Source organism: Nelumbo lutea, chromosome 1 (genome assembly GCF_056320005.1).
Source record: "Nelumbo lutea isolate HS-2025 chromosome 1, American lotus-T2T, whole genome shotgun sequence".
Taxonomy (NCBI): domain Eukaryota; kingdom Viridiplantae; phylum Streptophyta; class Magnoliopsida; order Proteales; family Nelumbonaceae; genus Nelumbo; species Nelumbo lutea.
The window spans coordinates 162,555,679-162,627,767 of NC_142684.1; the positions used below are offsets into that span (position 1 = coordinate 162,555,679).

The following is a 72,089-nucleotide window of genomic DNA, read 5'->3' on the forward strand; positions in this document are numbered from 1 at the left end:
AGTTCAACCTTTTCCCAAGCTGCTTCTCTACCCATGATCATCAACTCAATTCCCAACATCTCTCATTATCTAACCATCAAACTTAATGGTGATCATTTTCTTCTCTAGAAAGCTCAATTGCTTCCAATATTTCGAGCTCACAAGCTAATGGGGCTGATTGATGGATCGGCCAAGCCTCCTCTAGAAGAAATACCAGATCCCAATGACAACAGTAGGTGAATTTTGAATCCAGACTTCACTACCTAGGTGCAGTTTGATCAGCTGGTCCTTACCTGGCTTGTTGCCTCTCTAGCTGAGTGAGTCTTGGCACAAGTTGTTGGTCTTTCTACAACTACCAAAGTTTAGAGTGCTCTGGAAAGATCATTCTCCTCTCATTCTCGATCCATGGTGCTACAACTCAGGCACCAACTTTAGAATCTCAAGAAAGGAAATCTCTCCAACAGCGACCATGTCCAGAAGGCCAAACCATCGCAGATAACCTTTCTACAATTTCAAAACCAGTAGCAAAAGAGGATCTGGTTCAACACATTTTATCTAGTTTGGGAAGTGAGTATGAATCTCTTATTATAGCCATCACATATTGAACTGATGTAGATCAACTCAATATTAGTGATGTTCTTGGATTACTTTTGAGCCATGAATCTTGGCTTTTGCAACATAATTTTTCTAGTGAAAATCGTAATGTGAATATTGCCATGAATAATAAAAATGTTACTAACAATTTTCAGACCTCACTCATACAATCAAAACAGGGGTGAAAACAATTGTGGCAGAGGTAGGGCATGGAGATCAGCCCTCAGGAAAGGAAATAGCATTATCTGTCAATTGTGTAACAAACCAGACCATGGTGCACTAAAGTGTTATAAACAGTTTGATCTGTCATATCAAGGAGAAAGCAACTCGCATCCAACAAACCCTGCAACTTTTCACAGTGGCATACCTCTTAATGGCTCTCCATATAGATCTGGATTTGATCCAATCTTGTATCAGAATAGTGGCACCACTCATCATATGACACTGGATGCTAACAACTTGCAAGTTCAACCCGAACACCAAGGTTCTGATCAAGTCAATATTGGTAATGGCACAAGTTTGACTATAAATAATACAGGCTCGGCTTCACTAGTTTGCAATGATAATCAATTTGCCTTGAAGAATATTTTTCATGTGCCTTCTCTTATTAAGAATTTGCTCTCTGTAAGTAAATTTACCAAGGCTAATAATCTGATTTTTGAATTTCATCCGGATTTCTTTGTCTTAAAAGACCATACGGAGAGAATTTTACTCAAATGACCTAGTAGAAATGGACTCTATCAGTTTCCTGGAGCAGTTCAGCACAAGACAAAAAACTTGGAAGCTTTTGTTGGCGAGAAAACCTCCTTGGCAGAATGGCATCAATGACTTAGTCATGCCTCCTTAAGAGTTGTGAAAAACATTATTTTTTAAATTTGGTTTACCTTACTATGGTTCTTTTAGTCATCCTTTTTTGTGTGAAGCGTGTTAGATGGGCAAAGCCCATTGTTTAAGTTTACCATTTTCAAATACATCTTTTTCTTCTCCTTTGAAATTAGTGTTTTCTGATGTATGGGGAACTACCCCAATTTTATCCAATAAAGGGTTCCAATATTATGTTTTATTTATGGATGCATATTCAAAATTTTCATGGATTTTTCCTCTTGAGAGAAAGTTTGATGTTTTAAATATGTTTCTTAAATTCAAGAATCATGTTGAGAATCTATTTTCTACAAAAGTCAAGATGTTTCAAAGTGATTAGGGTGGTGAATTTCGCTCTCTTTCTCGCTATCTTGATGATGCCGGTATCACTCACCGTCTAAGTTGCCCCCATACGCATAAGCAAAATGGTAATGTTGAACACAAACATCAGCACATTACTTGAGTCCACGTTGTCTCTACTGGCGTCCTCCTCTCTCCCCCAGTCCTTCTGGGCCGATGCTGTTGAAACTACAACCTTTCTTATCAACCGGCTGCTGGCTCCGGGTCTTGGTAATCTCTCTCCTTATGAGAAACTATTTGGCAAACCTCCTGATTATTCTATGTTAAAGGTGTTTGGTTGCAAGTGTTATCCTCAACTTCACCCTTATAATTCTCACAAGATGGAACTTCGGTCTGCTCCTTGTATATTTATTGGCTACAACAATAGTCACAAAGGGTACCGTTGTTACAACCCCGCTACCGGCAAAGAAATCATTGCTCGCCATGTTGTGTTTGATGAACATTCCTTTCTTGGAATAGTACCTTCATCGCCACCCTCCAGCTTTGCTGCTCCCACTAGCATAACTCTCTTCTCTAGGTCTCATTAATGCTGATGCATGTTCAGCTCCTGTTGATCCTACTACTCCTATTGGTCCTACTCCTGAGGTATCCCCTTCTTCCTTGCCATCTATATTTGTTACTAACGAGGAATCTGCTAATTCTTCCTTTGAACCACAACAGACAGTTCCCACCAGCACTGATGTCTTACCAGTTCGGCGCACCAAACCTATTCAAGAACTGCTCGACACCACTCTTGTTGTAGGACCTCTTGTGTGCACCCATTCCATGGCAACAAGGTCTATGACATCCAGATCAGCTCAGGCTTTACCTGTTACTCGCCATCCTCTTCCATCTGCTCTACTTCATGGTGTTGCTTCTTATGAAGAGGTGCCCTCTTCTTACGAACAAGCTGTTAAGTCCCCTCATTGGCGCTCTGCCATGGCTATCGAATTTCATGCATTAATTCAAAATGGTACTTGGGAGTTGGTTCCCTATGATACTTCTATGGATGTAGTTGGGTCTATGTGTGTGTGTTTAAAATTAAATGGCACCCTAATGGTTCAATTGACTGCTACAAGGCTCATCTCGTCGCACAAGGCTTTACTCAGGTTCTAGGAGTTGACTTCACTGAGACTTTCAGTCTTATGGTTAAACCTACAACTGTATGCACTGTTGTTTCTCTTGTAGTCTCCCGTGGATGGGACATTCGCCAATTGGACGTCCATAATGCCTTCCTTAATGGTTTTATCACCAAAACTATTTATATGCACCAACCAAAGGGTTTTGAGGATAGCAATTCTCCTCATCATGTTTGCAAGCTTCACAAGGCCCTCTATGGACTCAAACAAGCTCCCCGGGCTTGGTTCTCTCGTCTGAGTAGCCACTCATATGACCTTGGTTTTTGTGGTTCACAGTGTGACCCCTCCCTATTTATCTACAATCAGGAGCAGACTATCATTTACATTCTTGTTTACATTGATGATATTATTATTACTATCTCTTCTTCTACTCATGTTTCTCAACTTATTAGCAGTTTTATCTCAGATGTTTGCACTAAAGGATTTGGGGTCGTTGCATTATTTTCTTGGTGTTGAATCTCACCATGATGCCACAAGGTTATTTCTCTCTCAGTGTAAGTGCGTTTTGGATCTCTCAGCATAAAAAACTCACTAGGTCGGATGTTGCTTTTGCAGTAAATAAAGTTTGTCAATTTTTACATGCTCCTACTGAAGAGCATTGGGGCGTAGTTAAGCGTATTTCTTAGCACACACGTCCGACAACTTGACTGCGTATTCTGGTGTTGATTGGGCCGGTTGCCTAGACGACAGACGGTCTACTGGCGGATATGGCATTTTTCTTGGCTTTCACTTGATCTCGTGGAGTGCTAAGAAACAACCTATTATTGCTTGATCAAGCACAAGGGCTGAATTTCTAGTTTTAGCTAATGCCACCACAAAACTCATGTGGCTGAATTCTCTACTTTCTAATTGGGAGTCAAGATTTGGTCACCACCGGTGCTATATTGTGATAATATTGGGGCCACATACCTTGCAGCTCATCCCATTTTTCATGCTCGCACTAAACACATTGAGGTTGATTTTCATTTTCTTTGGGATATTATTATTAAGAAGTCTCTGGTGGTGTAGTTTTTTCCTACTCAAGACCAGGTTGTTGATATTTTCACTAAGCCACTCTCCTCTTACCGGTTTGAATGGCTTCAGTCCAAGCTTCGTGTGCTTCCAGCTCACTTTCACTTGAGGAGGCATATTGAGGAGTCAGTCGACCCTAGCTCTCCTCTTACCAAAAACAACTCTAGCCTTCTTACTAAAGAGAGCTCTATATCTCTTACCAAAGAGAGTGCTAGGTCTCCTGCCAAAGAAGGCTCTAGTCTTCCTACTAAAGATGGACCAGCTACTATACAGAGGATTCTTACTAAAGAGAGACCAATCAAGGCAAAAAGGAAACTCTCCTCTTGGGAAGTTTCCCATTGAAGCTCCTTCCTTACTGAAGCTTCTTTCCTTATTTCTCTGCTTCTATTATTATAATTGTTTCTAATTTATTCTTTATTATTTTTGTATATATATTCAATCTTGTACAGTCATTCAATTAATGAAATTCGACCCATTCTTTGAAGACAACTCTTCTCTTTTACTTTAACTATCACCATCATTGTGGACCTAGTAAGCAACTCCATTTGGCACCATAATGTTATCTCCTTCCTTGAAGAATCTCAATTGCTGGTGAAAATCCTCGTATCTTTGGCTTTTGCTATGTTGATCTCCCTCACATCTTTGGCTTCTGATGTAATTACCCTCAGATCGTTGACTTGTACTTCCTTGGCTTCTGCTATATTGTTCCTTAGGTTTCTACCTTCTACTACGTTCATCCTCAGACTATTGATTTTTATCATCTTGTTCTTGTGATCTTTGACCGTTATCGTCTTCATCATCCTCCAATCTTTGGCTTCTTCTACCTTCTTCCTCGAATTGATCATCTTGTTGAAATGATTGGAATGTTTTAGGGCACCTAGGGATTGATAATCCTAGAACTTCCCTACCTGTACACATGGATTACAAGCACAAAAGTTATAACAAATGTTTGGAGTGGTATATGATACAATATACCATATATCTAAAGTAGATGTGTAAAGAAGGATTTAGTGGGCTACCTTGGACAATGTAGAGGATCTTAGGCATATTATGATAGATAGGTAAGGAGAGTCCCTTGAGCTCAATGGTAACATGATAAGCTGCAACCCCAGCACACTTGAATTGGCCATTGTTGTCATCCCAAATTTCAAATTGGCCAGCCTTAGCTTCAATTCTACGAGATGGTTCAAGGGCATCAAGATTATTGATTTGGCAGTCATTTTGTTCTCCTTGGAACTAGTGATCAGGCCGATTCTAATCTTGGTCTTGATGAAAATCGTATCGCCCAGTAGCTAGGCAACCATGAAACAAGATAAAGAGACAAAGACCAAGAGAATGCAAGCAAGATTTAGCCATGATTTATGGAAACAGGTTAAGAGAGAAGTTGCACTACCAAGCCATGGTGAAGTTGCGAAGGGAGTGGTCCAGTATTTATAGAGATGCTTGGTGGATTGGGAGGTGATAGCTTTCACAAATGCTCTTCAGCTAGTCACTCTTCACATTGCATGGTCACCATGTCATTTTGAACGAACACATACCCATTTTGTTTAGGGAACCTGTATTGATAGTTTTGTATCTCAAACAAGTGGAATAAATTTGGATTGGATTGTGTCGATATTTGAAAAGATATTTTGACGAGATTGACTAATGGTGTCTATCATCTAATAAAATAAGCTCTGCCACGATTGCCCATTCATCAATTAGAGTTAGACCAAGGTTTTAAAAACTGACCCATAATCTGAATCGTTCTGGCCCTAGTTTCCAAGTTGACAGTTTGACTGCCTGGGTTAGCAAACCTGACCAAATCAACAGTTTTTTACCAAAGACCGAGTTAAGGTAAAGTAGAATCAGTTGCCTGAACGATTCTCGGGCCGAACAATCAAATCATTCACGTCAACAACAGTTCAAAAACATTGAATTAGACCATGACACAATAAGCCAACGGATTTATGAATGAATCAAGATTACACACACTCCATTCAAGAAAAATAATATCACATATGTATAACCTTGCATGCATAACCAGCAGGCCGCCCGACAACCACTAGCCTTTTGATCAGAGACCATATGGTTCGACATTTTGTGATCCATAAGTCCCACTTTTTCATGCAGTTTACAATAATTTGTAAATCTTTGATTTAAAAGAGTTTATAGAAATACTATTAGAGCATATGTTTTTGAACTTTTTTTATTCATATAAACAAAATTTAATTTCTATTTTATCAACACTTAATTCTAAAGTTGCACTTTCTTCTGATATTTGAACTTCTAAATACAATATAAGTTATATTTGTATTATTGGACATTTTATTGATGAAAATTGGCTTTTACAACAAAGAATTTTAAGTTCTAATAAACATTAATGGCCACATACTGTCCCAACAACTGTTACAAGTATTTTAAATACTTTATATACTTATGAAAATGAAAATAAAGTTTTTTCTATTAGTTTTGACAGCGCAAGTAATGATGGTTCAACAATAAATATTTTGAAATCTCAATTAATTACAAACTTATAAAATTAAAATTAAATTTTTTTTCTATTAGTTTTGATTATGCTAGTAGTAATGATTCAATGGTAAATATTTTGAAATCTCAATTAAAACCATGTTTAAATTGTAAATTATTTCATATTATATGTTCATGTCACATCTTAAAAAATTTAGGTGTGCTTTAAATATTATTTCTCATCATATTTCTAAAATTAGAAATTGTATTATATATATTAGAAATATTGGAATAAAAAATAAGAATTCAAATATTTATGTAAAAAAATATGGTTTAAAATATAAACAAGTTGTATTAGATGTTCAATATAGGTGAAATTTCACCTATTCTAGGTTAGAAAATTGTATTTCATACAAAAATATTCTTACTAAAAATTCCAAATTAGTACCCTATACATTGGGCTTAGTGTCACTTTGGTCTCTAAACTTCAAAACATGCCAATTCAGTACCTAAACTTTCAAAATGTGTCAATTTAGTCCCTATTGTTAACAATCCGTCAATTATCTCGTCACGTGATGACATGTTCGTATATCATTATAATTTTCAATTTTTAATTTTATTATATTGTTTTTATATTTAATTCCACTTCCAATATTCCATTGTATTGTTTAAATTCAAATGAAATAAAATTTCTAAATTTTTCTTTTCAATTGGCTGTCTATTTTGTATTTTGTTAAGTATTTTTGTTAATTTTTATTTTCCCCAAATTCATATATCATCTTTAAACTTTACTTAACAAAAACTGAAAAAAAATAGAAACATAAAAAAAAAAACGGCATGGCCCACTAAAGCACATGCGGCTTGCAAAGTCGTGCCATGTTGGCCTAATACATCTCGGTTTACACCTCTACTTTGTTTTGAGTTCTGTAGTTTGTATTATTCTTTGTTTGGTCTCTTTTTTCTTTTTCTCTTCGATTTTAAACCAAGTCTCACCTTTGGTCTCAATGGTAGGTTTTGCAAACTTATTTAAGGAGGGATACTAGGTTTGGGTGGAAGGGTTACTAGTTCTTGAACCTATTCTCTCTTCAATGTGTGACAAGGAACTCTTTAACTAAATCATTAAAATTCATAGTTAAGTAAAAAAAAAAAGTTTTAGTTTGATGCCTGCTATCAACTAATTTACATTTTCTTTGGTCATAAAGGGCAAATAATCTATTTTAATCGTCTATAACACATTTAAGTGGTAAAGAGGGATACTAACTCTACCAATATTTAACTGGTGATTCTTTTAGTCTCCTTTTTTTGGATTAAGTAAGGATGAATTGAATACCAATGAATTCTCATATTGTGGTGAATTGTGATAAAACTCATGTAAACATTATACACTTATTTTGTTTAAGAAATGGCCAATCATTAGACACTTCTTGTAAGTATTAAGTGGATCCTACTTTGCTTATAGACATATTGCAAGTACTTTAACTATTAGGAAATTAATACCATAATAATGTCCAAACAATTTATATTAAGATTATATTTCTTTTATTTTATGAGTTTTTACTTTTTAACATTTTTTTTGCATTTTTTGAAAGCATTTTTTTTTGTGCTTAATTGGACTAGTTTCATGTTGTACACAGCTAGGGGTGGACTCAAGTTGAGCCGAGCTGAATATTTGAGTATTTGAGCTCAGCTAGGTAGAAAAATGCAAGGTTCGAGCCCGAGAATTGGAAATGTAAGCTCAAGTTCGGTTTGATTGCATAATTCATATATTCAAGCTCGTTTTGGCTTGAGCTCGATAAGTGAATAGTTCTCTCTTCTTGGGCACCAATTGAATCTATACATGAAGCAAAACACCACTCCTAACCCTCCAAAGTATAAATGCTCAATGGTGCACTCTCGAGTACCACAACTTGAATCTTTGCAAGAAACGGCAAAATACTTCTAATGGGTACAAAATCCTTCAGCCATTGCCGTTAGAGGTAGGCTAAAGGCTGAAATAGAAAGGGTATTTACAAATTCCAAATCTTTGCTTTTCCTACATAGTCTTACAATTTCCAAATCTTACTAATTTTTGTATTGAATCGAGTGTTTTATCTCTGATTTCCAATTGCTCTTGTTTCCTTGGGGCGCTTTACTATCCATGAGTGAATCCAAGATGGTCCTTTAAGTCCCAATTGTAAAAAAACCCAAAATCCAAATCATCCACTAGAAGAAAAAGTCACATACCTTGAATCTCTATTAAACAACTTTCGTAGGTTGAATCTCTACTAAACAAGTTTTGTAGCTTGAATAAAGAAGAAGAATGAGTGTCGTCTGTTGAAAAAGTTTTGTAGCTTGAATAGAGAAGAAGAATGAGTGTTGTCTGAACCTCCAATTCATCCCAAATCCCCCCGATCAGACCCCTGTGATCCTTCTGAAACATTATAAAAACCAAAAATCCCAAGTTTTAGCTCCTAAAACCCTCAAATCCACCGTTAAACCTGCTCGATACCTATCTGATAGCCACGATCGACCCCCACTCACACTTCAACCATTAGATCAGACATAACCATCAGACCCAGGACCTCCTAAAACACCTACTCTTGAAATTTTAGCTCAAGATTCCCCCGTTTACCCCCTCATCAAATGAAGATTCCATTTCAACCTTTTTCATTAGCCTAAACACTCAGAACCCAAATTACCTCAATCTTGACCCTCCAAGAATAATCAGACACCACCGGACACCTCCAAAACCTCATCTATAAAATTTCAGCCCAAAACACCTTTATCTACCCATCCATTACACCAAGATTCCGTTTCGAGGCCCCAAATTAACCAAATTGACCCCTTGCTAGACCTGCCCAATCTAGTCCCACTTGGCCAATCCAACCCTACCAATCAAATCAGATTGTCCAAAAAGCCCACCTTGCCCAATTTCAATCAAAAACACCCTCACTTACCCCTTCATCCAAATAGATTTCGTTCTAGCCAATCTCGTTGGCCCACACTCGCATGACCCTACTCCGCGGTCAAACCCATCTCAACCCTCAATATTTTAGCTCAAAAATCCTCACCATTAAGCCAGAAGACCAGGTTGAACCCCTGAACCCGGTTTGACCCACTTTGTCCAAAATTATCAAAACACCCCCATTTCCAATAAATTGCTAAATTACCCCTGCCTCCCATATAAATTCAACCGAGGTTTTTCATTTCGCCCTAATGGAGAAGGGTATCGAAAGAGAGGGAGGACTTTACTATTCATCGTCCCCTACCTTCACACTATCAAGGTAACGACAGACCGAGACTCTCACCTCCCCACTTCTCTCCGTCCCTCAAAATCTCTCACGCCCTTTTACTGTTTCCTCTTCTCCGTCTTCTTCTTATTCTCTGGTCTTCGGGATTCCTTGGTGCTGTTCCTACTGGTAAGACCGAGATATAGTAGCAGCAGTCTTATCTCTTTTCTCGGAGAAACTGGAGCTGGGAGGTCGTGCTCATCCCGGAAGATTTTCTTAGACGAGATTCATCTCGTTGCTTTGTCTGAAGAAGATTCTTGGTCGGAACTGCCACCGGTTCGGATTCCCTCTGTACATCGTTCAAGTCCAGGCCAGGACATAACAAGTATATCCCCTATTCTTCCCATCACTAATCTCCTCTCAAATCTTTCTGTCGTCAAGTCCTTTTTATGTATGAGTTTTCCAGCATGAAGTTCCAACAACATTTTTTTTTTAACTTTATATTTATGGCATGCTCAATAAAAGCCTTTTCAGTTACTGATAAAAAAAATGTTGTTGGAACTCTCAATTTCAAAAATTAAGTAGAATGATTCAATGAATTATTGGTTTTGTTAGTTCCTTATCATTTAAAAAATGTTCTTATTAAGAAGAACGAATGAACAACAATTAGCAAGAAGGGGGGGGGGGTTCTACACTTTCACTTTGTTAAAACAGTAGTAAGCCTATCAGTAGTTAACATCAGTTGGTTTTTATTTCAAAGCCTTGATGCTATATGACTAGATTATCCTAATAGGTTTTCATGAAAACAATCAAGTCCCAATAACCAAGTGCAATAATATTACCACTTGAATGCCCATGCATTTTATCTTTTCAATCAAATGGGGACAACTCTAGCTCTTCTTATAACTCAATTGTTTCGATGTCTCTTGTTTAGCATTTATAATTGTGGTGCAACAATGGATGTTCCTTCACCAAGCCCTGGTTGGAGCAACATCGTTAAGAAACCGCCACGTCCAACACAGCAAGAAAGTGCAGTAAACCGGGTTTTTGAGAGCTGTAAATCAAGTAAAGGGATTGCTGTTGCTGTTGTTGATGCCAATGCTTTGATTCAAGGTGGAGAAAAGCTGGCCCACATTGCTGATAAGTTTGTTTCAGTGAGTGAAGTCATGGAGGAGGTGCGAGATCCAGTCTCTCGACACCAGCTCGCTTTTGTACCTTTTGCTGTGGAGACCATGGAGCCTTCGCCTGAAGCATTAAAGAAAGGTTCAGCACATGTTTTGATTTTTATTTTTAACTCCTTTTTGAATTAATTATGATAGAACACAATAATCAGTTTTGGTGCAATGTTTGGTATTAACAATGGTGTATCTTCTTGATGGTAATGTATAGAGATATGAATTTTTACAAGCCTGCTATTTGATGATATTTTGCTTCTAATGCTGAAAACATGCAGAGTAGCTAGAATTGTCATCCATTAATTCTCTTCAGTCTTATAGCCAAATTGATGATTGGATGGCCTCATTACCATTGTCATCATGTTAGCATAGCATTTCAGTGGGTCATTGGAATGATGTTTACTTTCCTTACATTGGATCTTTGGATCAAGTCCTGCTTTCACTTGTATTATCCATGGTTCATCAAGATATGCTAGGTGTTGATAGAGGAGAATACACCTAAAGACATAACGGATGCATTCATTATATTTTATCAAGCCGTGGCTTAAGAATTTTCCTTGTAATGCTATTGCATTGTGTGCCAATAAGGTTAAATATATTCCACATTTAAGTACATGTCATGAGTTTATCTCATCTGATATTACAAGTGCAGGGTTCAATATTATATTAATTAAAGGACATGCCTGGGAAAAAAATTTCGGACAAAAGGAAAGAGTTGTAGATTATGTGGTGTTTTCATAGTATTGTTATTTTGATTTCTGTGGAGTGAAATTTCTTTTATCTCCAACTTTTAGTTAATTCTCTTGTTTATTTTGATGTATCTGCATCCCAAAAAAGTGGTAGAGAAATGTTTTTATAGAACCTCTCGTCATAGTTTCTTATAGGACCTATACCTCTCAAAGATTAGCAAAGTAATTTTTCAAAGTTGTGGTTTAAGTGATGCAAGTGCTTGACCTTGCCCTTTTTTGCTAAATATTTTTTATGACTAAGTCATGTATTGCTTGGTAATGGAGACACTTATGCAGTTAATATGTTTTTACTTGTCAGTTATCAGCTTTGCCAGGGCAACTGGTGATCTACATACTCTTTCAGATGTTGATCTAAAACTTATTGCACTGACTTATACATTGGAAGCTCAGATCCATGGGATAAAGCATCTCAGGGACAATCCTCCACCAATCCATATGGTAAATGTAAAAAGGCTTGCTGAGAAGGAGATGCCTGGATGGGGATCTAATGTTCCTAACTTGGAAGAATGGGAGGCTTTGGAACATGCAGTTGATACTGATAGAAACCACAATTCAAGAATTCTCCCTTTGAAAGACTTGAACTTGAATATCATCCCATACAATGCCCAGCTTAATTGTGAAGACGCTTCAACAGAAAATGGTGGTGAATCTCACTGTGATGATCAGGATGATGCTAATCATAGTTCAAAGGAACCTAGAAGATATATGCATACAAAGAAAGAGATAAAAATTGAAGGGAAGAAGATGGTAGCCAATGGAATTGATGCTTCTCAGGGACAATTTGATGATAATTCTAATAATTGGCTGCCTGCTGTGAGTCGCAGTACTCATAGAAGGTATCTCAGAAGAAAAGCTAGACGTGAATTGACTGAGGCATCATTGGAAAAGGAAGATTGCCCAGATGTAGAGACTGATGTGAAAAATAATGTTGAGGAAACTAGTTCTCATGGTCTAAATAACAGTTCTGAAGGAATGCAAACCATTAATGAGATTTCAGTAGAAGATGTGACTACTGAAGAGAAGTATGACGATAATGATCTTTCTTCCATCTTAAAACAAATGAGACTGGAAGCAAATCCATTGGAGGTTCTGCAAGAAGATGAGGAGCATAGCTTGTTTTCTGTGGAGCAGGGCACTTGTGATCCTGTGGCAGTTGAAGCTATATCTAATAATACAAATACTGCTGCTGAAAGAAATGTTGAAATATGTAAAGAAGCATCAGAACACATGGAGATTTCAAGTCAGACCAGTGAAATTATTGATGCATCATCTGTTGATGATAACAGTAGCGAACAAAGTTGGATGTTACGGTCACTATCAGAGTCAACTGTGGCATGTTTGACAAGTGATTTTGCAATGCAGAATGTTATTCTACAGATCGGTCTACGTCTCTGTACACCTACTGGAATGCAGATTCACGAGCTGCATAGGTATATCTCTTCTGTGTGTAGATTGATTGAGTGTTTCCCGATGCTTAATTTTGGTTTCTTCAGAACATATTCTAGCTCTTGTGCTTTCCATTTTTTTTGGTGGTGATTACATGCTTTTTAAAATACCTAGTATTCATTTAGGCATAACATCGGTCCATGACACCTATGGAGTCATGCATTCAAATTTGCTTTTTATAAGAGGCCTAAACATTCAATGCTACATTAGCTGGATGTTAATAAAGGGGTAAATGTGCTTATTTTCTCAAGATATTTCTTTGTTCAGGTGGATATTAAAATGCCATGCCTGCAATAAAGTGACTGCTGAGATTGGGAGAATTTTTTGTCCAAAATGTGGTAATGGTGGGACTTTACGCAAAGTAGCAGTTACAGTTGGTGAAAATGGGGTCATTCTAGCAGCTCGTCGACCACGTATAACCCTTAGGGGTACAAAAGTAAGTAGTTTCATTTTTTAGCATTTTGCAAGAATCATATTGCCTCTTTAAGTTAACAAGTAATGGCAACAATACTTCTTAGCTCCTCCCATTCCCAGTTTTTTTGTGCCTTAGATAAACTCTGTTTTGATTTGCTTTGTTTCAGTTTTTTTTCTTTTCTTTTCCTTTTGTCCCCTATTCCATGAAAAGGATACATATAATAAAATAAAAACCTTTGTTTTTCATGTTTTGTTGTTACAGCATTGGTATTGTTTGTTAGTGTTTCAGTCATGTACCTGATATTGCATTGGCCTAATGATTGTACCCATTTTTGGTGGATCAGTTTTGACTGAAATCTATTAAACTTCTAAAGCCTCCTATGGTGTTACATTTTGGTCAGTATTATGCTGGAATCTGTTACATAAATGTTGAGATTATGTGATTGTGCTCAGTGTTTTCAAAGCACAAGGCAAAAAAAAAAGGCGCAAGGGCCTAAGTGCACCTGTGTGGCAAGGCACAAGGCGAAGCACACACCTTTTTGAAGCAAAGCACATTTTTTTCGAAAATCAGAAAATTGAAGAATGTGATTGAAAACCTGAACTTCAAATTACATTAAGTGATTAACAAAAAGCCTATTAATATGTCAAATAACTACAAAAGCGGGAAATAAGAAAATCGTAAATTCTCAAGTATTTTGAAGAATCCTTTGAGAGAGGCAAAGTTAAATTCGGTAGCAAATGCAACTTTTATTGCCTTGATCCCTAAGGAGAAGGACACTCTCCAACCAAAGGATTTCAGACCCATACGTCTAGTGGGAAGCATGTATAAGGTCATTTCTAAGGTCCTAGTTCTAAGAATAAAAAAGATTATTCTCTAATGTCACCGAATTAAGGGGCCTTTGTGGAAGGGAGACAAATTTTAGACCAAATACTTATTGTTAATGAATGTGTATAGGTGAGGGGGAGGAAGAAGGAAAAGGGGCTGGTTTGCAAATTAGATCTAGAGAAGGCTTACGGCATGGTGGATTGAAACTTTCTATTAGAGGTTCTCAAGTGTAGAGGATTTGGGAAAGATGGTGCAGATGTGTAGAGGGATACATTTCCTTGTATCATTTCTCAATGTTGGTAAGTGGTGTAGCTAGGGATTTCTTCTCTGCTAAAAGGGGTCTTAGACAAGGAGTTTTGTTGTCTCCCTTCCTCTTTACCCTAGTAGTTGTTGTATTGACCATGATTTTGAGGACTGATGCCAACAATTTGATAAGAGGCTGGAGGATTGGCAGGGAGGATGTGGTGGTCACACACTTACAATTTGCATATGATATCATCTTGTTTTGTGAAGGGGGAGATGCTGAACTTAAGGTGACTAGTGCTTCAATTTGAAAAGAAGTCCAATCTTAAAGTGAACCAGGGCAAAAGTTGTGTGGCAAGAGTTAATTTAGGGGGAGAGGAGGTGGATGCCCTAGCTAGAATATTGGGGTGTGCAGTGGGCTATATGCCATTACAATATTTGGGGCCACCACAGGGAGGAAACCCAATGGCTGCTAGCTTTTGCTAGCCATTTGGTACCCTGTAATTGAAAGATTTTTTAAGAGGTTAGCAAATTGGAAGGTGAATTACATCTCTTTAGGGGGTAGGATAACTTTAATTAAGTCAACATTGGCCAACCTGTCGATTTATTTCCTTTCTACCTTTAGAGTACTAGTGAAAGTAGCAAACTAGCTAGAAAAGATAATTAGGGATTTCTTGTGGGAACTAGGGGATAGTAAGGAGTAGGGATGATGGAGGCCTAGGAATAGGATAGGAAATATAAGATTAAGGAATATGTCCTTGTTGGGGAAATGGATCTGGAGGCTGTTGATGGAACATGACAGTTTATGGTCAAGAGTGATTGTTAGTATTCATGGATTGGCATATAATGATTGAGATGCATGACTCAACCCTAGGGCTTCTCAGTGTTCTCCTTGGAAAGCTATTCATAGTATTTTGCCTTTTATGTTCCTTATTTCAAATATGATGTCTACATAGGAAACAAAGTCTTGTTTTGGGAATATGTTTGGGTTGTTGAAAACTCCCTTAGAGATAGATTCCCTCCTATCTACTCCTTGTCAGAAAACAAAAGAAAAGTAATCTCATATGTGTGTGTTGATAATTCTTGGGATTTGGGCTTGAGGAGAGGTCTAAGGGATTTAGAAATGGGGATGGTTGACGAAATGATTACTTATTTAGCGGCAGTCTTTTTGGATTTTTTTTTAAGCAAGCAGTCTTTCTGGATTAGTCTTGTAGGGGTAGCAAAATTTGGAAACCCTTATGGTTTTTTCAATTCCTCTTCTTTCTATAATGTTCTACTTTAGACCTCTAACCTTGCAAATAACTTTCCATCAAAGGAGGTGTGGTGCAGCCTTGTACCTCCAAAAATATCAAGTTTTTTGCTAGGAAGTGGTGCTCCAAAAAAATTAATACCTTGGATTTATTGCAAAAAAGAGGCCTTTTGTGTTCTTTATCTGGTCTTGGCTCTCTTCTATCTTGGGTTGCAAGTGGACTCCCCCCCCTCTCCCAGGTGTAGTGAACCTCTTTGATCCATTATTTTGCAAGCAGCCAAAGGTGCGTGGAAGGGTTATCTAGAAAGCCATAAGCGTAGTTGTGTTATGGTTAGTATGAGAAGAAAGAAACAATAGGATCTTCAAAGGGGTGTTTAGATCCAAGGAAGAGGTAGTGGAAGGAGTAACCATTAAGATCACCCATTGGTTAAAATCATGTGATTTGTTTAAGGACTTCTTAGCTGAAGAAGTTTATAGAAACTGGGGTGCTGTGGTAGCTACAACTTCATCCAAACCTGTGGTATTGGAAATTTGGTCCCCACTGACACAACAGAAGGTATTACTGAACTTTGATGGCAGTTCTATGTAATCCGGGTCCATCTGGAATAGGCGTTTTTAGAGATTATGAAGGCAAAATAATGGCTCTATATTCCAGACCAGTAGGTATTGGAGATTCCTTAAGGGTGGAAATCTTGGATCTACATTCTACATCAAGGAGTAAGATTGGCCAAACAGTTGGGACTGCAATAGATTGAGATAGAGTTTGACTCCAAATTGGTAATTAGGTGGATGCAATTAGCACATCTGGGAATTTGGCAACATAGACATCTGATAAGGGAAATTTTTAGCATAACAAGGGAGGTGGGTGTTTGTTTAAGTGGGTAAGGAGATCAGATGATGGCTGGTAAGGTCTCTTGCTGGTTGTACCAGAGACTTGGGATCGAATCCTGCCTACACCTGGGTGGATGGAGGGGTTATGGGTTGGGGATGGGCTACCCCCCTCCCATGCGCACGTGTGTTGTATAGCCCTTAAAAAGATATAAAAAAAGAGAGATCAAATAATGGTTTAGCTGGCACCTTAGCAAATCAAGGGACTTTAAAGGAAAGCTTGTACTCAATATCAAGTTTAAACCATTAATGCAATACAATCACATAGAGTCATAGACACTGAGACACAAAGTTTAAACTTGAAGCTATTAAAATCTAAGGTCACATATCCATTCTTTAGGACTTCATCAACATCTCTTCATCTTCACTTAGAAGTTCAACTTCATCTTTATTGTCATTTGACTTGTAATCATTCAAATCCCCTTCCATTTCTTCTTCGACATCATGTTCTTCCTCTTCTTCATCTTCCAATTGAAGTTGTCTTGGTCATTTGCCACTAGCTTTTATTGCTCTTTGTTGTGTGAAGTGGAAGCTCTAGATCTTGTATTCCTTAGCGACTCTTCAACTCCTAAAGCTCGAGCAATATCTTCCCATGTTACTATATTGTCATCAAACACCAAATCATTTCCTGCACCATCCTCATCACATTCCACCTCCCCCAATAGTCATTCATTACTCTCATCAACATCTTTTAATCAATGCTTTAAAACGTGGAGGCGTGATGCTAGGCGTAGTTTAGAATGTAAGAGGTATAAGCCTCCTGAAGACAAGGAGGCCTTTCCTTCCCTTCCCTTTTTTTTTTCTTTTTTCTTTTTTTTTTGTCTTTTTATATGAGGTGTGCATGTGGCATATGCCTCTAGTATGCCTCATGAAAAAAGAGTGTAAGGCCTACTCACAACTCATAGTAACTTGGGACTTTTAATCCCGATCCATATTGCCTTATTGCCTCTACCATTGCTTCAAAACTTTACTAGCTTGAGGTATTCAATGAATACTAGCTTGATAAAACCATCTAGCAATGTGTATGCATACTTGCTCTCTCCCTTCTTTGTTATACGTATCAATAATAGTGGTTTGCTTTTTCTTTGCTCTCTTCTTGGATTCACAACTTCTTTTGCGCTAGGAGTAGGAAAGAATTTATCCAAATGCCTCTTTTGCTTTTTTATTGGGGGATTGTTTAGAATTTGAATGACATCTTGAACTTGAAGCGGAGCTTACATTTCCACCAACACTGGAAATATGACTACCACCAAGCACATGCAACTTGTCCCCCATTCCATGTTCATCTTCAATTATATTTTCTAAATCATCAAAGTCTAGACTTTTTTCCCTTGATCTCCAACCATATTCTCTTTCATTGACTTTTTCTTTGCATGTACGCTAATATTGGTTCTTTTGCCTCTTTGGGTCATTTACTACATAGTTTTTGCATTTCTCCTTCTTCCACCACTTGAATGCTCTTTTGCTTTGAAGATCCCTCTATTTGTCGCTTTGCCACAAAATTTGCAAGTGGTAGAATTTGTGCTTTTTGGATCTTGTAAATAGCAATATTTCTATCCCGGGTCTTTCCCATTGCTTTATCAAGTGTTGTCTGACTTAGTCTCCCTTCTCTTTACTCTACTTGGCAAGAAGTATTGTGTAATTCTTTGTAGTTTGAAGGTTTATAAGAAAATAGAAAATAAATTAGATTTTAATCTAAAATTCTAAATTAAAAAATATAAAAATATGCAATTGGTATTGGTTATTGTTATTTTTTTATCAGGAGAAAATAAATTCGTATTAATAGATTTAAAGAGGTGATTAGAGCAACATGATCATGGGAATGCTATTCCCTATTCTCAAGCCCACATTACAAAGCCCAGAACAACTATTGTTTTGTTACTCCCTGTTTAGCAAGAGAATCAACAAACCCATTTGCACTCCTTTTGACCCACTTAAATCTAGAGGTGTAAATCGTGCCGTGCCATGAGTGGCACAGCATGGTCCAAATTTGGATCGACCCAACATGGCATAGCACAATGGCATAGTGCCAGGCCCGACACGATGGTCTAGGCCATGTTGGGCTTGGGGATCTAGGTCTATGGGCTGGCATGGCACAACACAATTTGTGGGCCCGTAGCTATATAGGGTTTTTTCACAAAAATACCCCTTAATAGCTATAAACAGCTATATAAGGATTTATAAAAAAACAATTATATAAGGGGGGTATTTATGTATTTTGGTTTTGGGGGGGAGAGAATGACACATGCCCCCCAATAGCTATATATAATAGCTAGTTTGGAGGGGCATTTTGGGTAAAGTGATAAATAACTTTACAATGACCAAAATACCCCTCCCAACAACTAAAAAATGGCTAGTTTTTAGGGTATTTTGGGCAATTGAATTATTTTCAATTCCTATAAATAGCCCTATCATCCACCATTCTCATCACAGCAATTCAACAATTCCTATAAATAGCCATATCCCCCACCATTTTCAATTCCTACAATGATCAAAGTCAAGAACAATAGGAGAAAATGAAGTCAATATTTTTTGTATACTCAATAGTTGTATAGCATTTTTTCAAATTATTGTAAATTTTGTTTTAATTTTATTTAATTTATTTGATATCTTTAATTACGTAATTTTTATTTTCAATTTGTAACTATTATTGTATTTTTTATATTTTATTAATTTATTCCATTTTCCAATTTTCATATTTCATTCATCCAACCATTGTATGCTTTGTATCATTCAAATTTAAATGAAATAAAATTCCTATTTTTCTTCTAATTTGTCATTCACTTTGAGTCTTTGTCTCTTTGACTTCTTATTTGGTTAAGTATTTTTTTCATTTCTTTGTTAGATTTCTTATTTTTTCAAATAGTTCCCAAAGGAAAGTTAAGTATTTTAGTTGTCTCTTCGGAGACATCCAATAAAATTGGAATGATACAGAGAAGATTAGCATGGCCCTTGCGCAAGGATGACACGTACAAATCGAGAAAAGTTAAATATTTTAGTTTTACTTAGCAAAGAAATAAAAATAAATAAAAAATGTCAAAAAAACTAGTCTAGCCCAGTTTGGCCCATGCCCAAGGCCCAACCTATGGCCCAGGCCCATGGCACGACCTGTAGCCTTCTCGGCCCAAGCCTGTGGCATGGCATGGGTTCACACAGGCTTGGGCTGCGGGCTGTGTTGGGCCGACCCCCCAAATTATCCCCAGGGAGGGCAGCACAGCCCAGGATGGCCCGCATTCCGACTTGGCATGGCCTGCACTTTGTGTGGGCCACAGGCGTCGGTACGGCTCGTTTTACACCTCTACTTAAGATCAGGCCCCATGCTTGTTGGAACTTGCCCATGAAATAGCTACTTTTGAATCCCCTTCTACCCCAACCAACCTAGAGCCCAATTGTTTGGCTAATCTGAGGCCTTCCAATAGACCCATCAGTTCAGCATTCAAGGAGTTTCCCATACCATTCAGTCCTGAAAGTAATGCCAAAGGGGTGATGTTGCCCAAAATAATTGCACACCATTAATCCCTTGTTTGGCTAAACTATCGGCCAAACCATTTCCTCATCTTCCAACAAGCTGACCCCATTTTCCCTTGATAAACATCTCACCTCCTTCATGGCTTTTCTATGGGTCCAAATCGCCAAATTGTTTCTTTATATCCATTTAACCACCAGTTTGGAGTCCCATTCCAGAACTCCATAAAGGCAGTTATTATGCTGACAAGAAATAGAGGGAAAGGCTGATTATGGAATGCAAATGGATTAAGCATGGGGACAAGGTTGGAAAACAGGGAAGTTATTTGAACCAAGGCAGCCTCTTACACAAGCAGGAGATCCATGAGAAGGTCTACAATCTTCTTGAACAAGATAGTAAGAAACCATGGCTTACAAGTGACATGGATTGAAGAAAAATATAGTGATATGAGAAGCACCAGGGACAGAGGAAGATGCAAAGAAAAATAAAAAAAGAAAACTGAGGGGAGCTAGTGAAAGGTTGAAAAGGGGATGATTTGAGCGTTTTTTTATAGGTAAAAATGAAATTTGTTGATAAGTGTATTTGTCTTCCTTATGTAACTTCTTTGGTAAATTAATGAAATTGTTATTGATAAAAAAAAAAGAAATTTGTTGATTAATGAATGCTACATGTAGTACCGGGCATATGCATGTCTTCGGTTAATCTAGCTTACCTAACCCCACATTATATTTATATGCCATAGTAGTTTGTTACCCTCCGGTACAACTGATCCCTGTTTACCCCTTCTCTTATGAGTCAGTTAACCTGTTGGATGATATTTGAATCCAATTCCAGGCCACTACGACGTCCCTAGCAAGTTGCTTGGTTTCCCTTGTAGTGTTCCTTTATTGCCATGTTCCGCCACTGTCATACATTAGCCACTCACTACTGTTTTTGAATCCCCTTCAATCATTATGTTTTGCGTTTTCAGCCTCTTTCCAATCTTCAGTCCTTACAGGACAGCATGTAATTCCACCCTTGTAGAGTCCCCCACATATAAGGCCTAAGTAAATAGCAACAATGAAGCCTCAACTATCTCTGAAGCTTCCTCCTATTCTCTACAGGCCTGGATTTTGAAGCCTATACCCATTAGACTTAAGCATTAACCAATTCAATGCAGGAGGATGCCACTCGAGATACTAATTCTTGCAGTTGAAGAATTTTCTATATACCACCATACTGTTAATTTTATCGTTGTTACACAAAGGATCAAAAATCTATAGGGTCTGTTCACCACTCTTGGTTTTTTACTAGTGAAATCTCAATGATTGCCTCCTAGGGTCTTCTCAGATTTCTCTCCTCCCAAAGCATCCACAAGATGGTGATAGATTTTGTGCATCTCAACATAATTTTATCCCTTTTTTTATGATTGGAAAATGAAGTCTTAAAGAGACCATGTATTGGGTTGCGCCCACCTGCAACCAAAAAAAAAGAACTTAGCGGTGATGACAAGCAAAGCAAATACTAGGTTTCCTTTGCAATGTATCATCAGAGTTAATCTTCAAGTGGTAAGCTTTGCCTAATTTTGTGAGTAGACCCCAATAAAACGGAGTTAGCATAGAGAACTTCCAACCAAGGCTTAGTAAATGGAGGACAAAAAATGCCCAAATGGAGAAATAGTCCAAATATGAGAATCAGGAATCAAAGTATCAAAGAAGATCCCTTCCAAAGAAGATATCATGCTTAAGCACTAGGTGACACTCCAAATCCCTTAAGCCCAAATTCCAAGAAACTTCATAAATCGAGTGAGAAACCAGCATGAAGATGGGCAGAGATCCTTCAAAGGGGGGGTGGTCTTCTCAAAACCCCACCTTCTTACCTATGGAAGCTGGAAGCATCATAAATGAATGGAAGGAAACTAGGAAGTAGGAAGATAGCTTTCCAAGGAGAGGCATAAGCCACTCTAATAGGTAATTTTGTACTCCATTTGTACGTGTCCCTCCCATGAATGCTACCAATTAGATTATGCCACAGATAATCAGCGTTTAAGAGGAACCGCCAAAACCAATTACAGTAGGGGTGAGCATTGTTTGGTTAAAACCAAAAAACCGAACCAAAAATTTTGGTTTCTGTTTTTTTGGTTCAATTAGTTCGGTTTTCAGTTAATTTGGTTTTATAAAATTTCAGTTTTCGGTTTCGGGTTCTGGATTAGGAAATTTGGTTAACTGTAAAAAACTGAATTAGCTGAACTTTGTTATTTATAATATGTGCATATATTTATATATGTTAATATACATGTTACATATCATATAGAATATCTATACTATATTATAATATATTATTTCATATGTTAGAACATAAGATATTATATATATATATGTATATATACTATAATTTATATAATAATATATTAATGTACATTAATATATTAAATAAATTCGGTTTTAACCAAAAAAACCGAAAATGAACTGAAAATTTCGGTTTCGGTTATTTCGGTTTCAGTTCAGTTTTACATTTCAAATTTTGGTTTTAAAAAATTTGGTTTATTCGGTTTGGTTTTTAACCGAATAAACTGATTGCTCACCCCTACCAACCAGAGCTGATTTTTTGTTTTTTACAGTAAGCTGAGCTGTTTTTTTTGAGTAAGCAGAGCTGCTTTTTTTTTTTTAAGTAAGCAGAGCTGTACTTTTAAAAGCCAAAATTCCAATTTCCAAAGTCCTAACCCATCATCCCTCTATTGTTCTAGAGTAGAGCTTGATTAACATGGGGATGAGGTTCTTTTGTTGATAGAAAATTGGTTCTGAAGAGCCTTCTTGGTCCTGTACAATGCAGATGGATGTGTCTTGCAGTTCTACTTTGTTGGTGGATGCGATTAGACATTGGAGATCTCGGGGGTTTTCATTTTATATAGGAACTTTTTCATAGGATGTTTTGCTTGTTTGATCTGCTGGGTAGCCCTTTCAGTTTGTCACGTGCTTGTGGGCTTTTTAACCCCTTTGCTATTGTCTAGAATCTCTAGATCATTGGCACTCCACTTAAACATCTTTTCTTTTTTAAATGCAGACTCTTAGCTAGTCATTCTGTCAATGGGTTCTGCAATCAAATATTTAGACAGGAGACCTTGTCGTGACAGGAAAATGAAACCTGGATTAGTGGCAATGTGTGCTTGAATTGAACATTGGATTCAGCTTAATAAGGAGCTTTTGGTATTTGATGATGCGGGGTATTCTCCATCCCTTCTTATCCCCACTCTCCAGCATTTTAGTTAGGGATTCAAGAAGAGAAAAGACTGAGAAAAACCAGAACTTCCCGTGTGGGCTTACCAACTGTTCTACAGGAGCTTCTAAATTAATGCAAAAATGCTAAATGACCAATGTTAGATGCACACCCATGGACGCATGAACTTGGTGGGATTGGAATAAGATGCTGAGTTTTCTAGAATTTTACTCTTTCATAAAAATCTGTTGCTTTTGAATTGCATTTCTATGGTTGGTTGAGTAGGGAGTGTTTCTTGTATCCATTAAAATTACATACAAATTATCTGTTAGCACAATGACGGGTATTGGCGTGATCTTGAGCAGAGTGTTTCAATTTTGAATTTTGTACCTTTCTCTCTTCTATTAAGGTCTGGGGTCGGTGCTCTCTCTTCTCTGTAAGAAGCCTAGCAGAACCTGGCACAGAGAGAGATGCATCTGGGTTGAACTTAGAAGCACTTGAAAGGTATGGTTTTTAAAATATTATGATCACATAACGTCACATGCTAATGTTTTATCAATAGAGGGTACAATTAAGTACAATTGGGCCCAGCCCACAAGGAAAACTTAAGTCCATTTTAAAAACTAAAGGTATATTTAAGTCAACTTGTGAAACCCTATGGTATGTTTAAGTCTGTTATTGATTCTTCATGTGTGTACCTATACTGATACGTAGCTGTTTACAGTTTTCACTGCCTTTACCTCAAGGTGGAAGAGATGCAATCACCAAAAACCTCATTTTACGTGAAGATCAGTTACCACATAAAGTCCTGTACCCCAAGATAAATAAGAAATCAAATAAACAGGTTGAGTTTCTCTTGATGAGTACCGCAGTTTCTTCTTCTATATATATATTTTTCATTCATATTGGTTTTACATGATTTTTCTGTTTATGTGGCATGCCATTAATATTACATCATAACATAGGTTGGTTTACTTCTTTACTGTAGGGAGAGGACATTTTAACTTCTGACAATATCTTTGGCCCTGTTTCTGGCAAGAAAGCTCCTTTGAAACCTCCAATCAGACAAGCATTAGCAGTTTTCAGTGGAAAGAGGAATCCTAATGATAATCATTATTCTCGTTCTAAGCGCTAGTTGCATTAGGCAGCTCAAATGGTGGCTTCATCGCCTTTGTTTTCATTTCTTTAGTATTAATATTCAGAATGAGCATAGAAAATGTACATCACACAGGATCTACTGGGTTTATGACCAAATCTGCCCCTTTCCTTTTTTTATTTTTTTTACAACTTTTATTTTGAATGGAAAGATGGGCAGGGTCTGGAGCCTTCTCGGACATGTCTATGGTTTTATTCTAGCTTCTATTACTGCACTTTCCCTTTGGCTCAGTTTGATTGCCGTGCTAGTTTCATCTTCAATGGTGTAAATACATGATTGCAAATAGGTTGGGTGTAATTTTTTCTTTTAACCTGCGATATCTTTTTGTTTCTTAGAAGTAAAAATAGTATATAAAAATTAGGGCTGCAAGTCGGGCTGGGTTAGGTCGGGTTGAGGCCAACCCTTATCCAATCCTAAGTTATAAACCCCCAACCCTAACCTTAACTAAATTCCTTCAACCCTAACCCAACCCAACCCGAAGTCAATTTCGGGTTGAGTTGGGCTCGGATTGGGCCCAACCCAACCTTCCTTCCATCCCTTAAAATCTCGTAGAATTTTTTGATTTTATATCTGAACTCAACTTTCAGTACATATATTAAATCTATGTTTCATTAGTACTTGTTTGTTGATGTTTTTTTTTTGTTCTTTTGGTACAAATTTCAGAAAAGCAAGTGTTATGACTTATGATAGATCTTTTTTGGGCAGCAAGCAACATGGAGGAGATGAGTAAATTTTTCAAAAAAACATAAATTAATGTTATTAAGGTTTAGTCAAGGTTCAAAATATCGATACGCCCAATACGCTGCTATGGGCATATCGGGAAAATAAATATAGTGTTTTAGGCCTTTTTTTTATTTTTTTTTGCAACTAGTTCAAGGGGGGCGGTTTAGGTCTCCTCTACCCCTTGAACTGGTCAAACCTTCGATACACCCACTGTAGGGGCATATCGGAGGGGTCTCGGAACGATACATATTAGTCGATATGGGCCGATACGTGTCGATACTTTGAACCTTGGGTTTAGTCTTTTTTATTAGGATTTTGAGCTTGGGTTTAGTCTTTTTTTATTAGGATTAAGTGAAGGTGATTACTTTAAAAGAAATACATGATACTATGTGGTGGGGGCTATACAAATATCATGCATCTAAACAAATCAATATATGTTATATATTACATATAACATATATTTATATATGGCATGCACTATGGAGTTGGGTTCAAGTTGGATCGGATTGCCTAAGGGGTCAACTCTAACCCAACCCGAAGTAAAGTTGGGTTCATGAATTTCAACCCTAACCCTAACCCGAACATCAATACGACCCAACCCAACCCAACATTTTCGGGTTGGATTCGGGCCAACTCGGCCCAAGTTGCAGCCTTAATAAAAATGAAGTAATCTCCACTTTATATATTATACGAAGACAGTTGATGTGTTCTCTCATCTTTGGTTTACATGAGAAAGAATTGAGGTAGGAAGGTGGTGCGAATTTTGCATTAGGCTCAGTTTGGAAGCAATACAAATGCAAATATGTACAGCATAAATACATACAAAATAATACAAAATATAAGATTTTGCACTCTACATTTTTGCATTTGCACTCCTTTCAAACTCAGCCTTAGTTTTTGAAATACAAAATTTGTGCTGCCTGAAGTGCAAATGAGACAATGTGCAAATTTTATATTAGGTAGGAGTGCAAATTATAATTACAATTTACAAAGAATAGGTGTAAAACTGAACCAGGTGCTATTTCCAAAAACAAAACTGAACCGGGTGCATGTTTTGTTTCCGATTAAACAGAGCCCTTGGTACAAAGGATAAGAGAACACTAAACAAAATGGGGGGTAGTGCAGCACTGCAGCCCCAGCAATTCTCCTAGAATTCCTTCTAGTCCAGTCTCAGATCAGGTGATCCTCAAATGTACCACTTCTACATGTCCCAACTCCCAAGTTTGCTAAATAATCTGCTACTTTGTTTGCCTCTTCTACATGTCCCAACAATTCAGTCTGCTCTCTTCCATCTTATTTCAAATGTCATTGATGATGGTCCAACCATCATTAATGATCATATAATGGATGGTTCACTCTTCACTGCTCTCCTTGGGGTTTTATTATCGTATATACTGATTGTCTAACCTGATCTGTAGATAGAGTTCGTATGAGATTCTGATGGTTCAACCACCTAGGATTGGGATATATGAAGAAATCTCCTACAAAAGAGTTAAAAGCAATAGATCCAAGCATAACTCAAATCCGGTGTCCCAGGGGCCCTAAACTAATAGTCTGAGACTCTGAATTCACATTGCGATTCTGTTTGTCCCATTTAATTTCTCAACTTTCTTTATGATCTATTCCTGTCCTGTCAACTGTAAAGGGTCCTCTCTAAAGACGTTAAAGATGTTACTAATTTTTAATTTTAAAGAAGGACGAAAGAAAGAAGAAAAGATGAACTTTTATTCCCTTACTTTTAAGCAACCTTGGCTCGGAATACTTGGAACAAGTTAGAAAGATGCATGGTCCCTTGCCGTCCACATCCAGACCCACATTCTGGAGAGAAGTTCAGACAAAAGGAAGAAAATTAAAAAAAGCATTGATTACCGTTAGAATGTTAGAATACTACGGTTGGTTATAACTAACCGACAACTATAATCAGCCACGTGGGCTAAGTCGGTGAGTCGTCACCGCTATATATATAAACTGAACATATGAGTTAGAAGTTCTTGCTCTGTTTTTCTGTCTCGATACCATTCTTACATGTTATCAGAGCTGCGATCCGTGTCTCTTTGCTTCCTCTGCGTTTCTCGTTTATCTTCTGCAAATTTTGATTTGGTCTGAGTTCGGTGGACCTTGATCAAGCTGTGCTTCCTCTGCCCAAAGATTCTTGATCCAACCGTTCACTGACATTTCTCGTTTCCTCTCTGCAAATCTTGATCAGGCTGCAACTCCTGGCTCAACCGTGATCGGTGCTTGCTCAACGGTTCTTGATCCAGCTGTGCTCCCTCTACTCAACAATTCTTGATCTGGTCGTCTCCCTGCAACTCGTGACTCAGCCGCGATCGTGCTTTCTTGATTGAGCTATTTCTCTGCAACTGTTCTTTCCATTTTCATGGAGACTGAACACAACTCTCCTTATTTTCTTTCTTCTTCGGACAGTCCAGGAATGATGCTTGTGTCCTGTCTTCTCACCGGCGACAATTATCCCATGCGGCAAAGAGCAATAATCAGTGCTCTAAAAACAAAGAACAAATTAGTCTTTGTTGATGGATCTATGCCAAAACCGGCAGCTGGTACTCCAGAATTCAGTGCTTGGACCAAATGCAATGTGATGGTCATTGCGTGGATCTTCAACTCCTTAGCAAATGAAGTCTACAACAGCATAGCATTCGTCGATACAGCAACAGAAATCTGGAAAGAGCTCCAAGGCCGTTTTTCACAAGGTAACATCCCTCGGATATACGAATTGAAACAAGACTAGGCACTGCTACGTCAAGACGACCTCACTGTCAGTGCATACTTTACAAAACTTAAAACACTTTGGGACAAACTAACTTCTCTCATGGTGTACCCTAAATGCACTTGTGGAGCTGCCAAGATTTTCTCGATGGAGCGTGACAGAGACAGCTTCATCAATTTTTAATGGGTCTCAACGAATCGTTTAATACGGTTCGATCAAACATTCTTGGATTTGAGCCTTTGCCTACCTTAAACAAGGCCTATGCCCTCATAATACAAGAGGAGCGTCACCAACAGATGGTGGTTCCGACCAAGACTCCGGTATGACCATTGCAAAAAGAACGGCCACACCAAGAATTGATGTTATGCTCTCTTTGGATATCCCCAAACTGGAAACGGCGTCGAAATGACAAAACGCCAACTGATGATTCTGCTAAAAACACCCGAACTGCTGCTCTCACAGTTACAAATAATACAAACCAACCAAATACATCAATGAATCAGAACTCACCGGTGGTTGGCCTAACTTTGAACCAATACACTCAATTGATCTCTCTCCTGAATAGAGAATCAACTGGCTTTGCAGCCTCAGTCTCAGCTGGTAAGAACATTGCTCCTGCCATTAAATGGATTATTGACAGTGGTGCTTCGGACCACATGGTGTTAAACGATGCCTGGTTTGATGCCTCTGTTACTGTCACACCCACAAGCATCCGTCTTCTAGATGGATCACTGAACTGCACAAATTTGCGTGGATCCATCACCATTGGGTCACATATCCTTTAAGATGTTATGCATGTTCCCACATTTCATTGCAATCTTTTGTTGGTAAGCAAGATCACACAACAGCTAAATTGTACTGCCATTTTTTTCACATTATTGTATTCTTCAGGACCCACTCTCCAAGACTGTGATTGGGACGGGTGAGCTCTGCAATGGGTTATACCATTTCAGATTCCATCACTCCACCATTATTGGTCATTCAATTAGGGCTCATCAGTCCACCACTGTTAGTTCTTCAATTTGGCATATGCGTTTGGGGAATGCCTCCCGATCTCATTTAGTTCTCATTCATGGGATCTCCATTTCTGATCTGACACCATGTTGTGATACATGCCATCGGGCCAAACAAGCTCGTTTGCCATTCCCGATCAGCAACACTCACAGCAAAGAACCATTTTCTTTGGTACGATATATGGGGAGGTTACAAAATCCCCTCTCATTGTGGTGCTAGATATTTTCTTACCTTGGTAGATGATAACACAAGATGTACTTAGGTATACCTATTAAAGCACAAGTCAGAGGCTGGTCAGTACTTGATTTCTTTTTGTGCAATGGTCACTAGAGAGTTTAATGCTTCTGTGTTAAACAAATTCGTAGTGATAATGGGTCTGAATTCATGTTTGGGCTGGTTCAACATTACCTTGCTTCACAAGGATACTGCATCAAACCTCATGTGTGGACAAACCCCAACGAAATGGGGTGGCAGAAAGAAAACACGTCATCTATTGGAGGTGGCACGGGCATTAATGTTTCAAGCCTCCCTTCCCATTGTTTTTTGGGGAGAATGTCTACTCATTGTAGCCTATATCATAAACTTACTACCCACCCCACTACTATCCAATGTCTCTCCATATGAAGCCTTGTTTCACAAATCTCCATCCTACCATCACCTATGGATTTTTTATTGCCTCTATTATGCCCAATTACAACCATGTCCACATGACAAGTTTGCCCCTCGAGCCCATCCTTGTGTCTTTGTTGGCTACTCACATGGTCAACATGGTTACAGAGTTTACAACCTAGAAACTCATAAAATCTTCACCATAAGAGATGTCATTTTTTTATGAGAATCATTTCTCATTCAAGAATGGGCCATTACTTACTCAACTCAACACATTTGTCATTCCTCTACCACCCCTAGACGATTTTGTCTTTTTACTTTACCTTTTTGAAATTCACAAGGTTTTGTTTGTTTGCAGTGTAAACTGAACTGGATACAAATTTTGCACTTCATCTCAGTTTTGCATTCATTTATTTGTAACTATGATTTGTACAAAATATGTACTTTTATCTTATTTGCAATCTTTGGTAGTGCAAATTTGCATTTTTGAAACTGATGCAAAATTTGTACCACCTTTTTCCTACTTCAATTCTCTCACATGTAAAGCGAGAAGCACACCATCTTGCTTTTCTGCCTCACTCCTAAAAAAATAACCTACGTCCATTCTCTTTCATATAATGTGAGGACTACATTTTATACCCTACTTACAAGCAAACAAGGCAAGGTCAAATTTGAAGCAAAACCAAACCAGAATTTACACAGCCTATTTGCACTCCCTTGCATTTTCGTTAGTGCAAATGATATTCATGCTGCAAATAAAAAGAGCCTAAGTCACTTGAAAAGTAGACAGAATGGACACCTCAATTGCTTAACGGCTTAACGCTACCCATCAATTTTCTGAAATGGTTCCATCCTTTTATATTTCCAGCTGTCTCTCAATATGGTTGCCACATGGCCATATGTCATACTTTGGTTCCATACTTTTTTATTCTCAGAGGCCCTAACTATGATTTGCACTTTGTCTTAAAAAAGAAAAGGAAAAAAAAAGGAAAAAGCTATAATTTGCATTCATACTTGATACAAAATTTGCAACACCTTATACAGTTATACCTCAATTTTCTCATATCAAATGGGAACCAAAGTATCTTGCTTCCTATCTCACTTTCAAACAAATAATTCCCTTACCTTCATTCTATTTCATCATGGAATGTGGCACTGCAAACAAACTGAACCTTAGAAATTTGAAATATTCTTATATTCCAAAGTTTGACGTGGAGTGGAATAAACCAGTATATTGTGGTGTATGAAGTTGACGTGGATCACTATTGATGTAGACCAATATAATCTGGATGGTCTGGATTGGCCACCTCATCCAATCCTTTGCTAAAATGGGGGAAATGTGACAAAAGGATCAGGACATAAAGATTCTCCCTTTTTGGATAAAGTTGTATATGAGGAGCGGAAGGTTATTTATTTTGATCCCACAGTGCATACAAAATTGTCAATGACTGCCTCCATGGAAAGGTGTGAACCTGCACTGCCCAAACTTTTGGAGGCTTTTCGGTTGAGCTTGTATGGAGTTCGCTATCATTTTTTTAAAAAGTATGAATATTCACAATTTAATGAACAAGATCAATTTTCATGACCACCGAAATATGTAAATACTATGGGAGCGTTCTTTTTTGGATTTTGAGAGGGGGAAAAGTTGGTCAATGTGATTTTAATTACCAGTGACCAAGAAACCATGTTCTTTTTTCAGATTTATGTGGGGATCAGAGAAAGTTTATTTTTCTGATTATCACTGACCTGAGTAAGTGATGCCCATCTCCTAGGTGAGTAAATAACTTACCGGGGGAAATGTTTTCAACATTTGAATAGGACGAAAATTCCCTTCTAAAAATGGATTTTTATGGTTAAAATGGTCATTTTATTTTTTTATTTGGAAAATAAAAGAACATGGGTGAATACACTTACTTGGATAAGTATTTGAAAAAACCTACCCAAGTAATTGCATTTAGCCAGGCAAGTGACTTACCAAAAAACGAACAGGGCCTAAGAGTTAGGGATAGTAGAAGGGACGATTGATCGGTGTTAAAGAAAATGCCCATGTTACATTCAGTTTCTTAATTGAATTCGGTTGTGAGTGAGCTTAAATAGTTCCATATTTAATTTTTTTTTAATTTAAAATTACAAAAATTCTAAAAAGCAATATGAAGAATCTCATATGGACAACTCACAACTATATTTTAGAATATAGTATAGATTAACAGTTTTCTCTATTAATATCCATCCTAACAAACATATTTTTAAATCATACATTGAAAAATAAAAAAAAAATAAGAGTATCAAGTTATCCACACCCATGACATTAAATTTTTTTTGGTATTGTGCATGTCCATATTTGAACTTTGTCATGAGCTTTCAGAAGACAAGGCTCACTAGATTTTATTCAATGACGAGGCACTTGATTTTATTCAATGACGCCAACTGCATAGAGGAACCTCACTAGATTAGATTGATTAGAAGCAAGTTTTCAAATTTTGAAAATTTCAGCCATTCAAATTAAGAGAGCTGAAACGAAACTTTTAAAATTCCAAAATTTTGAAAGAAAACATTTTAATTAATTTTAATTATTTTATTTTATATTTAATACTAGTCTGTTATGATTTATGATTATGTTCTTAAATTTAATAATAAATCCAATTTTTCATATAAAAAATAAGTGGTCAATTAGCTAAACTTTCAAGTTTTCAAAAATTTTGTAAACATACACCAAAAAATTTCTCTTTTTTTCAACCTTCTACATATCTCTTGAAGGGGTAATCTCCACAAAGATCACAAGAAATTTAAACAGGGACCGCAAATTGGATTCCCATTAACATATACTATGCATATGCGCAACTATGAATTAACCATATATTATATTTGGATTTCACTTTTATGATATGCATAAATCCAACGCAAGTATCCACTTTGGGTCAGTTTTTTTTTTTTTTTTTTTTAGATTTTGACAAGGAAAAAATTAGTCAATGCTTCTATTTTTGGCTTAAAAAATATATATGCTTCTACTTTGGTCAAAGGTCAAATCATTAGCGTAGATATTAAGTCGGCCATGTTCATTCTATGCTAAATAGACGAATCAAGAATATGACCGAAAAAAAAAAACAACTATATGCAAGGCTCCAGAAGAAATAGCGCAAAAGTTCGGTTAAAGTTACCAACATGCCCCTTTGGACTCATGTGATATGAAAACTTGGGAACCTCAACTTGGACTGTATTCCAAATTTTCAGAACACTTGAAAAGGGAACACAAATTTGAGCAACGGCATTCCTGTCTTCCTTGATCTACATTCTAGACCTGAGCCAGAAAAGCCCACAACTTTCGGGTTCAGTTAAACTAGAGTTTTGACGGGTTGGACTGGCTAACCATCCGGGTAATTGGTAAAACAAGGACCCGTGAGGATTAATTTTAGAGTGCTTTCTTTTTCTAGATTTTGAAAAGGAGGAAAATTGGTTAATGGGATTTTGATTTCAATTGACCAAGAATTTCATGTTCTTTTTGTAGATTTATGTAGGGAATAGGGAAAATTTATTTTCCTGGGTATTAACCATTTCCTAGGTGGATAAATAACTTTCCCACCTTGGGGAAAGTTGCCAATACTTGAATGGGACAAAAATACTCTTGTAATAATGGATTTTTATGGTTAAAATTGTCATTGTATTGTTTGCATGAAAAATAAAAGAACATGGATAAATGCACTTACCCAGATAAATCTTTTCTGAAAAACGCTTACCTGAATAAGTGCATTTACTAAGATAAATAACTTACCAAAAAACGAACAAGGCCTTAGTTTTTAATCCGATCCAAGCCCAACAACATTGCCCAAGACAAGTGGTCTGAATTTGTGGTCAGACCGGTCCATCCATCATCTGGTTATAATTCTAGGTGCTCTACTGCCATGTTACATGTATGCAACAACCAGTTGGTTCAATTAATGACCCGATGATTCAGTCAGTTAAACCATTCAACTGTTTGATCCAATCAAAGGCCATGCATGAAGAAACGATTCTGTTTCTTTTTTTTTTCATAAAAGATTGATTAAAATTGGTTGGATATCAAAGGCTTAATCCAAGCCGGGCTGGGCCGCCATGTCACAAACATTGAGCCTAGGGAATAGACCAGAGTACCAGACCACAGAACAAAAGCGATCGATAATGGAGAAATCAGAAAAGAGAAGAGTGGCCTTTCTGTAAATTTATGAAAATGGATTAGGACAGTTTGCACTTTGCACCATATCATCCATCCAAAATCCCAATTGAACAAAAGTAGATAAACTAATAAATATTACTCCAAAAGCATTATCAGTTAAGCTGATAATTAAGAACCATTGAACGTGCTCTCAACCCCATACGCAACCCAACCCCAACAGCATTACCCCCATCATTCTTATCTTATTATAAATCACTCTCCGTCTAAGCTCTCCCTCCTGTAATTGCTTTCCTTCCTTCATCCACACTATCTTCATTCGTCTCTGTCTCTGTCTCTGTCTCTGTGTAATTAAAGCCTGCGATCGATCTCTTAGGATTCAAGGAGAAACTAATTGTTAATGTCTTGCTTGAATCTTGGGAAGAAGCTTTCACCCGCTGGAAAGGCATGGAAGGGCTTCACCTTCACACTGCAGAGAAAACTGCACAAACTGAAAAGGTCCAAAGCCTTCAAGATAACCACAAAACGCCTCAACACTACCTTGACAGCGGTCTTAGGCCGCTCCCCACCACCCTTCACCGCTCGTCCTCAACATAAGACGACCAAGGGATTCACCCAAACACCCACTGTTCTTCGTGTCCGTAATCACCACAAGCGTCGCCGAATTCGACAGAGATTTGCACCTGTTTATGTGGACGAGCTCTTTGTGGAGCCCGTCTCAGTGCAGGCCAAATGCCTCGGGTCACCACCTACACCTACACCTACACCTACCGGGACAACCAAGGTGATCGACAAGTGCGCAACGAGTGCTGCTAGGAACCACGACCCAGCAGAATCCTCCTCATCTAGAGCAGTACTGACCATGCAGATTAAGCGCTTCGATATGCTAGCTTCGCCAGAAACAATAATAACCGAGAAGGTTCCAGTTCCACACATTGCCACCGAGTCATCGTCTGAACCGGCAGTGCCACAGCTGAAAGGGGTGGACGAGAGAGCAGAGGAATTCATTGCCAAGTTCCGGGCAGAGATGATGCTTCAGAGGCAAAGATCCCTCAGCGAGTACCAGGAGATGTTGAAGCGTGGCTGCTAGCGATACTTATTGATTATATCATGTGAGAGAATGAATTGAATTTATGTAAAATCAGTATAAAGATGTACAGTAGTTAGTATAGATATTGGGCGCTTTATGGTGGTCCTATTGTTTAATTACTATTTACTGTTGTGGTTGCTCTTTTATTTATTTAATATTTTTTCCTCCCTCTTTTCTCTTTTCTTTATGGATGTTAGAACTTAGAAGGCAGCTCTAGACGCATCAGTGGAGCAACAAATAGATCAAAATTGTCAAATTTTGAATTCATTAATTGATTCAAATTGAATTAATTGCCACCATCCCTATCCAACCCTGGAAGGCGAGATTTAATTAATCATATCCCAGCTCAACCAGCCAAGAATTCACCAGCAACAGCAAGCTAGCTACCTATCTTCACTTTTCTCTCCCGATCTATCTTGGTTGCTCGATCATTTATTCATTTTGCCCGACCTTTTCCTTACAAATCCTTACCCCATCGTCATCTCATTCATTTTTTATTTTCCTCTTTAATTTGTTCAATTTCATCAAATTCCTACCATTATAGTCGTATAGATTAGAGAAAATGGATTGGTTTACTCTGTTTGACAATGATCTTTAATTAAAATAAAAAAGATAATTATTCGCTTTCATTTAATATCCATTGTTTCCCAAGAAAAAACAATTGAGCGTTTCAACAGGCATGGTAATATTAGAAAAACTAGTGAAGAAATACTTCATTGGATCATGGTGGGTTTTCTTCATCCTATATGCCTTTATATCCTCAGGAGTAACATGAAAAAAATGGAAAAAAACCCATAAATTTATACTATACTACTATTATTAAAAGTGTGAATGAATACTAGATTCTGGATTCTTTTGACTAAAATGCCCCTATTCTTTGAACTTGGTTTCCCTATATTTTTATTAATGATAGAAATATAATTAAAAACTAAACTAATTTAAAAAAAATTGTTTTTGCATCTAATTAATGGCCAATGGTCCATAGGTAGGCAAATTAGGTGGGATTAACTTGAGTTCAAGTTGGCGTAGTTCATAATTTTAGACAAACTAGCTTCGATTTTCAGTACTCAACTTGGGTCTATGCCAAGTTTCGGAAGTTTTGGCTTTTTTACTTTTTAGGTCAGGCGGGCCCAAGCCTATCCTTTAGGTAGCTAGAGTCAAGCCCAACATAGACTATCATAAATACTTATATAGCACATATTTGCATACATGCATGTATATACAATTATGCACATACATTTTATGTCAAATTAAGGAAAATCGTTTTATTCTCAATTGGTTTTAAATTTTGTATTCCATTTTCGTCATTAATAAAAGTGTTGAGTTATTAGGTCGATGTTAAGTTATTAGGCCCAGCTTTGTTTTATTTTTATTTAGTTAGGAAGTTATTGGGCCTTAGGCCCATTAGTTTATGTTAAGTTAAGTTATGTCTTTTCAGCTACTTACTAGTAGCCGGCCTACTAAGGGTATTATTGTATTTGTACATTCTTTTTATGAAGTATATAAATCAAAGGAAGGGTTGGCCAGAACTGATTTCTTTTGGCTTCCTCTCATTCTCTTCTACTTTTTCTTCTCTTCCTTTCTAGGTGAAACCTTTCAGCACTTTCTTCTTTTCTTCACAAAGTTTATATTAAAAAACAACTAACAACTTTCCTACTTGGTATCAGAGCGGCCTATGGCATAGATTCCTTACTTATTATAGTTATTATTGTTTAATATGTTGAATATATGATGTTAAAAATGTTCCCAATATTTTTCTTAGTTTTTATATTTGTTACATTTTATCTATTTTTGAACTTTTTTTATTTAATTGTGGCAACATGGATTTGTCCATTTGACCCAAAATGGTTTAATTTCTTATCACCACTTAGATGAAAACACTATTTTTTTCGTATATTTTAAATTTATAATCTTTTGTTACTAAAATTATTAATTTATTATATATGGATTTAATTAATGAAGTTTAATGATGAGGAGAAGCAAAAGCCTTAAATATATGATTCAATGAGGGTGAATGGAATTTTATACCTTAAATGTTGGATTTAATGAGATAAAATTGAATGCACTGAATAATAGTATTCGAATTACAAATTTTACCCTCACAATAAAGAGGGATCATATTTCAAAAAAGTGGTATTTTAGTCAAGAAAATTTTCAAAAATTTTAGAAGCTATTCGTACTTTTTATAGTAGTATAGGTATAGATTTTACAATTTGTATAAACAATGAAACAATGGCTTTAATGTGATACAACATAAGAGTTTGCTTTCAAATTTACCAATCGGATAATTATCTTCTAAATTATCTCTAATTCCTATGTATCTTCTAAATTATCTTTAATTCCTACTTATCTCCAAAATTATCTCTAATTTAGTAGAGAGTTTCTCTCCTAAATTATCTCTAATTCCTATTTATCATCTCCTATACTTTTCATCTCTATTTATCCAAAGAAAGCGTGGATTAAAAAATTTAAGAATTATTAAATATTCTAAAAAAATTATATAATAACTTTAAAATATTTATTAAAAACGCAAAAAATAATTTTATATTTTTACAAAATATATCACGAAATTATGTACTAGCAATTTAAATTATGTTTTTTTTTTGGATTATCAATTTAAATGTTTTTCAAATATTTAATAATATGTGATAGTTTTAAATAAAGAAAATTCAAATAACAAAAAATTATAAATATTTTATTGATTACTTAAATATTTAAATAACTAAATATTTATCATAACTAGATTTTAAATAGTTAAAATAACGAAATTATGTAATAAATTAAAAAAAATCTTCAAAGTAGAAAAATAATTATAACATAATATTGAAATTAATTATAATTTAATATATTACAAAATTAATAATGGAATTATGTAAGAATAGTATAAATTATTATTTTATGGATAATTAAATTCAATAAATAATTAATATTTTAAAATTTAAATATTTTGCATATTATTTAAGTATTTAAATAACAAAATATTTAACATAACTAGATTTTAAATAGTTAAAAAAATTATGTAATAAATTAAAAAAAAATCTGAAAAGTAGAAACATAATTATAACATAATATTGAAATTAATAATAATTTGATAATTTTACATCATATTTTAAAACTAATTTCACATATATCAAGTAATAATTCAAGAAAATAACTTTCAAAAAAATTAATATTTATTAATAATAATTTTAAACTCTTAATATGTATTTATTATATAATTATAAATACTAAAATTCATATTTACTGTATTTGAGCAATTATTTATTATTTTTTTGTGATAAATGTATTTTCAATGATTATGTATAAATTTATTTTGTTTTTTTTTAACAAAAAACTTTCAACAATTATTGGTGATTAAACTACTATTATTGAACTTTTTAAATTTAATTTATTGTAATTATTGCATTTTTGTTTTAACTTATTGATTAATATTTATTAGAGATTAAACTATTATTTGAGATTATACTATTTATTGACTAAGTTAATAATATATTTTTATTACTTATTGTATTTTTGTAATTATTGTATTTTTTTCATTATCAATATACTTTCAATAGTTGTGTATTTTCGCTATAAATTTTCAATAATTGTTGGAGATTAAACTATTGTTATTTATCAGAGATGAGACTATTAGTTTAGCTAAAATTATGAGTGTTCATGAGTTGGTTTGGTTTGGTCGTAGGCTATTTGGTCAACCAAATTGACTTGGTCAGGTTGGGGAGTTGTAAAAACCGGCCCACTCAAGTTGTATCGGTTTGGTTCAATTTGTTGGTTAATTTGGTCAGTCAGTTCAAAAGATTTAAACTTTAAAATTTAATTTAATTTTAAAAATTACTATGCAATTATTATAAAATAAATTGAAAAATTATATTTATGATATAAAATATTTTAGAATAAGAAATATGGGAAATTTTCCACTTTTCCATATTAAAAATTATATTTAAAACATAAAATATTAATATATATCCATGGTTAGGTCATTTGATTTTGGTCGGTTTACAAATGGCTAAAGTGAAACTGATCCAACTTAGTCAAATTGGAAATTTTTTTAACCAAAGTCAACCTAAAATACTAGAAAGCTAGTTTCATCAACTTGATGAATAAACCTAATTGGATTTAATTATTGTTATTTTTGTATCATAAAAAATGTACTAAAAGTAGTATATAAAATATGAATAATTATAAATTATTTAAAAAGTTGAAAATATAAAACAATTGTATACTCTTGTGTGTTTATATTAGGGTCATTTACTACAACACGTCTTATGGTTTTACGTATTTACTTAAACCTACCTTATAGTTTTCATTTTACTAAAACATCCCATATATTTCACAAATTATTTACTTAATCAACATTTCATTAAGGAATGTTTGTTTTGCCAGTAGGCCCATGATTTTTTATTCCAAAAATGCCTTAACACTTTTTTTTTTTTGTACAAAAAACAAAATTCACCAAAAATTAGCCAATAGAGTGGTTGCTTGATCTATCTATCTATCTCTTTCTCTCTAACAAAATTATATAATAACTTTAAAATATTTATTAAAAGCACAAAAAATAATTTTATAATTTTACAAAATATATCACAAAATTATGTACTAACAATTAAATTATGTTTTTCTAGATTACCAAATTAAAAATTTTCAAATATTTAATAATATATAATAGCTTTAAATAAATAAAATTAAAAAATTAAAAAAATAAATATTTTATAGATTATTTAAATATTTATCATAACTAGATTTTAAATAGTTAAAATAACGAAATTATGTAATAAATTTAAAAAAAAATCTTCAAAGTAGAAAACAATAACAACATATTATCGGAATTAGTAATAATTTAATATATTACAAAAATAATAATGAAACTATATAATAATAGTATAAATTATGATTTCATGGATAATTAAATTCAATATATTTTAAAATTTAAATATTTTACATATTATTTAAGTATTTAAATAACTATATATTTTAAATAACAAAATATTTAACATAACTAGATTTTAAATAGTTAAAATAAATAAATTATATAATAAATTTATAAAATTCTGAAAAGTAGAAAAATAATTATAACATAATATTAAAATTAATAATAATTTAATTTTTTACATAAAATTGTAAATAACTAATTTCACTCATATCAAGTAATAACTCAAGAAAATAACTTTCAAAAAAATTAATATTTATTATTACTAATTTTAATCACTTAATTTTTATTTATTATATAATTATATATACAAAAATTAATATTTATTGTATTTCAATACTTATTTACTGTTTTTTTTGTGATAAATGTATTTTCAATGATTATATATAAATTTATTTTGTTTTTTTATTTAATAGAAAACTTTCAATAATTATCAAAGATTACACTACTATTATTGAAAATTTTAAATTTAATTCATTGTACTTATTTTATTTATTGTATTTCTGTTATAACTTATTGATTAATATTTATTAGAGATTAAACTATTATTTGAGATTATACTATTTATTGACTAATTTAATATATTTTTAGTACTTATTTTATTTTTGTAATTATTGTATTTTTTTCATTACCAATATATTTTCAATAATTGTGTATTTTTACTATAAATTTTCAGCAATTATTGGAAATTAAACTATTGTTATTTATTAGAGATGAGAATATTAATTTAGCTAAAATTATGAGCATTCATGAGTTGTTTTGATTCGATCGTAGGCTATTTGGCCAACCAAATTGACCTAGTCAGGTTGGGGAGTTGGTCAGTTGAAACCGACTAACCTTTCGTGAAAATCGACCCACTCAAGTTGTATCGGTTTGGGTTGATTTTTTGATTTGGTTAGTTGGTTCAAAAGATTTGAACTTAAAAATAAAATTAAAATTTAAAAATTATAGTACAATTATTAAAAACTAAATTTAAAAATTAGATTTATGATATAAAACATTTTAGACCAAAAATATAGGAAATTTCCCACTTTCCAATGTTAAAAACTATATTTAAAATATAAAATATAGATATATATATATATATCCATGGATAGGTCGTTCGATTTTGGTCGGTTTACAAATGGCCAAAGTGAAACTGATCAAACTTGGTTGAATTGGGAAATTCTTGAACTAAAGCTGACCTAAACTACCAAAAAACTGACCAACTCGAGTCGAGTTGATCGGGTTGGTCAGCTTCATCAGTTTGATGAATAAACCTAACTGAAATTAATTATTGTTATTTTTGTATTATAAAAGTTTATTAAAAGTAGTATATAAAATATTAATATTTATTAATTATTTTAAAATTGAAACTATAAAATAATATGTGTTTCTATTAGTCATTTACTAGAACACACCTTATAGTTTTACATATTTACTTAAACCTCCTTATAGTTTTCATTTTACTAAAACATCCCATATATTTTACAACTTATTTACTTAATCAACCTTGCATTAAGAAGTGTTTGTTTTGCCATTAGGCCCATGATTTTTTATTCCAAAAATAACCTTAACAATTTTTTGTACATAACAAAATTGACCAATTATAACCAATAGAGTGGTTGCTCGTGTCTTATTAAGGGAAAAAATGATATTTTTATTTTTATTTTCTTTTGATTAAATTTATTTAAATGAGCATTAGGGTCAGCACTGTCATTTTTCACTGTCATCTAATGAAAGATTAATTAAATCCATTGTAAATTATAAGTGGTGTTTTAGTAAAATGCTAACTATAGAGTAGATATTAGTAAATCCATGAAACTATAAGGGGTATTTTAGTAAATGACCCTTTCTATTATTTAGCTTTCCCTTAATAAATCCCATGCATCGCACGGATCACAGCTAGTATATATATAAACAAGGCAATGAAGAAATTTTCTCCTTTTTTTGAATTTTTTTTATTCCATATTTTTTAAACAACCAATGACATGCACATTCCCAATAACCTAAATAATCTCTTCTCCTAAACTACCTCCCCCACTTTCTCCTAAATTATCTGTAATTCCTATTTATCTTCTAAATTATCTCTAATCCCTATTTATCCTCTTCCCTACTTTTTATCTATATCTATCTAAAGATAGTTTGGATTAAAAAACTTAAGAATTATTTAAATATTTTAAGAAAATTATATAATAATTTTAAAATATTTATTAAAACATAAAAAAATATTTGGTAATATCTAATAGCTTTAAATAAAGAAAATTCAAATAACAAAAACTTTAAATATTTTACACATTATTTAAATATTTAAATAACTAAATATTTAACATAACTAGATTTTAAATAGTTAAAATAACGAAAATATATGATAAATTTAAAAAATTTCTTAGAAGTAGAAAAATAATTATAACATAATATTGAAACTAATTATAATTTAATATCTTACAAAATTAATAATGAATTTATGTATTAATAGTGCAAATTATAATTTTATGGATTATTAAATTCAGTAAATAACAAAAAAATTAAATATTTTACATATTATTTAAATATTTGAATAACTAAATATTTATCATAACTATATTTTAAATAGTTAAAATAACGAAATTATATAATAAATTAAAAAAAAATCTTAAATGTAGAAAAATAATTTAACATAATATTAAAATTAATAATAACTTAATATCTTACAAAATTAATAATGAAATTATGTAATAATGGTATAAACTATAATCTTATGGATTATTAAATTCAATAAATAATTAATATTTAAAATTTAAATATTTTACATATTATTTAAGTATTTAAATAACTAAATATTTTAAATAACAAAATGTTTAACATAACTAGATTTTAAATTATTTAAAATAAAGAAGTTATGTAATAAATTTAAAAAAATATAAAAAGTAGACAAATAATTATAACATAAAATTGAAATTAATAATAATTTAATATTTTACAAAATTGATAATGAAATAACTTTAATAATAATTTAATATTTTTACATAATATTGTAAATAACCAATTTCACTTATATCAATTAATAATTCGAGAAAATAACTTTCATAAAAATTAATATTTATTAATAATAATTTTAATCTCGTAATATATATTTATTATATAATTATATATACTAATGTTAATATTTATTGTATTTCACTAATTATTTATTGTTTTTTGTGATAAATGTATTTTCAATAATTACGTATAAATTTATTTTTGTTTTGTTATTTAATAGAAAACTTTCAATAATTATTGGAAATTAAACTATTATTATTGAAAATTTTAAATTTTGTTATTGTACTTATTGTATTTATTGTATTTTTATTTTAACTTATTGATTAATATTTATTAGAGATTAAACTATTATTTGAGATTATATTGTTTATTGACTAAACTTTCAATAATTATTGGAGATTAAACTACTGTTATTTATCAGAGATGAGACTATTAATTTAGCTGAAATTATGAGTGGTCATGAGTTGGTTCAATTCGGTTGTAGGTTGTTTGGCCAACCAAATTGACTTACTAAGGTTGGGGAGTTGGTCAATTGAAACCGACTGACCATTTGTGAAATTTGACCCACTTAAGTTGTATTGGTTTGTGTCAATTTTTTGGTTTGGTCAGTCGATTCAAAAGATTTAAAATTAAAAATTAATTTAAATTTACAAGATTATAATGCAATTGTTAAAAAATAAATTTATGATATAAAATATTTTAGACTAAGAAATATGAGAAATTTCCCACTTTTCCATATTAAAAATATAAAATATTGATATATATCATTGGTCAAGTCATCCGATTTTGGTCAGTTTACAAATGGCCAAAGCAAAACTGATCCAACTTGGTCAAGTTGGAAAATTTTTGAACAAAAGCCGACCTAAAATACTAGAAAACCAACCAACCTAGGTCGAGTTGATCGGGTTGATTGGTTTCATCCATTTGATGAATAAACCTAACAAAAGTTAATTATTGTTATTTTTATATTATAAAAAATTTATTAAAATTAGTATATAAAATATGAATAATTATTAATTATTTAAAAAGTTGAAAATATAAAACAAGTGTTATACTCTTATGTGTTTCTATTAGGGTCATTTACTAGAACACACCTTATAGTTTTACATATTTACTTAAACCTACCTTATAGTTTTCATTTTACTAAATATCACATATATTTTAGAACTTATTTACTTAATCAACCTTTCATTAAGGAGTTTTGTTTTGCCATTAGGCACATGGTTTTTTATTCAAAAAATACCTTAACATTTTTTTTTGTACAGAAAACAAAATTTACCAAATATAACCAATAGAGTGGTTTCCCATGTCTTATTATGGACAAAAATGGTATTTTGTTTTTATTTTCTTTTTGTCATTTCCACTGTCATCTAATGGAAGATTGATTAAATCCTTTGCAAATTATAAGTGGTGTTTTAGTAAAATACAAAATATAGGATAGATTTTAGTAAATCCATGAAACTATATGGGGTGTTTTAGTAAATGACATTTTCTATTATTTAGCTTTCCCTTATATATATACCACCATACCTCTTCTTGCTTCAAACCCCCTTCCTAATTTTCCATTTTTTTTTAATTTTTTATTTTTTTAATTCCATATAATTACCCATTAAACCAATAAGTAAATCACATATGCTTAACTATTTCTAACAACCATAAAGAAAGAGAGATTTGCTTTTCAATAACTAAATAATATTGTAAATAACTAATTTCATTTATATCAATTAATAATTATAGAAAATAACTATCAACAAAATTATATTTATTAGTAATAATTTTACAATAATAGTGTATATTCATTATATATTTATATATACTATAATTAATATTTATTTTACTTTCAGTAATTATTTATTGTTTTTTATAAATATGCTTTCAATAAATTAAATAATTATCAATAATTATTGGAGATTGAACAATAACTATTATTTAACTTTTGAAATTTAATTTATCGTATTTATTATATTTTTGTTGTAAAGTTATTTTTAGTAATTATATTTTTTTATAATTTATAGATTAATACTTATTAGAGATTAAACTATTATTTGAGATTACACTATTTATTGACTAATTTAGTATATTTTTAGTATTTATTATATTTTTGTAATTATTGTATTTTCATTATAAACTTATTTTCAATGGCCCTACATGTTTGCCATAAATTTTTAATAATTATTGGAGATTAAACTATTGTTATTTATTAGAGATTAGACTATAAATTTAGTTGAAATTAGGTGTTCAATGATTGGTTCAATTTAGTTGCAGGTTGTTTCACCAACCAAATCGATCTAGTCAAGTCCGCAGTTTGCCACTTTAAACCGATTTACCATTAGTGAAAACCCACCAACTTGGGTTGTATCGATTTGGGTCTATTTTTGGTTTAGTTTGTTTGTTCAAAAGATTTAAACTTAAGAATTAACTTTAAATTCCATAAATTACAATGATATTATTAAAAAATAAATTACAAAAATTAAATCTATGATATAAAATATTTTAGACTAAGAAATATGAGAATTTTCCTACTTTCCTATACTAAAAATTAAATTTAAAATAATATTATATATATATATATATATATATATATATATATATATTAAACCAAAGCCGATCTGAAATGCTAGAAAACCGACCAACTCGGGTTGAGTTTGATTGGATTGTTTATTAAAAAGTTAAAATATAAAACAATTATATACTCTTATGTATTTCTATTGTTTAACTTTCACTTAACAAAGCCCATGCATGGCACGGGTCCCCGTCACCATGCCTCTCCTTGCTCCATTATCCCCACCCTACATTCTCTTTGACTTTCTCTCATCTCCCCTTCCCACTACTCCCATTAAGCCATGTCACCCAACTACCTAAAAATATTCCTATAATCTCTCTCTTAAGGTATTTCATTTAAACCAATAGGAAAGTATCATGTTGCCCCACTTCCTAATTTAAAATTTTCTACTCTCCCTCATTTAAAATATTCATATTAATTAATAAATAATTAAATACGATTAATATTTAATCCCACCCATATTCAATGAGTATTAAATAGTGTTATTACCAAAAGTTAATAAATACAGTTAGTAAATTACCAAAAATTAAATATTCTTATTAGTATGATTAGTAATTACCAAAAACTAATAAATATTTTTATTAATTAACTCATTAACTACATTTTATAGAAATTGAAAACTCTTTATCTAATTTCTATAAAATTGAGAATTATATTTAACAATTATCAAAAAGTATACAATTGTAGTTATTGTTATTATAATTAATAACCAAATACAAATAGGGGAACAAAATATTATAATGTTAGAAAATAAAATTATTAATTAATTTATATTGAAAAATAAAATATAAATTAGTGTAATTTTGTTAGTAAATTACCAAATAAAAATATATATTTAATAACAATTTTAAAAAAATTGTAATAAAATTTTCAAAAATTTTCATAAAACTACATTTTCGTAAAATAATATTTTTGAAATTAAAATATATAAAGTATTTAAAAGTTTATTTAAAATGCATTACATAATTATTGAAAATTATTAGAATATTTTGGAAATCTTAGAAAAATTTATTACATTTGATAGATTTTTTAAAACCATTGAAAAATTATGGAATTTTCATTGCAAATTATTAAAGATAAATGACTATGGGAAATGGAAAACTATAATTTGAACAAATAATTACACAAATTATTAAGATAAATTAGTATAATATTGAAAAAATAAAATTATTGGTTAGTTTATATTAGAAATTATAAGATAAATTAGTATAATTATATAAGTAAACCATTTAAAAATAAAATAAATTATTTAATAAAAATTTAAATAAATTATCAAAATTACACAAGTACAATAAATTTTCCAAAATTTTCATAAAATTACATTTTTTGAATATTAAAGACAATTTAGTGTACTTTTAGAAATTTACCATGTGGTTGATACTCAATATATCCTTTTGATCATTTCTATTATCAAATTGAATATTGGGTTGACGGGGATAGTGTTTTCAAAAGTGGATCAAACCAGATGGTTAGATTGGAAAAATTGGGAACTGGACACCATTTCACCTCAAAACCGCTTTTTGTCCAAAAACTGTTTATTTGGTTAGCGAGCCACTGACCTGGGCGGTCGAACCGTTAACCCGAACAACAATTTTTGGCCTTTTTTTTGTTTTTCTAACTTTTTATTTTTTTGTCAGAGAGGGTTATCCATTTGGACCGAACAGTCGAACCGTTCGACTTTAGAACGGTTCCCTATCCGATCCAATTTTAAAAACCTTGGACGGGGAGTAGGTGCCTTGCCTTGAGCTTAACTTGGTGTGCGGCATGGCCTGGCCTGTGGACCAGCTTGACCCACGGCTCGGCATGGGCCCGTGCGGGCTTGGGCCATGGGCCATGCCAAACCAACCCCCCAAATTATCCTAGAGGAGGGAGGCACAGCCCGGGACGCCTCCTGGACCAGCATGGTAGGACTCACACTTTGTACATGCCACATGTGAGTTGTGTCATGCCAATCCAGCACGACCCAATTTACACATCTACTTGAACCCGCCCAATACTGGGGATGGGGCAAGAAAATTCGAGGATCTCCATCCTTGATGAGAAGTGGGGTGTCTTGCCCCTGAACTTGCCCGACCTTGAGGAGTTGTTACCTTTCCCTGAACCCACGTGATACTGAGGACAGGGCAGGGATGAGGTAGTGTCCTGACTATGGGGCAGGGAATGGGGTAGGGTGCCCTGCCCTGAACCCACCCCGTTGTCATTCCTATATAATTGTTAATTATTAATAAAACTAATAAAAATATTAGCTTTTATAGTTATTTTTATTTATTTAAAATTAATCAAAATTTTATTAAAAATAATAAAAAGAATAAAAATTATTAAAATTACTACAAATTATTAATAAAACTAAATTTATTAAAAAAATATTTATTCATATTCAATTAACAATAATTATTTTTTTATAAATCAACATTAAATAAAAAATAAAATTATTTCAGATTTTTAAACTAAATTTATTAAAAAATATTTATTCATATTCAATTAACAATAATTATTTTTTATAAATGAACATTAAATAAAAAATAAAATTATTAAATCTTTCAAATTTTTCCGTGCATCACATGGGTCCCTACTAATTATATAATAAAACATGAAAGCGTATATTAATGAATTCAACTTCAGCTTGGGAGGGTTGAGCTAGTGAGGGTTGAGCTAGTGAGTTGAAGTTCAGTTCAACCAGTTCAATTGCTATGAAACCTTAGGGATAGACCTGTTCACGGGTCAGGCCAGGCCGGGCTTTCACATGTTATCGACATAATTTATTCAGGGCCGAGCCCTAAGCCCGGCCCTCATAAAAGCCCAAGGCTTGAAACCTGACACAGTAACATTACAATTGCAGAAGGGTCGGCCACATGGAGAGAGAGAGACACCTGAATACCTGAATACCTGATGGAGAGCCCACCAGTCGCTTGGGCTTGGAGAATAGGGAGGCCACCTTTGGTATGTGTTGTTCGGTAGTTGGAGCTTAGAGAGAATCAGAGAATGGGGACACCGCTTGAGTACTCGGAGAGATGATACTGTGCGTTGCCTCGCCAATTGTCAGTCGCCACTTGTGGAAGGAGATGATACCACTGCTACCGTCGGCCTTCAATGTAGAAGGGAAGAAACCCTCCAAGGTTCGAACAAGAAAAAACAGGGATGAGGGGTACTGTCGAATGAAAACATTAGGGATTTAGGGTTAGCCGGTTTGGAAAAAAGTATGTATATTATTGTATTTTATATTTCTAATAATATATATTTTATATTTTATATTTCTAATAATATTTTATATTATTAATATTTTATTATATAAAATATTGTTGGGTCGGGTTTTTTGTAAAATCTTGAGCCCTACCCAAAATTAAATCAGGCCCATGAACTCCAGGTCACTAGGTCAGGTTTTGTCTCTTTATTAGCAAAATACATTTGGGGCCAAGGTTAAGTCTGGCCCAACCATCGGGCCTCGATCTTAATCCAAGTTCGGGCTCAAGCCTGAGCCCAAAGCCTGGCTTGTAAATAGGGCATTTTTTTTTTTACTTAATAAGAAACTGGTTTAATTATATTAAATGACCTTAAACTCCAAAAATATTGAAAGATCTCACTATGGCTTGAGAAAAGAGAAAAGGAATAGAGAAAAAAATACATATTATATAATTTTTATTATAAAAATATTATTGGGCTCGGGCTCAAACTGGGCTTTTTCGAGAAAGTCCAAACCCAACCCAGAAAAACCCGGGCCTAGTGTTTTGGGTTCCCTGTGGGTCTGAAAAATGTCCAAGCCCAACAAAAAACAGTCCGAGCCAGGTCAGGCCAGCCGGTCGGATATCTGACTCATGAAGAAGTCTAATTGGGAATAACTGAATAAGCCATCCGAAGAGGCTGAAAGAGGCATCCCTTCAAATGAGTGATATTTACTTAAGTTGGGTTCTCTAGATTTTTTACCAACATAGCTTAGAGGCTGACCGTATGGGATCCACCTCAGAAAACAAGAAGCCCCTGTCCTTCATCACTCTCAAACGGGCAATAAATAACTTAATTCACTAAGGCTGTATTTGATTCAAAGGAAAAAGTAGGAAAAGGAAGGGAAAGAATTTTGTATAGGTTTCCTACCTAACTACCTTTCCCTTCCTTTCCCTATCTTTTTCTTCAAACCAAACACAGTCTAAAAGAAAAATTTGTAAGTTATTTAATTCAGCAAGAAAAAGTTCTAAGTCATTCAATTCAGCCACCACTTCAGCTGGCTATTAGATGAAAGAACATGATTATAACAGATGCAAAAGTCTAAGTTTATGGGACATGATTTGGGGGGATCAATAACTTGTCACGTGTTTCGTGTTTCAAGAATCACACCATCCATGTCTTGGGTCCCAACTGAAATATCTACTTTGTATAGAGTTGGCTTAATCATCTTTTTTTTTTCTTTACTTATGTAATTGATTTAGAAAGCTTATGTTATATTTATGCCCCCTTCGCTCTTTGGTAAGTCACTTACACATATTCTTTTATTTTTCATGTAAATAAGACAATGACCATCTTAGTCATAAAAAATCCATTATTAAAAGGGGCATTTTTGTCCCTTCAAAATCCCATTGACCAACAATCCCCCTCTCAAAATCCATAAAAAGAACACCCCCCTTAAAGAAACATTTGACTCCTATTCCCACCATTTAATTGAAAAATAAACTTGCGGTGATGGGAAAATCAGATCAAGGACCAACACAACCAAGTTAAATGGTGAAATACTCTCTCTCTCTCTCTCTCAGAGAGGAGCGATAGCCTCTCAATTACTTCTTTCACCTTTTATTGACCTGGCACTATGTAATTGGCCTAGAATTGTATCTTTGCCAATTGAAACATTTAAGGCTGTGTTTGATTTGAAAGAAAAAGTAGGTAAAGGAAGGAAAAGATAGGAAAACCTTTACAAATTTTGTACAGGTTTCGTTACCTTTCCCAATCTTTTCTTTCAAACCAGATATGGCATTAGGCTTAGTTTGGGAGCAGTACAAATACAAATATGTAGAGTGCAAAACCTTGTATTATTTTGTATGTATTTGTACTCTTTTTCAAACTGAGCCTTAGGGATTCAGAATCTCTCTGATGATGACTGTAATGGTTTTTAGGGTTCCTACTTCATGGAATCACTCCAGAGCATGGGAATCACTCACCATTGGTTGCATAAGCTGTAGGAACTCAAATAAACTCCACTGCTCCTTCGTGTAGAAGTAGAACATCTGTAGATATTTACAGACTACTGTGGGAATTCAAATAAACTTCATTGATCCTTCGAGTAAAACATCTATACATATTTACAGGCTGCTGTAGGAACTCAAATAAACTTCATTGATCCTAGTGTATATACATATTTACAGACTGTAATCACTTAAAAGTAAAAACTTCAACTATAGATGATTATCAAAAGGAATTACCAATGTCCAAAAATTACGAAAAAAAACACAGAAAATTTCAGAGAGTTCCAATTTTGACTCTTCATCTCTTTCATCAGTTAGATATCTTGAGATCAGATGTGGCTTCAGCAGCCTCAGTTCCAGCTGCACCTGTGCAGTAAGTGTTCCGTGTCATTTGTTTGCAATACTTGTAACCACATTGATGGTCTTTCCACCATGAACCCCAAACACTTGTATGCTTGTTAATGCAAACATCTTCTTCGTACTTGCTTCTTGGTAGAGAAGACTCCTGCAAATACCACAATATATGTTAAGATAGCTGTCTTTCAAGGCACTGAAACTTGAAAAGTATCGAAGTACTGCATTCACTATGTTGCCCATTGTTCTGAATGAGCATAGTCCTTCAAACTGTTACATAGTTTAACGACCAACTAAATGTAATATCATATAGACAAAAGAAAATTAGAGAACTTGGAGAAATGAATTTTCACCCTTCTAATTTACACAATTACTTGCATAGTGATGATAGACCCAACTCTTAACAAAATAAAGAGAACAAGTGTCAAATCAACCAACAAAATAGAGATAAATCCCCCAAGCTCCCCTTCTCACAACTAAAGAATATAGTATAAATCACATCACATTGAATATAATATTTAATTATAAAAATATTATTAATATAATAAATACAAATTAAATAGAAATAACTGAAACTGGGCAGGACCTTGGATATAGTGGCATACCATAAGGAAGGAAAAAAGATTGGCTGGATAACCACTGGCGACTTTTAATTGGATTCAAAGATCAGCCAATAGTTTGGCTGGTAACCAGGCATGACAAGGAGTGACTAGGGGTATATTGAGGGTAGCTTCCAAAGAGGAAAGCATGTATTCTATAAGTTTAAATTGTAAAGAGGGGCGGATAGCTGATGCTGACACAATCATGACTATACATCATCCATTCTTTTATAGATATCTATACAACTTGCCCTTTTGTTTGAAATTTAGTAGAAACCTTTTAATCCAAGTTTCCCATGAAGAACTATTTCTCCTATTATAAATTATAGGTACTTTGACTTTTTCAAGGTGGATGTTAAAGCCACATCATCCAACATTTGAACTTTTTCAAAAACACAGGGAGGCATGGTTTTGTCAGCTCACCATACAATTAAGCTACCTAAAATTTTACAGGAGCAAAACTTTTTCGGTTTCCCAGGTAACAGCTTCCTTGACAAGCCAAAACACTTAAGCATCACCATGATGCCTTTACCATGTCAATAACAAACATGTTTGAGCATCCAAATACCACTTTTCAACACCTATCTTCCAAATCACTCTCACAAACTAAACCCAATCTACCCTTCAAATGACATATTTTCATATTCAAGCTTAATAGTCAATCATTTTGTAATCACACTATATATATGGCTACATCCCAGGCTACCAACCCCTTCCCCCTTAATCCATCCTCAACAAATTCATATACCCCTTCCCCATCCTTCATTGGTCATTGTCCATACTTCTATAGCCACAATAGCAATATTAACCCTGATTAGAATAAGGGTCACTTCTAGTTACTATCTTGGGCTTAGGAGCATTAATACTTGTAGATTCAACTCAAAAGCTTAACTCAATTTAGTTCTTTATTATCAGCTTGTTGGAGGTTGTACATAACCTGCATACTATCAAGCATTTTGCATAATTTCCACACCATAAAGGGTTTTCTAATGAGGACCAAAACTATGGTTCTGTACATCAATTAGCCTTCACTCCTTCAGAAAGACTGATTTCCTTAAAGTTGGACCTAGGATAGATCAGATTATTCGACACTTGTTTATTTATTTGGGGGGGGGGTGTACAATAAAATAAATTCCCTCTGAAAAAAAGGACATCTTCTTAACCATGCAACAACATAAGCGAAAGAAGATGAGAAGAAGTAATTTCAGTCATATAATTATATACAAGATCAAATGAAAAGATGCAAAAGAAACTCCCTCTATAATCAGAGAAAACCAGTGAGAATCAATAGATGGATTATATTTTAAAGAAGCCAAGTGAATTCACATTTAAATTTACAATAACCAGAAAAGCAAACCATTATATAAATAGTAATTATATGCCATACCTGACTGTTCCTGTGCTCCCACCACCTGTGGTACGCACTTGCTTCCTAACCTTTGCGAAGTCCATCTGTTTGCTCTCGTCCACCTTAGCTTCATCTAGCTTGAGAACATCTTCATCTTCATCCTCATCACTACCCTCACTCCCACTATTGTTTTTATTGTTCTCCTCTAATTTTTTAAGTTGTTGTTGTTTTATATGTTGCCTTCTAGCCTCATCCCTTGCTTCATATCTCTCGACAACACGAGCATAGGTTGATGCATCATACCCATTCCAGCGGTCACGTTTGCCATCATAGTCCAATTCAAAAATCTCTATCTTCTCATCAGGTGCGATGTGTTTGTTTGTCCATCTTGCCCCCTTTTTCCGAGGTCTTTCCATGCATGACTTTGCATCATGTGTCATGGCCCCACAGCTGTAAAAAAAAGTATCAACTTAGTTCAACATTCTATTATTTCTTATTCAATAAGACACCATGCATCCAAAATTATTTCAACATAAAATGGTTGCATTTTCTTATTTTATTGGAGAATCATGCAATATTTATAAATTGTGGAATAAAAAAAGTAATGTACATATAAAATTAGTACAATATTTACATTGTGAGAATATTAAAAAAAAAAGTAAAGAGGAGGAGAAATAGAGAAAGCTTCATGCTTTACAAGAATGCAAACTTTCAAGAGGAGGAGAAATAGTGTTGCTTCCAATTGCAAGACTTGACATTCAAAAAATAATAGGATTTTTGTTTCCTCACCAAATAAAGGAAGAAATAATAAGTAAAGAAACAAAAAAAAAAGCATGTTAATACAAGATCCACTTACTTCTCACATGCCCCACTTCTATATTTATCAGCCTGATAAACCTTTGCACCTCTATCATACCATGTCTTGGTGTAATTTGGACCAGACTTCCATTTTCTTTGATGTTTTAAACTCTGATTAACAATAGAACAAGATTATTAAAAACAACCTAAAAACCTAAACAAGTAAAGAGCATAGTGTGGGGAGGGTTAGGAAAGGCACAGCCTACATACCGGTCTTTCTGCATTGAGATACCATGGTGCAGATGACATGTACTGTGGAATATGAGGATTGATTTCTCTTCCATCTTCATCAACCTCAGCTGGTGCAAACCCAGCTTTACGTGCTTCTTCCAATTCTATCTGCTTCCGATGATCCTCCCAGGATTTAAAAGCCACTGCAATCCCCACCAAAATAGTAAGATCGAGTCACAGGAATAACAATAAGCATATAAGCAACAAAAATTGTGAGGTGGCTAAAATTAATTTCTCCCTATTCCAGTATATGAACTGCATTTTCTAATAAGTGGCAGAAGCTATTCTCAACAAACAAGTATGGGTAGAATGTAAAAGTATAGAAGTAAGAACAAACCAGGGAATGCAGTACTTCACTTACAATCAACAATCTGTTTTGATAAATGTCAAAGAAATAACTTAGATTGAGATTTTGCATCCAAAATTAGGGATGTCAACGGGTCGGATTCGGTAGGGTTGTGCTCAATACAAACCCAACATGAAGCCACTCCAACCCAAACCCAACTACATAAAACATGATGCCAAACTCGCCCAGCCCTGTCCCACGAGTAGTACCTTATAGTGAGTGAAGGCTATATTTACAACTGTTTCAGTGCTACTTTGTCAATGGGCTCCCTTCGATATATTTCGGTCTCAACTCAAACCTGACCCAAAACCTAATTAAGGCTGATCCAATAGGGTCGTGTCAAGGTGGGTTTACCACTTAATGCAATCCGCTTACATCCTTATCCACAATTGATGCATTCACTTGCCTCACAACTGAACTTTCAATTTCTCTACAAAAAGATGCTATCCATTTCTAGCAAATTAAGAGAAAAGAAACTAACCCAGTACCAATAGACATGGGGTGGATAAAAGAATGCAAGCAAATAAACACAAAAACTGTAGTATTGAATTGAAACACAATAGCAATGACAGAGATAACCCTTTAATCTGCTTTCTTCAATTAAGAGAAACAAAACGAAAGCGTCGAATAAAGATTTATTCCACTTTAACAAACAAAAATGAAAATTTTGATATGAAGGAAATAGCTGAAGCATAAGTTTACACAACCACCGAAGAAAAGCCGAAACAAAAAATAAAAAAGAAGATAATCTGTACCTGAAGCGGTCGCCATGTTCGGCCTTTAGATCAGAAACTCAAACTATAAGTTGCAAAGAAATCCAAGATACAGTGACGAGAAACAGATACAATGACAAATAGAAGAAAGTGAGAAATTTGAAGCTATATTTGATCTATTTCGTATCTCTGTCACTTTGTGTTTATATAGGAAACGATGTTTGGGCAGACGCTAAAAACGCGCGGAACGCTGAAAGGCGGTGTTTCCAACCGCCGTTGATCCGGACAGTTGAATTGTTCGACTCATCACCCGGATGAGAAACCGGGTCCAGTTAAGTTAACCCCAAAACCATTTTAAACACTTAAATCTCAACAAACCGTTGATTGGTTATTGGTTAATAACCACCGACCCGGATGGTCAAACCGGATCATTCGATTCATTCACTGATCGACGGTTCAATTGCTACAACTCCTTCGTTTGAAGGCAATAAAAGACGTGGACGAATGATATTTTTCATGTTAAACGTGAAGATATACACTTCCTTTAAAATGAACTAATAAAAAGTAAGACGGCTTCAATGTGATTCGTTGACATCTAAATTTAACCGTAATTGGGATTTGCTCCTCAGCCGTTCATTGACGGTAGATGTTTTTAATGCACGGCTGATATGTTTTGTAAGGTTAGTGTTAGGAGCATTCAGAGAATAATAAATTCAATATTTAGAAAAGAGAGGACGGAGAGAGAAAGGTCAAGAAGGAAAGGAATTCACCAAACCACATTTACTATATTATCGTAGCCTTGCATTGAAATAAGGAAATCAAGTCGTTTGATGTCTTGTTGGGTGCAAATGTATCGGATCATGATCCGATTAGATCCGATCCTATTTGTTCGAATTCAGATCAAAGTCTGTTCCGACCTTTGGATCGAATCTGATAATAGGATCCAATCAGAAATTTATATTTTTATAAATTTGTTATATTATTTATTTTTTAGAAAAAACATGTATATATATGACAAAAATAATTAAAAATACTTATATATTTTTGTTTTTACTTTATTTAAATTAGTATATTTTATTTTTTTTAATAATTTATTAATTTTTAAAGAACACAAGTCGAATCGAATCAAATCCAAAGATCTGACTTACTGGTAGAAATCGAATTCAAATCGAGTCCTATCAAATCCGATTGGATCTTTGAATTAGATCGGATCCAACGTGAACAATGTTAGATCGAATTCAAATATACCCTAGTTCAAATCTGATTCTATCCGTTTGCATCCCTAATATCATATTATGGCCTTTTCTTGAATTATATGAAAGTGATGTCTTGATGGGGCTACTGCAATATATCAAAGGCCTTGATTCTCTATATTAGTCATGCCCATTGATATTATGGTAGCAATAATGATCTTGCAGTTCACATCATAAGCCAACGATGGGAGAATCAACTGAGGGCTGGTTTGTTAGTATGTTAGTTGGTTCATTCTAGTATTAACGTGGAATCAATTCCCATAACCATCACCGATTTGGGGAAAGGGGTTTATTAATGGTGTGTGGCACCAAATACCAAAAAAAATGGGGTAAATTTCTTAAAGTACTCCTAAAGTTTAGGAAATTAACTAACTTTGCCCTTATTGTACATATTATCTTAAAATACTCCCAAAAGGATATTTGTCGTGGTCCATAGAGAGGAGGAACTCTATTACCTGCAATGGTTACCACTACAACTTCTAACCGGGTGATGCAACAGTGAAGATAGTAATGCCGGTTAACGATTCCAATGCTTGACGATGAACATGTAGTAATGCATGGACTCATGTTGTCATGGCAGCTGCATCACTCAGTACTTCAGATTTTGGGTCATTTAATAGAACACCCCTTGTAGTTTCACAGATTTACTTAAACCTACTCTATATTTTTCATTTTACTAAAACACTACCTATATTTTGCAACAAGATCTGTTCATAAGCCAAGCTTCTGGCTTGACTTACACTGTGTCGGGATCGGAATTCGGGCCGGGACTCATTTAAATTTTGGCAAAAGCCAATCCCGAGCTCGACCCATGAACAAGTCTATTTGCAACCTATTTACTTAATCGACCTTTCACTAAGAAGTGTTTGTTTTTCCATATGAAAATAGCAACATGATCACCTAAACTAAGTGAAAAATGTTCAAGGGCATGGAATCATTATTGTTTATTCCAAAAATACCCCTAACACTTCTTCATACAAAAAACAAAATTGGTGAAATAGAGCTAAATAGAGTGGTTGATCATGTCTTATTAGGGGTAAAATGGTATTTTCATTTTTTTATTTCTTTTGATTAAATTTATTCAAATGGACATTAAGGTCACAATTGTCATTTTCTATTGTTACCAAATAAAAGGTCGATTAAGTAAATCAATTGAAAACTATAGGGAGTGTTTTAGTAAAACACAAACTATACGGTAGGTTTTAGTAAATCCGTGAAAGTATAGGGGTGTTTTAGTAAATGACCCATAGATTTTTTTACTTGGTGGCCAACATCTCTTTCAAATACTACCTTCCCATTATTAACAACAAGAACCCAACAATCTTGGGAGAGTTTTCTTCCTAATTTCAATTGGAAGGATTTTCCCATCGCAAAAGAGCTCACTAACAGAAGATGATTCTTGTTGGAAGCTTTCGTTAAGGCATAAATTGAAATCCGAGAGAGGAGAATCCAAATGGTAGTTGTGTTGTTCGATCGACACAATGCTTGCATGGTGAAGGTCATGAGAAAACAAAAATTTGGGGTTCACTCCCAAACTAGAGCTCTTCGAGTAGCTCCAAAGCCTTCGAACATAAGAGGTCTTGGTCCAAGCTTCAATGAGCCCAAACCGAAAAGGTTATTCTTCGAATTTTTGAAAAATATATCAGTCACATGATGTCACATGTGAATGGTGTGTGATGTAAAGCTAATGGTAGAGAAAGTTTTAGACAACTGTCAAAAAACTTAGGGGTACTTTAAAACTATACGTAAGGAATAAGGGCAGAGTTAGTCAATTTCCTAGATCTTAGGGGAACTTTAAGAAATTTTCCCAAAAAATGTGACAATGGGAGGGGCAGTAGATAGTAGCTGCACCCCTTTGGCTATTCTTCGGTGGTTTTTGTTTGCACTAATTCTACCATTTTATCTATGAAGGGTAAATTTTATTTCAGATGTACGACTATTTGATAATTTCTTGTTTATCTCTAAAAATGATCATTAACCATTGAATTTGGTTGTGGTTAATAGGTTTTAAATATATATATTTTTTTTTGTCAAAAAGCCCTTGGTTAAGTTTAAAAAACTATTTAGTTGCTTTTTAAATGTTTAAGTAATTTATTCATTAACTAATATTAACTACAATAAAAATATTCTTTATTTAATATAACAAATGTAATTAACTATTAATAGATAAGTCATTAGGCTGCATTTGGATGCGATGTAAATCAAGACCCGATGTAAACTTTACATCGGTTCGATTTTGTATGCATTCAGAAAGAGGGTGTAATTATTATTGACGTAAAACTACACTCTTGTTCAGTTTTGTGTGCGTTTGGATGGAACGTAGTTTTACGTTGATAATTGATGTAATACCTCATCAACTCTAAAGTTTTACATCGATAATTGATGTTAAAACTACATCGATTTTATCGATGTAAAAATTTACACTCTTCCACCCATCACTATTTTCAAAAAAAAAAAACAACGGTCACTTTCTGGTTCAGTGTAAAACGTCATCGGTGTATTTACGGATTCCAAACACAGCCTTAGTAATTAGTAATACAATAATAAATAATTACTTAAATAACAAACTATTAAATTAACTATTAAATTATTGACAATTATTCATTTTTCAATATTAAATAAGAACTATTTAATGATACTTTAAATAATAATTAAAATATATCAATTATTAATAGTTCCTAGATCATTATTAATAATTAATTATTAACTAGTAATTGAAATGTCATGAATTGTTTAGATTTTAGTTACTAAGTAATAAATATTAATGAATAGTTTTTAATAATTGCCAATACTTATTAATAACTATCACTTTGTAATAAATTAATAATCGGTTATTAATTATAATAATGATCATGCATAATGTTTTTGAAAACTTCCGTCCAAATGCCAAAAAAACTAATATCCATATGTTCTTTTTTTAGTTTTTATATTCTTAGCCATTTTTTCACTAATAACACTAATTCCTTGCATTGTTTTTATTTGATGCAACAAATATATAATACTATAAACATGATAAAAATTTCTAATTCTTTCTAATTTTCTTGAATTGTTGAATCACTTGCCGTATCGCCCAAAGGAAAAGACAGTTGTATTTTCAGGTTGGCTTTTTGAAACACTAGTTAGACTTGGACCAAATAGAGAACCTTTTTGGTGACTTGGTCACAAGTTTAATGGATTAACCATTTGATTAATTCAATAAAAAATTAAATAAAAAGTATTCTGAATTATCTTTTAAATGTATTTCACATCCAAATCACCTTGTGAGAATAAATATTATAAGGTATGACACATTTTAAGACATGCAAAATCAAGTATACGGAGTAAATATTTCTAAGAAATGTCAACTAAAATGTTTTGGCTATTGATTCTTGATTTTGTTAGTTTTGTTGTTGGTCCTGCCTATTTTTGACAATATTGAGTGAAGATCCTTTTGGTGAATTGAATATAGTTAGGGGTGCAAGTCAAGCGGGTTAATCTGGGTTTAAACTCAACCTAAGCCCAACCTTAAATTGTATATGCATGCATTTTGTTAGATCAAGCTTGGGTTGGGATAAGGTCAGGTCGGGTTTGGGATACATAAGGCTAGCCCTGAGCCCAATCTAAAAAATAAAAAAATAATAAAAAACAAACTTTTGGGTATAGGCCCATCTTGAGGACTAAAAAAAATCCAAGCCTAATTTGTATAAAACTGTAGGATGGGTCGGTCTAGGCTTAGGTTAGATTAGGGATGGCAATGGGGTGGGTTTTGTAAATTCTAGACCCTATCCACCTCCCTAAGCCTCCCAACCCATACCCGCCCCAAAACTCATAGCGGGTTGGATTTTGAGAATCCAAAAATTCCCCATACATGAAAATGCAAACTAGGGTTGCAAGTCGGGCTGGGTTAGGTCGGGTTGACGCCAACTCTAATCCAACCCTAAGTTCTAAACCCCCAATCCTAACCCTAACCCTAACCCTAACTAAATTCCTTCAACTCTAACCCAACCCAAAGTCAACTTCGGGTTGGGCCCAACCCTACCTTCTTCCCATCCCTTAAAATCTTGTATAACTTCTTAATCTTAGATCTTAACTCAACTTTCATTGCATATACTAATCCTATGTTTTATTAGTATTTGTTTGTTGATGTTTTTATTGGTTCTTTAAGTACAAAATTCAGAAAAAGAAAAGTGTTTGAAATGACTATAGTTTATTATGATGACTTATAATAGATCTTTTATGGGTAGAAAGCTGTGGGTGGCAAACAACAAAGAGGAGATAAAGAATAAAATATTTTATCAAGGTTTTAGTATTTCCAATTAGGATTAAGTGAAGTGATTATCTTAAATGAAATAAATGATAGTATTTGGTAGCAACTATACAACTATTATGCATCTAAATAAATCAATGCATGATCATATATGTAACATATATTTATATATGATATATTATAGAGTCGGGTTCAGGTTGGGTCGGCTTGCCCAAGGGGTCAACCCTAACCCTAACCCGAGCATCAACCCGACCCAATCCAACCCGGCTTTTTCGGGTTGGGTTCGTGCTAACTCGGCCCAAGTTGCAGCCTTATGCAAAACCCTCCTTGACCCTACAATCCCCACATTCAAGGGTAGGGCAGGTTGGGTTTAGAACCTACATTTCATATTATTCTTTGTTATGCAAAATTAATGAATACAAACAAACACAAAATTTCCAATTACTTTATTAAAATATGTAAACGATACATAAACTATCAATTGTCCTTCACATAAAATTCAAAATGTTGTTAAATTCAACATCAAATACATAAAGTTTATACGCCTTCCAACAATATGCAAGTTAGAGAGGGTTAGATTTATCTTAGTACCATGTGATATATTTAACAAGATTGGTTGAACTTTTGATTTAATGTGCAACAAATATTGGAAAATACATAGTACTTGAACTCTCTAAATAATATATGGGGATTTAAAGTAATTTACCCTTATATTAACTTTGTCACAAGATCTAAAACTCTAGGGAAAATCAGTATCCAATATATTGAAATTTTGGAAAAGGAAAAAGGGTTTGCAAGATTTTGACTTAATGTTATGTTTGGTTTGAAGGAAAAAGTGGGGAAAGGAAGGGAAAGTTAGGAAAACCTTTACAAGTCTTGTATATATTTTCTTACTTTTCCCATCCTTTCCTTACCTTTTTCCTTCAAACCAAACATAGCATAAATGAATGCACTTGAAAATTTTCATATTTACATCAAAACCCAGAGATTCATAGATTATTTTGAAATCTCACGTAAGTATAAAACCATCCGCATACTCTTCAATTAAGCTATCAAATAGGCAACCAAGTTAATTGGCTTTTTAGCAACAAAAAAATTTAACAATGTTAAATAAATGATTTAAGCCCTTGTTTGAGAATATTATTATTTGAATAAGTACTTATTTAAACTGTGGGATCACACATTAAATGAACAATAAACACTAATTCATATTTGACAAAAAAAATTCTTAGAATAGGTGCTAATTTTGAAAAGAAGCACTTAAAAAATAGGGGTTTTTACCATTCAGTCCACCCCTAGGTGGAGCTACTACTAGACTAAGGGTAGACTGAATCCTGCCCGTGGATTGATGCCAAATTCATGGGCAGGATGTGGTTTATAGGGGGGTGGGGTGGGGAGAGACTACTAGTAGACTAGGAGGGGGTTGCAAATTCAATTTCTGAAGGGGACTGCAGTCCAAAAATACCTAAAAAATAAGCCACAATTGAATTTTTTTAAGTGCCTGTTCAAACTTATTTCTTTCTTTTTTTTTGGTTTTTGTTCATTTTTAAGAAATTGTCCCCATCTTTAAAAAACGATGGCGATCAAGCACCCTTACAAAACCATTGCTTTTACCTCTCTCTCTCTCTTTATTTTTAAATTTCTTCATTTCCCAATGCTTTGGTATGAATGATTTAACATTATATATGATAAAATATATGGCTGTTTATTGTTGAAAGTGTGGAAATTTGATAGAAAAATGATGTTAAATCATTGGTTTTTTGTATAACTGAATTTGAAGTCGGGTGAATAAGATGATGAAAACGGGTTCAATTAGACCTGTTTTGATCATTTAACTAGACCTATTTTCATTCTCATGGATGCGTTAATACCTCATAGTATCATATACTATACATACACAGATACACTACGGGCCATGTACTAACTATGGTATTTTCCATAAATTAATGAATATTTAATATTTTTAAAAATTTTAACTATTAAAAATAGAAATTAAATAAAATTCATTAGTAACTAATAAAAACTATTACCAATTAATAAAATGTTAATTATATAAAAATATTATTCTTAAAGTTAATAATTATTAAAGTAATACTATTATTAGTCTTTGATTGAGGGTGACTTGGCACGACCTAGTAAGTAGAGGTCCCGTGGATACAATCTGCCCAAAGGATGACAACTCAGCGAAAAGAGCCCAGTCAACAAAAGTTAGAGCCCGAGTATTCAGTCACCTTGGCACAAAACCATCTCGACATAGAGTCACCTCGACGTAAAGGCATCCCTGCACCAAATCCAGTTCAGGGCTCGAAACCCAGAATGACACGTCATCAACTCCAAAAGTTGCCCAATGAACTCCAAACCTCACGGGATCACGCCACATAACGGCAGGCCTTATCCTCTCCCCACCCAAATCGGGTGGAGATGATAGACCTCCTTAACTGATATGTTACTCCCCAACTAAAGTGGAAACGACTCTCATCTACTCAGGCCAAAGATCTCGAGACCGTTTCGTAAGACCCACGGCAACTCAGCTATATAAGGGCAACAACCCCTCCAAAGCCAAGGTATGCACTATTGTTTACATTCAAGCTCTTTAGCCTCCAACGCTTTAGCTTGCAACCAAAGCACATTACTAACTTAAGCATCAGAGCGACCTCACCGGGTCTTCCACCCCGGGTTCTCTGATCTGTTTTCTTGCAGTTCGAACCAGCTCACTATGCCACTAGCTTTCAAGTCATTTTCCAGCTAGGAGCAGTCAGATCGTGCATCATCAATTGGCGCCGTCTGTGAGAACAATCGAAAGGTCATCTCAATTTTACTTACAGTCACAGACTTAGTTTCAACCTCAATGACATCATCCAGTCACAATAGAAAGAGCGACATGAACATCACTGGGGGGAAAGAGCAGCTCGGTGACTATCGGTCAATTCACCATCCCCCTGATCGCCTCTAGGGTCATGTCGTTGTTCGTGCCGCACACTACCCAATAGGTGAGTGTACCCCTCGGTCCCCTGCGACAGCCTACGCTAAATGTGTGATGAAGAAGCGGTGGTGAGGAAAACCCCTGAACCACCTTGCCCTACCATTCGGAGTAAGATCGAAGTACCTAACAATACTGAGGCTGGCAGCACAAATGTTGCACCGCCAAAGAAGTAGCGGTGGCAACGCCGCAAGACTCGCTGTTCATTAGCAAAGAATGACCCACCAACGAAGCTTAGCCATCCAACTGATCAAGGTCGAGAAAAAGAGGAGGTGAGCTCGATGGCCACAAGAACAGTGCCTGCTCTCATGAGTCGACCATCCCCCTTGTCGTTCGAGCTCCTAGTGGCCCAATGCTAAAAGATTTCAAGGTATCATTGCTAGACAAGTATGATGGGTCATTTGATCCTAACGATCACATGGATGCATTCCAGTCCCAAATATATATTGCCAGGGCCGACAAGGCTTGTATGTGCATGGCTTTCTCCACCACATTCAGAGGAGTTGTTCGGACCTGGTATAGAAACCTTGTGCCGAGTTCCATCAGAAACTGGGCATAGTTCACGAACATGTTCACGACCCACTTCATCACTAGTAAAAAATTCTCGAAGTCACAAGAGAGCTTGCTGAACGTGGTGCAACGGGAAGGAGAGTCAATTCAAAGCTACATCAAGTGCTTCAACGAGACATGCCTATAGATACCGGACCTCGACCCAACAGTACGTCTCACCGCAGCGCGAAAAGGAATCATTCATAAAGAGTTCAAATGGCACGTCATGGCCAACAATCCAAAGAACATCATCGAGTTCCTCAAGTTAGCCAACTAGTTCATCAATACAGAAGAAGAGATAAACCAAAAAACCGACAACCAACTAGGAGAAAAGAGGAAGAGAGAAGAAGAAGGAATAAGTAGCAAAAAAAGAAAAAGAAAAAGCAACTCCCCTAAGCGAAGAAGTAAGTCCCTAAGCTCAAGAGGTAAATTCCCCTCACGAAGCTACAGGACGGGTCGGCGTTCCAAGACCCCGCCCATGGAGAGAACCAACTATACTCCCCTGAACGCGAAGAGGGGAGAGATCCAAATGGCCATCAAAGATTCCTCCATCGTTAGATGGCCACCCAAGATAAGGGGAGATTCAACGACTAGGAACCCGAATGTTTATTGTCACTTTCATCGGGACAATGGTCACAACACGGAAAACTATAGAAATCTCTGCAATGAGGTTGAGGAACTAACCCGTCGTGGATACTTGAAGAAGTACACTCTGCATGAGGAAAAAGGACAGGGGGACCAACAAGGAGGTCGGAAAAAAGATGCCCCAGAAGGCAGTAGACAGAATGAGCAGCCACCTCGGCAATTACCAGAAGAGAGACCAATTCGTGGCGTGATCAATATGATCATCGGCGCATCCATTATTGCGGGGTGCACCTCGGCAGCAGGAAGGACATCGGTCCGTGAATTGGAGAATGAAGGCAAAAACCCGCCAAATCGACCTCGGCTTGAAGAACCTATCTACTTCACCGAAGATGATGCTTACGCAATTCAGTATCCGCACAATGATGCCTTAGTCGTAAAGCTCAGAATCAACGACTTCAAAATGAAGTGAATCCTGGTGGACTCGGGCAGCTTGGTAGATATCCTAATAAAGGAGACCTTCGATAAGCAACAGTTACAACAGAGTGACCTAAAGCCAACAGACGCACCCTCGGTAGGATTTAGCAGAGAAGAGGTTAGACCCCTTGATCGGATCACATTACTAGTAGAGGCAGGCACATGGCCGAACATCGTACAATTCGAGCACACTTTCCTGGTAGTCGGGACTCCATCCCCCTATAACGTGATCATAGGTCATCCTATCACACGTTTTACATGCGATAGTCCACCTATTACTTAGCGATGAAGTTTCCAACTGATTATGGTGTGGGGGTCGTGCAAGGTGACCAACTCGAATCCCGAAAATGTTACATAGCCGCCCTGAAAGGAAAAGTGAAACTGGTGGAAGATATCGAGCGCGAACAACCAGCAGAACATATAGAGGAGAGAGCTGCCCCGACAAAAGAAATGGTTCATATACCGATTTTTGAGATCGAGCCAACCAAAACTCTTCAGATCGGTGCCTTGATCAGCGAGCCACTCCAAAATCAACTAGTAAGTTTTTTACTTAATAATTTAGACATTTTTGCTTGGTTCGCGAAAGAGATGCCCGGAATTGACCCTAAAATAATAACTCACAAGCTTAATGTCGACCCTTTAGTCAGGCCAGTAAGACAAAAGAAACGCAACCTCGCCCCATAACGATGGAGGGTATTCGATGAGGAGGTTGGGAAGCTCCTCGCGGCAAACTTCATCAGGGAAGTCCATTACCTGAGCTGTGTTGCCAACCTGGTTCTGTTGAAGAAGGCTAATGGCAAGTGGCACAAGTGCGTCGACTACACCGACCTGAACTAAGCCTACCCGAAAGGCTGCTTCCCACTGCCCAAGATTGACTGCCTATTAGACACAACCTTGGGGCACGAGTTGCTAAGTTTTCTAGACACCTACTCCGGCTACAACCAGATTAGGATGGACCCTGCTAACCGAGACAAGACTGATTTTGTGACTGAGTTCAGACTATATTGTTATAAGGTTATGCCCTTTGGGTTGAAAAACGCTAGGGCAACATTCCAGTGTCTTGTAAATAAAGTTTTTGAACCATTAATTGGCAATAAAATTGAGTGTTATGTTGATGACATGATTGTGAAGACCCAACTTTCGAGCTCTTTGTTAAGTGATTTAAATGACATTTTTCAAATTCTAAGGAAGTATAACATGAAGTTGAACCCAAGAAAATGTGTCTTCGGAGTCACGTCGGGTAAATTTCTAGGTTACATAGTGAACTGACGCGGCATCAAAGCCAATCCGGAAAAAATTAAGGCCATCTTAGATATGAAACCACATTGGAAAATAAAGGAAGTCCAGAGATTGACTAGTCAACTAGTAGCCCTGAGCCAGTTCATGTCTAAGTCAGCGGGTCAATGCCTACCCTTTTTAAAGGCAATAAAAAAGAACGAGCACTTCGAATGGACCGAGGAGTGTCAGCTCGCATTTGACGAGCTGAAAAAATATTTAAGTACCGCTCCGATTCTAACCCGACCTGAAGAAGGAGATGAGTTAAAGTTGTACCTCACCGCGAGCGACAAGGTAGTTAGCTTGGTACTAATCAGAGAAGTAGACCAGGTCCAACGACCCGTCTACTATGTTAGTAAAGTTTTGCAGGATGCCAAAACCAGGTACCCTGAGATCGAGAAACTAGCGTACGCACTAGTCATAGCAGCCCGGAAACTACACCCATACTTCTAGGCCCACACTATTGTTGTCCTCACCAGCAGGCCTCTGAGGCAGATTTTGCTCAAGCCCGAGGTGTCTGGAAGATTAACAAAATGGTCCATCGAATTGAGCGAATACGATATCCAGTTTGAGCCTCATTCATCAAATCAAAGCCCAAGTCTTAGCAGATTTCATTGCAGAATGCATGTTCAGCACGCTGACCCTGGAACTGACTGAGCCCACCAATATGTTGGAGGAATCGACCAGTGCGGTACCAATCCCCGCCAGGGTTAAGCCGACGTGGGACGAGGAGCCCTAGATCCTCCACGTAGATGGCTCGTTGAATCTACGAGGAAGCGATGTCAGACTGGTCCTGTACGGACCAAGCGAGGTGAAGCTAAAGTATGCCCTCCAGTTCAGATTCGAAGCGTCGAACAATGAGACAGAGTACGAGGCACTAACCACCGCACTCAATCTAGTGAAGGAGATGGGGACAAAACACCTCGTCGTATGCTGCGATTCCCAGTTGGTGGTAAACCAGGCTAACGGTGCTTACGACGCTCGTGACTAGACCATGGCAGCATATTTAGTCAAGTTCAAAGCAATTCTTCCGAACTTCGACTCTTGCTTCCTCAAGCAGATACCGAGATCCGAGAATGCTAAGGTTGATGTGCTGTCTCGATTGGCCAGTACCAGCGACACCACGAAGCGGACAGTATATATTGAAGACATACCTCGCCCTAGTATTCTTAAGGGGGCAGAAGAAGTCACTCCCGTGTCAACATCAGAATCAAGTTGAATTGATCCACTCATCGATTATCTGCTCCACGGGACTCTACCAGTAGAACGCAATGTAGCTCAAAGGGTAAAGTGACAGTCAGCCTGATATGTTCTGACCGATGAACGGTTGTATAGGAGAGCCTTCACGCTCCCCTACCTACGTTGCTTGTGGTCTTCAAAAGCGGATCAAGCACTGCGTAACATCCACAAGGGACTCTACGGAGGACACTTGGGGAGTAGGGCACTTGCTCAGAAGCCACTAAGGCAAGGATATTACTGGCCTACCATGAAGGAAGATGCCCTTGAGCTCGTTAAGAAGCGCAACAACTAACAAAGGCATGCCAACATCCCCCGACTACCTACTGTCGATATGAAATACATCACCAGCCCGTGGCCTTTTGCTCAATGGGGGATAGACATTCTCAGACCTTTCCCCCCCAGCAATTGGGCAGAGGAAGTTTCTAGTCGTGGCAGTAGATTACTTCGCGAAGTAGGTAGAGGTCGAGCCCTTGGTAACCATTACAGTCCGCAACATGCAGAACTTCTTTTGGAAAAACATAGTGTGTCATTTCGAACTACCTAGCATACTGATATCCGATAATGGCAAGCAGTTCAAAGACATCAAGTTTCAAAACTAGTGTGCCTAGATGGGAATCCAGCAAAATTTCACCTCGGTAGCATACCCGCAAGCGGAAGTGACAAACAGGGCGATCCTCCGCAGACTGAAAGCTCGCCTAGCCCGTGCTAAGGGATTATGGGTAGAGGAGTTGCCCAATGTCCTTTGGGCATACTGAACCACCGTTAAGACCTCCACGGGCGAAACACCCTTCAACCTCACGTATGGTACAAAGGTAGTGATCCAATCAGAGGTCAAAGTTCCAACGTTGCGACTTGAGGCATACGATGAGGAAGCAAATGATGATGAGCTTCGTACCAACCTAGACTTGATAGAAGAGGTACGGGACTTGGCCTACATTCAGACAGCGGCTTACCAACAGACAGTAGCTCGGTACTATAATGCCTAGGTCAGGAAGCGACTATTCCAAGTTGGCGACCTGGTCCTTCACAAGGTAATGGTACCCGAGCCCGGCGTTGGAAAGTTTAGTCTGAATTGGTAAGGCCCCTATCGGGTGAGACAGGTGTTCAAAAACGGAACTTATGAGCTCGAGACCATGGAAGGAAAATAGGTACCTCGAGCTTGGAACAACAATAACTTAAGGAGAAACTACTTATAAATCTCAACACAAGCAAAAAATGGCTAAGTCCTTAGATCACTGAGCTGATCCTATGGACAACGGACTGAAAAGAGGACCTTAAGTCACTCCTAAAAGTCTAAGGGCTATAGTGTCGAGCTAACAAAAGATCTTGGCACCATATGGGACCCAGTCGCCTCTTTGGCATGGGAAAGATCAAGGATAAGGAGAGTGGACCTTAAGTCACTCCTAGAAGCCTAAGAGCTAAGGTGTCATGCTGATAAAAGACCTCGACACCACATAAGGGCTAAGGTACAGACATGTCAGGCATATATACCCTACAGTATCTGCCCCCACCCTAGCATTCAATAATGATTGAATGCCTATTTGAGTTCGGGAGTAACCTCTAGTTCAGGAGTGAGCTATACTTAGAAAAACTTTGCTCCTATGTGGTCTAACTTGGCACTTCGGGATAACCAACGCTTAGAAAATATTTTTTGAACTTCTGTATTTCATTAAATGAAGGTTCGAAAGTACATAGCAAAACAAAAGAAAGAAGAAGAAATACAAAACTAACTATAGTTTCAACCGAGCTCGGAGGCTCGGGATATGCACATAACTACAAGAGGATCCAAGAAAAGAGGCAAGTTCAGACATCGGACTTTCCAGAATCTCGTCTAACAGGTAGTTCAATCTCCATGTGGTCCTCCTCCACGTCATCTCGACCTTCCTCCTCTGACGGTCTCACTTCGAGGAGTTCATCATCACTTTCTCCCTCTGAGAAGTCAAGTTCCTTTGCCGGCCTCCTTCGCCATCTCTAGAGCAACAAAAAACATGGAGATGGATCCGAGGTCAAGCTTAGGGAACTTCCGCCGCACCAGCCACCTACAGAGCTTGAAGCCCGATCAATACCAGTCAGAGTCATACTCGACTTGGAGGTCGTGAAACTCAGAGGACTCCTTGAACTCATTGACGACATGATCTCTTTCCTGAATCCTCACCTCTTGAATTGTGGTGTCAAAGATTTCGGTGCGCTCCTTGATCATTGCCTCAAGGTTTTCATTCTCCCGGTGGAGAGCTTCCTTCTTCCCCTTGAGCTTCTTCTTCTCCTCCGTTAGCAACAGAATCAGTTCCTCCTGGCTCTAAGCTCCTTTCTTCACCCTAAGAATTTCACCCCGAGCTAGGTCCAGCTCGCGATAAAGCTTCTGGGCGTTCTCTTCGGCCTCCTTAGTTTGTTTCAAGCGAACCTCAGATTGATAGACTAGCGAGTGGATGGCAGAGTTCACCTAAAAAGGAAAGCAGGTGTAAGTACTACCAAAGAAAGAATAAGAAAATAAATGAAGAAGTAAGTTACTTACCACCATACAGTAGCTAGCTACTCTTCCTCTGAGCTGACTTGTTGGCATGTTAGCCCACTCTGCGACCTCTGCAGGAAACATTGCATCCTTGCTCTTAAGGAGCCCGAGCCTCGGGGTAATTATGATTTCCTTAGTTAATGGGGGTTGAGGCTCGGGCACTGAAGTACCTTTGGGTTCGCAGAATGGGGTCTCCTCACCCTGATCTTCCTCTAGGTCAATAACCAAAGGGTAGGGACAAACATCCTCCCCTGGAAGCTCGGTAGTGGTAGGCTCTGGCATTACGACTTCGGGTTCGACAGGAACCGAAGAGGTAGCCTCCTCTCGACGAGACCTTTTTGAGGCCTTTCTCTTCTTCCCCTTCTGAACACTCCTCATGAGGTTAGCGGCGTCGACACCCATCATAGCTCCTACAAAAAAAAAATCTAGTCAGCTATGAACTAAAGTAAGTGCAAATAAGGGAAAAAGAGAGAAGTAATGTGTATGCCGAGGTAGAGGTCTACCAGGAGGACTCAACCCAGCTCGCACAAGCTTCTCCTTGGCCAGAAAATCTTCCATCTCTAGACCAAGGTCCCTCCAAGAATGGATAACCGCCCTAGTCTCCGCATCCAGCCTCACCCCGGGGTCTTTAATGGCCACTTGCCAGTGAGTCGGGAATGGCCATCCTTCCGGGTTCAAAACAAAAAAGTACCTTCTCTTCCAAGTCGATACCTTGTTCGGGTTACCGAACAGAACCTTGTACCCGGGGTGAGGTGAAATATAGTAACTTTGTCGAGTGTCACTGAGCAGACAAGAAGAATTTTTCTTAATGGAACAAATCGAGCTAAAGGTATCTAAGGAGAGAGGTCGGTTATACTCATGGAAGAGTGAGGCTGTACTAACAATAGAACGGATGGAGTTTGGGTGAAGCTGTTCGATGGTGACATTAAAGAACTTAATGATTTCTATGATGAAGGGGTGGAGTGGGAAGTACAACCGGCTATGAGCTGCTCCTCAAAGACCGCGACCTCATAATGCTCATGATCCCAAGGGTACCAACCCAAGGAAATATTGAAGACAAGGGTGTTGGGGAGACGGTAAGAAGCTATTAAGGACAACAATCTGTCCGAGGTCATCATAGAAGGACCAAAGTTGTCCGGGTCCTGAACTTGAGTAGAAGACGAGACCCCCTCTTTGGAGGTCGGCCGCTCTGCCTGAGGTTGAGGTTCCTCAAACCGAGCTAGCCCGACTCCGGGTAAAGGCACTCCTCTTGAAAGGTTCAAAGAGGAGCTCTCCGGCGAAGAGATAGCCTCACCAGCGGGAGTTGACGACTGTACCTCGGCACCCCCGGGCTCACTAGAATCGCTAAGTAGCCTATCTATGCTAAGGCTAGACATATTGGACAGAAAAAACAGGGAAAAGGGGACAACTAGCACAAGAAGATGAACTCACCAAAGAACGTGGTGACAACCTCGGACACAAGGGGAGAGAATGGCGAGCTGAAGGACTTTGACGCGATCCCAAGAAAGCTTAGTCACACGATTGATGGCGAGGATAATGGGCCCTTCGGCCCCTATTTATAATATGTGACATCCGACAACCAATGGTTGTGATCTGTATGATCCGATGGCTCCCATGGAAATCGATTAACGCTACCTAAGGACAAAATCAGTTGAGCGCGTTCTTTGACATCCACGGAGTTTATAAACAACGTGACGTCTGCGCATAGCCGAGACGCGATCTAGGTCACTTTCTGGTTGAGCCAAATGGTTGAATAGGTCCGACCAACGGTCCGCCCTTCATATCACCTAGACTTTGTGCCAAATCCACCTGGGCTCGTCATGACCTCCCCGTGCCAGGTCAGGACCCCTGGCACGAGGAGTGGGAGGCAATTAATGGAAGGTGATTTGACATGACCTAATAAGTAGAGGTCCCGTGGACGCGATCTGCCCGAAGGATGACAACTCAACGAAAAAAACTCTATCAACAAAAGTTAGAGCCCGGGTATTCAGTCACCTCGGCGTAAAGGCATCTTGGCACCAAATCCAGTTCGGGGTCGACACTCGAAATGACACGTCATCAACTCCAGAAGCTGCCCAATGAACTCCGAACCTCACGGGATCACGCCACATAACGGCAGGCCTTATCCTCTCCCCGCCTGGATTGGGCGGAGATGATAGACCTCCTTAACTGATATG

At 35.7% G+C, this 72,089-nt stretch overlaps 3 protein-coding genes and 1 non-coding gene across 5 annotated transcripts; 3 read left to right on the top strand and 1 right to left on the bottom strand.

Annotated features, from left to right (window-relative positions):
* The first annotated feature begins 9,563 nt into the window (after window positions 1-9,563).
* LOC148878813 (RNA-binding NOB1-like protein) lies at window positions 9,564-24,617 on the top strand. Of its 2 annotated transcripts, XM_088960195.1 has the most exons (6): window positions 9,564-9,965; window positions 10,515-10,843; window positions 11,803-12,934; window positions 13,218-13,386; window positions 23,956-24,075; window positions 24,220-24,617. In XM_088960195.1, exons 2-6 carry the CDS (start codon window positions 10,537-10,539, stop codon window positions 24,364-24,366), a joined length of 1,875 nt encoding a protein of 624 aa, XP_088816321.1. In that variant the 5' UTR covers window positions 9,564-9,965; window positions 10,515-10,536; the 3' UTR covers window positions 24,367-24,617. The 2 variants fall into 2 exon arrangements, with proteins under 2 accessions (XP_088816321.1, XP_088816322.1); XM_088960196.1 differs by lacking the exon at window positions 23,956-24,075.
* On the top strand, window positions 19,466-19,568 carry LOC148878814 (U6 spliceosomal RNA). The gene has a single exon (XR_016106228.1). It is a non-coding gene; the product is annotated as a U6 spliceosomal RNA (small nuclear RNA).
* Window positions 24,618-52,665: 28,048 nt separating the features above from the next.
* On the bottom strand, window positions 52,666-54,980 carry LOC148878815 (pre-mRNA-splicing factor SLU7-like). The gene is made up of 4 exons (XM_088965640.1): window positions 54,845-54,980; window positions 53,723-53,886; window positions 53,511-53,623; window positions 52,666-53,104 (listed from the first exon to the last, which is right to left on the bottom strand). Exons 1-4 carry the CDS (start codon window positions 54,858-54,860, stop codon window positions 52,681-52,683), a joined length of 717 nt encoding a protein of 238 aa, XP_088821766.1. The 5' UTR covers window positions 54,861-54,980; the 3' UTR covers window positions 52,666-52,680.
* Window positions 54,981-64,308: 9,328 nt separating this feature from the next.
* LOC148878816 (uncharacterized) lies at window positions 64,309-64,884 on the top strand. The gene has a single exon (XM_088973397.1). It carries the CDS (start codon window positions 64,309-64,311, stop codon window positions 64,882-64,884), a length of 576 nt encoding a protein of 191 aa, XP_088829523.1.
* Window positions 64,885-72,089: the final 7,205 nt, after the last annotated feature.

Excerpts from the sequence above, each read along its gene's own strand:
- LOC148878813 (XM_088960195.1), top strand. The coding sequence starts at position 10,537 with ATGGATGTTCCTTCACCAAGCCCTGGTTGGAGCAACATCGTTAAGAAA. Across the intron at positions 10,844-11,802 it reads GCCTGAAGCATTAAAGAAAG|TTATCAGCTTTGCCAGGGCA; the intron begins GTTCAGCACATG and ends TTTACTTGTCAG. Across the intron at positions 24,076-24,219 it reads ATAAGAAATCAAATAAACAG|GGAGAGGACATTTTAACTTC; the intron begins GTTGAGTTTCTC and ends TCTTTACTGTAG.
- LOC148878815 (XM_088965640.1), bottom strand. Across the intron at positions 53,624-53,722 it reads ATCTCAATGCAGAAAGACCG|AGTTTAAAACATCAAAGAAA; the intron begins GTATGTAGGCTG and ends ATTGTTAATCAG. Across the intron at positions 53,105-53,510 it reads AGAAGTGGGGCATGTGAGAA|CTGTGGGGCCATGACACATG; the intron begins GTAAGTGGATCT and ends TTTTTTTTACAG.
- LOC148878816 (XM_088973397.1), top strand. The coding sequence starts at position 64,309 with ATGGAGAGAACCAACTATACTCCCCTGAACGCGAAGAGGGGAGAGATC.